This window comes from Pseudopipra pipra, chromosome 1, assembly GCF_036250125.1.
Source record: "Pseudopipra pipra isolate bDixPip1 chromosome 1, bDixPip1.hap1, whole genome shotgun sequence".
NCBI classification, from domain to species: Eukaryota; Metazoa; Chordata; class Aves; order Passeriformes; family Pipridae; genus Pseudopipra; species Pseudopipra pipra.
In genome coordinates this window covers 144,329,801-144,401,889 of record NC_087549.1, presented here as the reverse complement: position 1 = coordinate 144,401,889, position 72,089 = coordinate 144,329,801, and positions in this window count along the sequence as shown.

Sequence of the window (72,089 nt, the reverse complement as noted above, 5' to 3'; positions counted from 1 at the left end):
CATACTTGGAGATGTTTAAATGTTGGATTAACTATTCTAGGAATGAAGACTTTTCTGACTGCATTTTTTTGTGATATACAATGAAAAATATGCAAACATGCTTTCGAGGAATCAGTAGTACTGTGGATCCCAATGTATGAAGAGATGGAGAATTTGGAGAGAAGATTAAAAAAAATTACATTTGTCAATGAAATTTTAATTTGTTGAAATATATTCATTATAGATTGCTGAATTTCAGACACAATTTGAAATAAACACTGTGAACATGTTGTATCACTTCAGGATCCTGCCTATGGGCTCTAAAAACTGGGAAGATCCATAAGAACACTCCAGTTGCTCCAATCATCAACAAAAAGAGTACTGAAGTTCACAACCAAGTGGACAGGGCTCCATGTTCCCAGAAAGATGTGGTCTCACCAAACACCTGGTTGGAAAGAGAAAGAGAGATGTTGACAAGACCCTTTATGGGAGATCTTCAACAAGCCAGTTAGCCTATTTCACCTCTTCTCAAATAAACTTTTCTCTCTTCCTCCCTGAACTTACATGATTTATTACTGTGGGATATTTTTCCAGAAAAACCTGGGCTCAGATGGGAATCCCAGGACTTCTAACAACTAGCTGTCAGAGCAGTGTCCTTGAGCTAAAAATACTGCAGTCTGAGAAGTTTTGAGGACATGAGAGGTAAAATTCTCCGTCGAGGGTTTCTGAGTCTCTTTCAATACATCACAAAGAATTTGTTTTCAAATTATAAGAGTGGGCTGATTTAAAAAATATATTTTCAACATCAGATTTCATTTTCACAGGAAAAAAGACATTAGTTTCAAGTTAGGAAGAAAACAAATTTCAAAACTTCTGAACTCTTTGAAAAAGAACAATTACTGTTCCCTGTTCGGCCTTAATAAAATGTCACCTTTTAAATGACCTAAATTCACAAAAATCTAATGAAAAACCTGAGTTTCTAAAAGTTAATTTTTGCTATTCTTCAGTCTTATTTCATAATTTTTGAATGTATACCAGTGACAGACAATGCACAGTAGTATAATTATTATATTCTGCTGTGTGAGCATGCTGTGAAAAAAAGACTGTGCGGAACAGGAGAAGGAGGAGATAAAATATCCTGACACAAGTTAGTATTTAACATACATTTTGAAATCAGTCTGCTGCTGCTGCCCCTGTTTCTCCAGCTCTTTAGATACAGCATGCCGGAGAGCCCATCAATTTTATTTCCTCAACAGAACATAGAACTCCTTTGTTTTTTATTTTGTTTGGTTTAGTTGGGTTGGGGTTTTTTGAGTTTTGGTTTTGTTTTTTTTGTGTTTTTTTTTTCATTTCACAGCATCTTTTCCAAAAAAGAACAGACATCTGAGGATGATTGCAAACATTCGCTCCATCAGCTCTGGGCTCTGTAAGAATCTAACTCTAAATGATTTAGGAAGAAACATTATTTGTCCACTTATGAAGAGCATATTTTTCAAGTTAGGATACCAGGGTTTTCTGTCTAGCAGACAGATGACAGCCACAGTTTAATCAAGCTGACAAAGTAAATAAGAACGTGTTCAATATTTAACGCACAGTATGTAAATAGCCCATCTATGTTCATGTGTCTTTTCCGTTTCTCAAGAAAATTACTGAGTGAATATGTTGTAAGGATATATTAAAACATGAAAACCTTTTAATAAACCGAAAGGACTATAGAGTTTACTTTTAATTAAAAAACTGATGGAAAATGTTTTGGAAACATAGTTGTTCATTTCTGTCTCTGTAAGATTTGCGAACAACATTATTCACTAAAGGAGTACCTAAGACTGTGGCAGAAATTACTGTAGTTGGAAATGGCCGACAATAATTTCCCATGAGTGCTTTGGAGAAGCAGATATAAAGAAAACCTCTCTAATCTGCCTTGTGTGCTCTGTACAGAAGACCAGTAGGGGGAACTTGGTTGAAGATATAGAAAATAATCATACAGAGCTGGAAATGGTGTGATCTTTTCATATAAAAATAATAGAAAAGAACATGCAGGGAAATAGAAGATTGAGAATTGCAAACTAATGAAACACAAATTCTATTTTGCTCCACATTAATATTTTTTTGTGTAATCCTTTAGGCTGGGAGTCTTATTTAAGTCAAGACCTTACAAGATTTTGGTAGAAGCTGGACATTCAAAAAGCAAAACAAAACAAAGAGAAAAAACAACCGACCAAATGGAATAAGAAAGACTGTTTTTCAGATATAATCTAAGTTGTAAGAAGGACATTAGTTTATTAATCTATTGTACACTACTTATCTTCTGAATGATTGCTTGAATTTAGTTTCATTCACATCTCTGTTGAGTTGAAAAGGGGCACACATACCTTGTAGTGCATTACAGTGCAGTGCAGTTTTTGTCTTAAAATTCTGTGAGTATAAAAGCAGGGTCGCCTTTCCACAAAACTCCTGTGTTGACAACAGTATGCCAGCAAGGAACCAGTTGTTCTGACATAGCTCAAACAAAAGTTATCAAAAAATAGCACTGTTTTTTCTGCCAGTGCAAACAGATTATCTGCCAAGCTTGCTTTAAAGTAGACCAACTGAGAAATCTAAGCTTGCCTTTGGGAAAGAGACCTTTAAAGGCTAGCATTTTTGATTCAGACTTCTCTTTTTCTTAGACAGAAGAAGGCAGTCTCAATGCAATAAAATAGTAAAGCCATAAATTTTTTATTTAAATTATATTCCATTTTAGGATGCAGATCAGTATTTTTGTTGGGTTCGGGTTATTTATTTATTTATTTATTTATTTTGGTTGTGCTCATCCTGCCCTGGCTAATTTACCAAAGCAGTAAGTGGCTTCAGCTGCTACTGAAAGATGTAATAATGAAGAGCATCTAACTTCCCACTAAATCAATATTTCAGCTCTGCTTGAGGCCATTTGCAGTAATCATTGGGTTTGATTGTTCTCATTTTAATATTTTTAACAAGTGGTTTCATTATATTGTTATCTGAGAAGTGATATAAATTTACCAACACCTTTCTTTGGAATATGTGTTTTTCCTTATTAATATTTTAAGACAAAATCTTACTCCGGGTAAGACATTGAAGAATTGTCTTTGAATACAAATGCAGAAGAATTATGAAACGGGAACACAAAATAAAAGCAGTTTAGCCTGTTTACAAATTATACGTTAAACATTGAAGAATTACTTTCCGTTTTCTCCTTCCATGCCACCAAAAAGCAGGAAATATGTCTAGCAGCAGCAGTAGCAACAGAAGTCTTCCAGACAGGTTCAATTTGAAGGTGAGTTTAAATCACCTTTCAAAAATTACACATTATCATAAGTATTATTTAGCCAAGAGAGATGGTATAGCTTTCCCTCTCTTTTGAATGACATATGATTGACAAAAGGGGGACTTGGGGGAGGGATTTTTTTTGCCTTTACAAACTAGGGTCAACATGAAATAAAAGATCACTACAAACACCTATGGTTCAAATTAAATCCACTGAACTGAGTCTCACAAAAATGTGTTCTCTACTCATATCTGGAAGAATGTCTCAGGAAAACAAACTAACTCTGGGATTGTGAAGCAGTGCAGGCTATATGGACATGAAGCTAGTATAATGGGAAGATTATTTCAGACTAGCCCTCTGTAAAGTCCCTTTTTGCCCAACTCATCACTGCCTGATACCTTAAAGGATTCCCCACTCTGCCATATTGACCCTCAGACTGCTGCTGCACTTTCTTGTTTTGCCAGCTGGCATAATTTTTTTAAGCAGTGCACTTTTAAAGCACAATGATGTCCTTGGAATTTAAGTTATATGCCAAAACAATTGTGGTTCCTTTTAATTACAGCATGAGTTTTCCAATTTTGGGCTTACATTGATTTTCAGGAGTTGAAGATCTGCTCATTTGCTTTATAACTTTCCCCATGCCGTAGGTCAGTTCATTCCCTACAGCATCTTTGCTTGTTTAGCTATTACTTTTCTTATTTTACATTTCCTTCAGCAAATATTTTGGGACTGATTGTTTCAACACTATTCTCATGGAAAAATACTTCCCTATGCAATGTTTACTTCCAGTCAAGTCCTTTGTTGTTTTGTCTTTGAGCTCTTGCTCTAACTCGTAGAATCCCATAAGAACAAGAAGTGCAGATGGAAGCAAGGAATGAAAAAAGCATACCATTCTCTCACCTATATAATGAGGCTTCTGCAAACACTAAATAAAACATTCATGATAAAGAGGTGTTTTGCTTTTGGTTTATTAGGGTCTTGATTTTTCTCCATTGAAGTCCAATTCCCGAAGTCCCAGCGATTGTGGTGTAAACAGAATGCTATCCCCTAATCAGAGAATTCATACCTTCTGTTTTTTATTGTTGTGGCAATATAAAAACAGATGTGTCCCTTTCCCTGCAATATCACCATAAACTGAAACCTAACCTGAAATCTTTGTGTTTTAAAGCAAGACAAAACAAAGATGATCAAAGTTCTTTTCTAGTTTTAATGATAGAATCTATTTCAAATTACATTATGTTGAAATGGCTCTGACCAAAAACCTGTTAGCTAAAGCAAATCTGTTGGGGATATTGTAGAATATACCTAATGAGACTCCATCACCTCATATAATTTACATCAGGACAATACTATGGCTTCCATTTTCATAGACAACAATCCTATCTCTTTCTTGTTTCATTTATTATGATAAAGAGCCCTTCTAGTCATGTACAATTTCCATGGTCAACTTGAACAATAGGCAAGAAGCTTTGAGAAAATCCAATGGTTCTTCTTGGCAAAAAGAAGAATGCCTTGTGCCCCCTTAGTCTTTCACTCCTTTCCTAGATGACCCTGGAGCCCATGCTGGAGAAGGGCAGAAAAAAGCTCAGGGTTTCAAACGTGGGGGTTTCCTCTTTAGGGTTTGGGGGGGGGGCTTGCTGTTGTTGATTTTTTTATCGTTTCAAAAACAACTATCTTCCTTTCTCATGCCTTCCTGAAAGAAGCTTGACCTAGGAGACATGCCTTGCAATAATTCGACTAATACAATTACATAGAAGAAGCTCACATTTTGAGAGAGCAAAATTACAAAATGGACCAGAAAAAAGTAAAGGAAAAGGAGAAATATCTTTCAGTTAGCATTGCCTTTTTCACAACTGCCTAGAATTAATTCCCCAAATTCTTGTGATTGATTCAGTTACCTCACTACAGCATCTGGCAACCTTTTTTTTTTTTTAAATCTAATTAATGAGACCATTGAAAAGCAAATTATGCCATAAACCACTCTGTAAACATATATGATACCACAAACAGTGCCCCATCTCTGGCAGCATGGGTAGTGGGACTGCTCCAGACTTTCAACGAAGGAAATCTCAAAATCTAATTTAATGCTTTCAATAATTACCAGAACAAAAATAATCTGTAAGTTATGGGAAAGTGAATGCACATTCATTTTGATACTATTTTAGAGCATTTGCTCTACTACAATGAATACCAAAGTAAACATACTCCTGTGATAGTGCTCGTAGTGTCTTTTTCTCCAAAATTAGTACAAAACCAAGTTACATGCATAGCCAAGATGATTTCAAAAGCTACTGTATAGGCAGTGCAGACAAATGAGTATGCTTACTAAACTTCTGTATTTCCCAGCTAAAATAAAACAAAAATTGTGCATTTCTCCCATTGTGCCATTTTCAGCAAACATCCTTCCAGGTAAGAGGAGGAATTCATGTCAGTTCATCTCGCACAACTTTATAAAATTATAAAATAAATGGCAGAATGGAAGTACTGAACATATCTGAGAGATATCCTTCAGTATCTCTCCATGTGTCCCCTCTCTATTACTGAGTCTGACCAAGATTTCAAAGTTTTCTGTGACCTGTAGAAACACTAACAGCCTCCATTCAATCTTTCGTGTTCTTTTAATGTTTCAGAAGGTGTTTGCAAATATCTGAGATCATCTGCTAAAAGAATGTTATTTGCTTGCTTCTTGGTTTATTTGTGTAAATAGACTTATTACTGCATTATTAATTTATGTAATGGCTAAAAACCAAGCTAATTTCTTATGACTTTTTAAAGATATGGCCTTGTAATGCTTTGACTTTAAGCACAGGTATCTGGAAACAACTGTGATGGGCCTGTAATACAGCATCATGATATTACTGTGATTGTCTAGTAATTGAGTCTTGATTCAGCAAAGCACTTATGCATGGCCTAGAATTCTCATTTATTTCATATGGCCTGAAGGCCTGCTTTTCATATCAGAATGGTGTAAAATAGCTTTAACCAAATGAGAATACAAACAGGTTAAATTAGAATTGATTTTTAAGCAGAAATTGAGGTCTTGAAAACACATTATTTCCTGTAAAAGCATTCACATTTATTTCAGGTAGAAAAGGAATTTTGAAAACGCATCTCATCAGACTCTCATACATGTTAACAGTTGTAAGGAAGATGAAACAAAATTAAGAACAACTACACTGTGATCAGCAAAAGAAAAGCTATTAGAATGGATATAGCTCATTTTTAATGATTTAAATGTTTCTTATAAAGGCAAATCCTATCTTCTTTTTCTGGAAAGAAGGTTAGCATTTGCACTGAGTCATGTATATCACCTATTTTATGGATTAAAATTTCTCTACCACATCAGTTCAATCATAAATATGTAAGAAAGGACAATTCTTTTATAGATGGAGAATGAGACTCTAAATGGTCCCTGTCTTCATCATAATAGATAGTGCAGTTAAAATCTCCCCCCAAAATCAGCACATTGTGAGACAGACAATTCGATAAAATGCTACTTACACAGTAATTCAAAAGGGTTTCTTCCGTTCCCTCAGTAGCAGATCAAATGTTAATGAAGCAAGCACAAGTTTGATCAAAGTTGTCCTGAACTTTTAATAACATTTTATTTCCCCTAAATGAAAATAGGAATACTATAATTTGCATCAGACTAAGAACTTTTTTATACACACTGTCCAGTTTTTGGCAACAGCACAGATACGTGCTATATGATATGGAGACTTTACTGTGAGAATTTTTGAATTATTTTAGAATTATCCTGTGAAGGATTACTTTGGCTTAACTTAGGTAGCAGTTTATAGAGTATTTTACTCCAGGTTGAATGCTGGTCCCAGAAATGTGCCTTCAGATGTAGGAGAAGCCTAAGGAGCATCGGTACGGTCAGTGGGCAGAGCAGGGTGTCCAAATCACAAACTGGATGGTGATTGTCCTGAGCTCCCCAACAGGCAGCTGACACATCGATGGCTCTCAGGGCACATGGGCTGCTGGGAGATCAACCAGGAGCTCACAAATCTTTGTGAGAAACTAAAAGATCTATTGCTTGACCATCCTCACGACAGGGAGGGGATATGCTGCCTGCACCTGCATAGAGGGATTAAATTCTACATGAAGGGATTAAACTCCTGCAAGGAGTAATTGATAAAATTATTTTTCAACAGTGATAACAATACTTGTAAGGACTGGTTTCAATGGATTTAAGCTGGAATTAGAAAAAAAAATTCCAGCAGAATCCTTCCAATGGAAATAAAGTGAGTGAAATAGAGTAACTGCTTTTAAATAGATTTTCTTGCATTTCTGATTTCAAGAATGTGTTCTTCATGATAGCAGGTGAACTGAACAGAATGGTGAAAGATGTCCTGCTCTGTCCACAAGCCAGTTCTGGCTGTGTATCAGTTGCTAACTTAATCTCAGTGAATGGAGCTGCGTTACAGGACTCCACTGCAGGGCGGGTGGTTAGGGAAGGCTTCCATTTAAGATGTTGATCTTATAATTGGGCAAACAAAGAAGCAATTCAGAATGTGATAGTGGATCACATGAAACATGTGCACTTATATCAGCTGAGCTATATTAATTGCTGGTGCATTATGCACTGTATATGTGCTACGTTTACATGTGCATGCATTGTCCAAAGCACATTCAAGATAATGCACCTTGACTAAATTATAAGACTAAGCCAAGAAAAATAATTCAGCCCTGCCATGGCTTGAGAATGTACAAAGACACAGTTGCTTCAGCCCAGGTCACCACAATACAGGAAAGGTATTAAGCCTTTAGAGAGTGACCAAAGGAGGGCAACAAAGGTGGTGAAGGGCCTTGAGGGGAAGCCATGTGAGAAGTGGCTGAGGGCACTTGGTCTGTTCAACATGGAGGAGACTGAGAGGAGACCTCATTGCAGTCCTACAGCTTCCTCATGAGGGGGAGAGGAGGAGCAGGCACTGATCTCTGCTCTGTGCTGACCAGTGACACAGCCTGAGGAAATGGCCTGAAGTTGTGTCAGGGGAGGCTTAAGTTGGATCCCAGAGGGTGGTTGGGCACTGGAACAGACTCCCCAGGGAAGTGGTCACAACACCAAGCCTGACAGAGTTCAAAAAGCATTTGGATGATACTCTTGGGCATATGGTGTGACTTTTGGGGATGGTCCTGTGCAGGGCTAGGAGCTGGACTCAATGATCATTGTGAGTCACTTCCAACTCAGCATATTCAGTGATTCTGTGATTCTGTGAAATCCTTATTCTGTAGTGTTATGAAAATGCACCAGGGCCTAGAACTATTATCTAAATTGTCAGAGGAAAAAGTGTTGAACATTGTAAAGCTCTTCTGTCATTCTCTTTCTCCACATATATATGAGGAAGATATAAATAACTAAGGAACCTTTCAAAGTATCCATAAAATACTAAAAAAATGTGAGCATCACAGAGCTAAACTGCTAAACTGATGATAAAACATCTTGAGGTTGTCATGCCTTTATTCATGGATACTAACAAAAAAAGAAATCCTAATAAAGAGGAAAGAAGCAGCACATGATATTCTCATATTTTTCAGAAAAAAAATTGAAACAGCACACCTCTGATATGCAACACCTTGGTGTTCAGAAACACTTTCTAGAAGTCTTCAAAGAAAGTTCACACGCACTAATAAATAAAACATCCTTATTTTCTACAGCTCAATAAAATAAAAAATGTTACTTTGCCATCAGTCTCTGAAACCTCCTTTTAATATCAACCAGGAAGGGGGCCAATGTATATTCTGCTCCTTGCTATTAAACTGTATGTAATTCACAGGTGTTATACCATCTATACCTGTTAACCTGTGACTTGATGACACAATGCATTCTTAGGCTGCTCTCTCGGAAAAATCATGATGCTTTGAATTCTCTAAAGCTTATTAAGAATAGCAGGAAATCAATGAGCTTTTGCATTATTCCTCAGAGCTGTGGCAGTGCTTAATATCATTGTTCTCTAGGTAAGACTATTCAATGAAGTGTGGCATAGACAGAAGTCATTGAATTTATGCTACACAAATCCTATCAAATTTGACCTTACATTTTATTTCAGCAGGGTTTTCTATTAGAGTAAATGCTAGATATCAAATAATTACTTAGGTTTAAAATTTATGTAATGAAGTTAGCTACTGGGTAAATCTGATCTAAAAAAAACCTAATTAGGCAGCTGAATATTACCTTATAAAATAAATAAATTTAAAAATACCCTCAACCAAAAAAAAACAACAAAAAACCCATCACCACCAACAAAACCACCCCAAAACCACACACAAAACCCCCCAACAACCTGAAATCAGAATTAATCGATGTTGACTCACTACAGAAATTCTCTTTAAGGACAAAAGATATCAGATTTTGTTGTTGATATTTTGTATCTAACAAATCATGAGGCTTTCTATGGTTTGTCCTTTGCAACGAACCCAAAATGCATCTCGGAATAAAGCAGTTCCCTATATCTCACCCTAATACCTCTGTAAGCCCATACTAAAGTTATGCTGAACCTGCATCTGCAGCCATTGGAAAGGAATTCATATCAACATATGAACAAAAGCTGCCAAATAATTTTTCAAGATCTATAAAATTAAAATATTTTTGGAGTAAGATTTGAAAAGGGCAACTAACACCTTTAAGAATCATTTGTGTAACTCTACCTGAGTTCAGTAAAAATTTGCTGCATGGCATTTTTTTCCAGGAAGAGAATTGCAAGTATTGAAACATTATAAAAAATAGGAGCAGCTAAAAGATCATTCTTGGTAAAGATAACTAGTTTCAGTCTTCCTTCTGCGGCTGAACACTTCCCTCCTCTTCATACTCTCATTTCTGGAGTAGAAAGGAACAGGAAGAAGACCTCTGCATCCTTTACAGTGTGTTCAGGAAAATGCATATATTTTGATGATGGCCTAGATTTAAAAACGGATTTTGACAGAATGAATGGCCAAAGACAGTAGGAATTCATTTTGATTAAAAAATGCAGGGAGTATGTCTGAGAAGGAACAATTGCTTCCTTATAGTGAAACTGTTTTAACTCATCTTGACCTTAGCAATTCTAGCTTTGGCAAGCTCTTAGTATTGCGTAACGAATTTGTCCAATTTTAAATTTCATAAACAGTGACACTGATATTTAACCATTTTTAAGAACTATGATGAATGTAGGTTATATAGTTTTAAATGCTCAAACAGAAGGTTTCAGAAAAATTTTACCTATATGGGTTGCTTAATTAGTCTCACTGACTCCTCTTTTGTAAGTAGAAATCTTTCCCAGATAGGGATACATATTTTTCTATAGAAAAAGAACTATCTCCCTGACCACAGTGAGCAAGTTCATCCCTGCAATAAATTGATTGACTAAGGCTGGGCTGTAGCGGGAATGACTTTGGCTCATGCAGTCTGACTTGTTTAACATATGTAAAAAACCCAAGCTAAACAGGGCAAACATAAAAGCAGCCTATACCTCAGTATTAAAATTGTCTGCAGAGACAGATTGTGTAATGTAGGGTTTATTAAATCCCTGCAGCTTTCCAACAAAGCTCATTGTGTGAGGTGCATGTAGAATATTCTGCTGCAATTTAAATGAAAATGTTGACTAGCCCTAAAAGCTCTGTTAGGTGGTCTAAACTGAATAGGCAGCCATTTGCCATGTCCTCAACATCTGCTATTTAAAACAAGGAATACTGTTACCATGGGTTACCAGAGGGGTTGTGTATCAATAGTATAATGATGAAATGATAGGAATTCATGTTTCTTAGGGTTGAAAATTACAAAGCACACAAAACAGCTTTTATTAGGTAGTTAAAGTGCAAAAGTCCAGCAGCACAAACCATTGTTGTTCAGCATAAAAGGACTGTGAAAATAAATATAAATAATTGTCAGCTTAAATAAGCACTTTGTTCCTGAGTTATGCTTTGTACATTTCTTATTACAGTGCAGAAAACCATCCCACACATGTGAGCTGTAAAGTATCCAGGTTGGGAAAGCTGTGGAAGGTAGACAAGGCTGTCAAGCATGCCTTCCTTTCCGAGAGTAATATGCTTCATAGACCTGAACTACGACTCTGCTGAGTATCCTGATCTCCCACTGAAATGTGGAAGTGCCCATCACCTCACAGGAGCTCACTTACATGTGGTCCTTAAAGTTTTTCGTACTGGACAGCTGTCACCCAATCTACAACAGCTTATCCATATTCAGCAAGGCATTTTTCTGGCATACGCTGATGTCCCCTTGACAGTTTAACAAATGCTTCTGTGTTTTGTTGAACATGATTGGACTTGAGCATTTTCCTTAATGCTTCACTGAAAAGGTAGCTCCTATTGAAAGCTGGTTGCTTTGCTGGGCTGGAATGTGAAAAGTGAGAGATGAATGCTTTCACATTTCCAGCACTGAGGCATGAAGTTTAACTCTGAGGTCATCAAAGGGTTTTCCAGCTGTGGTTTAATTTTGACGAAGTTACTTTTTTAAATGGTATGATTCTAAGTCCAATGTCTCAGTATAGGTGTTGTTATTCTTTTTCAGTCCAATGCACTAGATATAAAAAGTAACTTTTAGCTTTTGCTTTGATTTTATTCATCAGTGGATTTTCCTAGAAATGTGTAAGTGATCTGAAAATTAATTTAAAAAGTAGTAACAGAGATAGTGTGTTTCCTGGAAGCTGCATAACAACCCTATTGCTTCATGCAGAGGCAGTTCTGCAGATCTTTTTGCAATAATGTACTCACATAAAAAAAACCAAACAACTGGGGGACAGGAGGGGATGGAGGGATTTTACTTGGAATTTAGATAATGTTAAATTCATGTATTTAATTATATCACATCATAAGTCAGTGCAATCACTGGGACAATAACAGCTTACCTTATAGCCCTCTCTTAATTTTGTAACTTGAAAGGTCTAGGGAATAGCCTTTCTAACAGGCTTGTCACAGAGAAGGCTAATGGCATCTTGGCCTGCAGTAGAAGGAGCATTGCCATCAGGTCAGAGGTGATCCTTTTCCCCTACTCAGCACTGCTGAGGCCATACCTGGGGTGCTGTGTTCAGTTCTGATCTCCTCAGTACAAGATAGAGACATAGATGTTACTGGAGACAGTCCAACAAAGGGACTACCTTTAAAGTGATTAGTGTACTGGAGCATGTGTCCTGCAAGGAAAGACTAAGACAACTGGGACTGTTTAGCCTGGAGAGGAGAAAGCTCAGGGGGAAACTTATTAATGTGTGTAAATATCTGAAGGGAGAATGCAAAGAGGATGGAGCCAGGCTCTGTTCAGTGGTGCCCAGTGACAGAATTAGAGGATATAGTCACAGACTAGAACACAGGAGTTTTTCTCTGAACATCAGGAAACACTTTTTCACTGTGATGGTTACCAAGCACTGGCATAGGGTCACCGGGGAGGTTGTGGAGTCTCCATCCTCAGAAGTATTCAAAAGTTGTCTGAACATGATTCTGAGCAACTGACTATAGATGCCCCTGCTTGAGCAGGGGGGTTAGACTAGATAATCTCCACTGGTCCCTTTCAACTTCAGCCTTTCTGATTTTGAATATAACAGTATAGTGAGTAGTAAATTTTCAAGGATGCTGTGTATCAGAGGAGTGTTCACTGGCCTCGTCATGCCAGAACTGCAGTATGCCAGATCTGACACATTTTAATGGCTGGACTTTTAGAAAAGCATTTGTCCTGTAGCAGTACTCTGGGGGAAAGCCCTAGCCTTTTCCTTTCTTCAACATATTTCTTGTTACTTTAGTAAAAGAGAAAACTAATTTTCAAATTGTCAAACTAGTATATCTTAAAAGTCTCAGAAAGATCCCATGTATGTAAAGATGTATGACAAAGTTGTATGAATGGAAAAGGGCTGCTAGGTTTAGGGGAAAAACTTCTCACATGATGAAAATTCTCATATACTCTAGTTAAGGAGAGGCACTGCACTTAGTTCACTAAGCTAAATTTGAAATACTTTAAAATATCCTGTCTGAAAATTATATAAAAGGGATAAAAAGCAATGAAAAAAAAGGGACATATGTCTTTTAATCAAAAAAGATTTTCACAGCCAAAGGGCACTAAAATACTTAGACTGCATAAGTAATTGCAACCATTGCTTAGTGAAAGGAAACTTCAGAGTTCATCAATGACAGTTTTGATGCTGCTGTAGCAATACACTGAAGCTGATTAAATGTTAAACTTATGCTACAGATGTTTAGTCTTTTTAAAAGTCAGTTCATTATTAATAAGATTCAATAATCAGTATGTATTGCAAATTTTCCTGCAAATTCAAAGTATGTTCAAATATTGCCATTATTATTTTTTTCCTCTACTTAAGCTAGGTAGGTTTTGAATTCAGATTTCAATCTCTGTGAATCCAAAATAGTTTTAAGGACTTAGAAAGCACTGCAACCAAGCAGAAGCTGCTGCACTAAGTCTAAAATTTTGTTACTACAATTTTTTTTAAAAAAATGTCTTTTGTGACATGTTTAGTATGATGATGAACAAGCTAGTAGTTGACGATAATAAAACTTTTTTTTCTTAGTGAATGATGAAAATTCCTCTGTTGATCTTAAATACAGAAATCAAATGCTTTCATTAAGTCTGAGTGAGTCAAACTGGAATTGGGCTTCTCAAACTTACTGATTTAGGAGGTTTGTGTTGATATGCCCCCTTGTGATTTCATTTTAAATATTATGTAATACTTTTGGATAGCAATCTGCAAATTAGAATCAAAAATAAATGCAGTGCATTTCAACTGTTTGCCTAATACAGCATTATTTCTGATCTTTGATTTGATTAGTGAAACTTCTTGATGAGCAAGTGATTAAAAGAAACATACTTACATGTAATGAATACCTGTGAGTATGAGGTTGCAGAAATGCTACCAGCCAGCAGCCTTGAGCATTGCACTGCTCACAGGAAGGGCCTGCACCTGTGGGCCCCATAACATATTGAACTTGGCATTTTCTTCACTATTTTATGCTTCCAACACTGGCTACAGCCTCCTTTCAGGTGGTTGTAGAGAGTGATAAGGTCCCCCCAAATGTCCTTTCCTCTGGATTAAGCAATCCCAGTTCATTCAGCTGCTCCTCATAAGACTTATGCTTCAGACCCTTCCCCAGCTTTGTTGCCCTTCTCTGGACACACTCCTGCACCTAGTGTCTGTTTTGTGCTAAGAAGCCCAAATGTGAACACAGTACTCAAGGTGCGGCCTCCCCAGTGCCCAGTGCAGGGGGACAATCACTGCCCTGGTCACGCTACCACGCTATTTCTAATACAAGCCAGGATGCCATCGGCCTTCTTGGCCACCTGGGCACACAATGATTCATGTTCAGCTAATGTTAACCAGCACCCTCAAGTCCTTTTCTGCCAGACAGCTTTCCAGCCACTCTACCCCCAGCCTGTAGCACTCCATGGGGCTGTTGTGATGCAAGTTCAAGACCCAGCTCTTTGTCTTGTTGAACTTCATACCATTGACTTGGTCCATTGGTCCTTCAATCGATCTGCAGAGCCTTTCTACCCTCCAGCAGATCCACACTCCCACCCAAACTGGTGTCGTTTGTAAACTGACTGAGGGTGTACTTGAACCCCTCATCTAGATCATTGATAAAGGTATTGGATAAGCCTGGCCCCAGTACCGAGCCCTGGGGACCACACTTGTGGCCAGCCCCCAAGTACTTTTAACTCCTTTCACCACCACTCTCTGGGCTTTACCATTCAGACAGTTTTCTATCTAGGAAGGAGTGCATCCAGCTAAGCCATTAGTAGCTGGTTTCTGTGGGAGAATGCCATAAGAAACAGGATCAAAGGCCTTACTAAAGTCTAGGTAGGCTACATCCACAGCCTTTTCATCATCCACTAAGCATGTCACACTGTCATGGAAGGAAATGAGGCTGGTCAAGCAGGACCTGCCTTTCCTAAACCCATGATCTTCCCTGACATCAAGGTTGGACTGACAGGGCTGTAGTTCCCTGGATCCTCCTTCTGGCCCTACTTGAATGTGAGGATCACATTTGCCAACTTCTAGTCAGCTGAGACCTCCCCAGTAAGCCAGGACTGCTGATGAGGGATAGAAATTGGCTCATTGAGCACTTCTGCCAGCTCCTGCAGTATCATAGATGAAGCAGAATTTCTAAATTCATTGCTCTCTAACAAACTTCAAACTCCAGCCTTCCACAGAAAGTAACTTGAAGAGTTTTATTTATCACAGAAACAACTAAGGTGTTCCCAGCTACTTTGCAGCAACTTCCCATAGATAAGCACACAGTCAGTAAAGTTTATTTGACAGGCTACTGTAAAATAAGCTATCATAAAAATTTCATTAAATTTAAGCCTCGTAATAACTTGGTGCCCACTGAAACAACAACATCATAGTACAGAACAGGAACTGTCAAAATGACATGGGAAAATACATTTAAAGAAGTAACAGAAAGATGTCTAGATAATAAAGAAAAAACTAAAATTATTTTTTGAAAGTGTTCACTAGTAGATAGTTTCCACATCACTAGATACCTATTATTGAACTAATAAAAATAGCACTATTTTGAGAAAGTATGTTTTTTTATCTCAGTGTAAAAATTTAATTTTGGAAAGTGACTTTGCACTTAACCACAGCAAAATCATCATCTTATTTCACTTACAATATATTCACTAATATGTGAAGAGTGTGCATATGCACACTGAGTCCTTCAAATAAGTTCAGCTTTCCTTTGCTTCTCTTGGCTTCCCTTGGTGAGAGGGGAAATTTCCCCATTAAGAAAAGAATCCAAAACCACAGAACCCCACAAACTCTTCCTCTTGTATAAGACCTTGTAACCACAAAGTCCTCATCACTCTGCCTAATCTGAAAATTTGTGATTAGTCGTTGTCCAAATGATTTTGGAATGTTGTTTCCCAGCCAAAACTCTGGTCCATAATTGCCAAAATCCAGATTCATACTTGAAAGACCTTCCCAACCCTTTTCCTTAGATTATACAGGAAAACACCTGTATAATTTCAGAAATAGACTCCAGTGATGCATCATCTATCATGCACTTAAGTAGGTGTGATAGGAGTGATGACAGCCAGACTTTTGAGACTGAGATGAATTAATAGGAATCATTTGCTATATTATGAAGATTTTATTTTCTTGCTAAGCTGATCAGTAAGAACACAGGCACTGAGGAAATGAGAGTGCTCTGGAGCTGCTTGGCTGTAATCATGAGCAAAGAGTAGAAGTGACTGAACTGAGGGGGTCAGGAAAACAGAAGTTTTGAACTGGAGACAGACAGAATACATTTGAGATGCTGGTAGTTAGCTAAAAAGGAGAAGGAAAAAAAAAAGATGGAAAGAGGAAAAAGAACAAGAAAAAGAGGACTTTGCATGGGTATAGTCCAAACAATGAAATTAAGATGTTGACAGAGTTTTCAGAAGGGGAATGTGTATTATACTGACACTCAGGGCGGTGTTTCAACCTTCTGAAGAAAATTCTATGAATTTTGTGTTTCTTTGCATTTACTTTTCAATGTCATAGTTCCATCTTGTGAAGTGAGCCTTTAGTTTTGAGTGGCTTGAGTTGTTCAGTTGACTCTGTTGATCTTATAAGAACAAGAGAGAAACAAAGATTGAATTCCTGGGAGGTTTTCTATTAAATACATGAGTTTGTGCGAGGAGTGATTAATTACTATGCAGATGTATTTTGCTGATTAATTCTTTTGGGAAAAAGTTAGATAGCCACTATGTCCCATGCTTTACAATGTCTGTGAAAAAACAGTCTCTGGGATCTGACTTGTTAATGTAGTAATAAGGCTAATTGCTACTTTTTGTGCAGGTGCAAGCCTCTTACATTAACAACTTTCTCATTTCCCTTTTTCTCTAGCAAGATTATATTCCCTCATAATACTCTCAAAGAAGTTGACTCCAATTTACTAAAGGCTTTGGCATCACACCCTGAAAGCTATGAACAAATCAATGTGCAGAATATTAACCTGTCACAATGCAGAAATGTGTTTTCTTGCACTGTCTTTTGAAGAGAGTTTTTATCAGGACTCTCTCTCCATCTGTGAACTATAAGTCAAATTCAACTGAAAAATGGCACATTTGGAGGTGTGAAAATTTCCTGTGAAATGTAGAAAAAAGGACCAACTGATGGCCATTAGAATGTCAGAACTCAGAAAGAACTATTGTCCCTTTATGAGAGAGCAAGGCAACTCTGCTGAGATAAATCTGTGTTCAGAACACTGGCAAATCTGGTGGGTGGCAGAAAGTGTTCATGGGAAAAAGAAGGTATTTTGTGCTCTAGTAGCTTTGATGGAAGCAGCTGTGCTCTGATAAAGCATATCTTCCCACAGAGTAGATAAAATCCTTGATAAGAAATGTTGAGAATGATGTACGACAGATAGCAAGGCTAGAGATGGTTTGGTACAGCTTCCATCAAACAAATCTAGTCTGTTTGCCTCAACCATGCTGCTTTTTTCTCCCTCCAGCATGAGAAATCATTATCCTCCTTGTGATAAACAAGGAAACAAAGGAGTCAGGGGAGGGAGGGTGAGGGGAGGAGTAATACTTCTTCAATACTTCTTATATTTACCACTTTGAAAATCCAGAGAACAAAAAAAGCAAACAACCAGTGATACTAATGTTGGTAATGCTCTCTCTAAAAATCAAAGGAACATTATGTTACAGAGACTCTTTATCCCACTTCTCTCACATATATGTGCTTTGATGGTGACTGGTACTTAACAGATCCAAGAAACTTCTTTGATCTCCAGGTGCACTGAGGTGGTGAATAAGAAGCAGGGTGGGTGCTTGTTGGCCAGTTCTTTTGCTGTACATTGCCTAGATCTCAAGTGGCAGATTTTGTGTTAACTTTTGTTTATTCTACTGAACATGGCTGAAAATCATCGTTTCCCTTTAAGGACAATACAGCAATAACAAACTCATGTTTTCCCGTTCATCTAATAAAACACTGGTAAATGTAACTACCATCTACTTTGTTACAGAAATCATGTAATTCTGGAACAGGAATGATTAATTTGCTTTTGGGGCTATATGCACTTATATTATGAAAAAGATGTCGCTATTGCTAGAAAAATGTTGTGGAGATTGGAGATGACAGGTGTCACGTAGCTTAGTGTTCCATTGAATTTCAGGACATTTTTGACAGAATGTCAGACCTCAAAACATCTTGTTAAAATCTTTCCAGCAATGCTCTTGTGGAAAACCTACATATTCCTTGTGAAGATCAGAACTAGATGAGAGGCCTATGGACTAATTTTGGAGAAAAGCTTTGAACAAAAGTGGTAAATGAATATATGATCTACATTTTCCATGAGGATGTATATGATGAAGTTACCAAATGTACTAGCATATGCACCACTGAGCACCTTTAGGGGATACACTAACAAGGTGGGTAAAATGTGTGAGTACTAGGTTCATGATCTATGGAAATGCTCCTTCAACTTATCATCTCATTTTAATGTGGATTTAGCAATAGAAACATGTCCAAATGACCCTTATTTGCCTTAAGAATATATGAGCTGTATGGTATTTGTAAAGCTATATTAAACACATAAAGCTGTGCTTGGTAAGGTGCTATAAAACAACCCATTTATTTTATTGGTCCCTATTTCAATAATACTTACATATACACCTAGGAATAAAGTAAATCCATAACTACAAAAGCTAGTGTAATTTCTTAGTTTCAGTAACATAATTTATTATTTCAAAATTTGAGCAAAATCTTATATTTATCAGCAAAAAATAAAGTATTAGTATAATAAGTGAAAGAATGCAATGGGGTACTACTATGCCTTGCCAATATCTAAAAATCTCTCTTACTTAAAAGTTGTGAAAATAATCACTTTCAGTTGAAAATGTAACTAAAACACAGAGATGTTAATAAGCATCTTTCCACTACATTGGAATTAATTGTACCTATCTAAAATGTTATGTAAGGGTTTTACTCTTAGCCTTGTCCAATCACTTTAGTGAACACAGAGTGATTATATCATTCTTCTACTTTAGTCTTTGATATCTGCTTTACACCGGTGAAAACAAATTTTTGCAATAAGCTTTAGAGAAGTTATAATAATTTTTTTGATAATTTTCAGGAAATAACTGATTAAGAAGGCAAAAGATCCTTTCCTTTGTAGCTGGAAGTGGTGCCAACAACTTTTCCTATAGCATTATGGCCAGTATAGAGCATCTAACCTGGTTGGTTGAATTCTAATATAATAAGGGAAATATGTTAGAAATGGCACATAAAAATCTGTGGACTGTGTAACTATTCTGTCAAGGAGATAGAATATCTTTTGAATTCTAAGGTGACAGAGTTTGATACAACGAAGATTTATATTCATAAAAGATTCTTAGGTAAAATAGACTACTGGAATGGATCAGTATATTCTGTCAGAGTAAGGTAGAACAAGCAGATGTTGTTTTGACTTTTCCAGTGATTCTTAAAATTAACAAGTTAGTTACTTAACTTTTGCTGTCATTTCAGATAATGGCTGAGAGAGTCACGTACAGTGCACTATTACTGTCACAGACTGGTTGTACCATTTACTTGTTCTACAGCAAGTGAAAATCTGTTTGAAAATACATGGACAAAAGGAAAGAGCAAAACAGCAGGACTACATTTCTGTTAAAGTACTATAGCATAAAGTTAACATAAAGCATTTCACATTTACTGTAGGCATAGAGCAAGCATTACTTAAAGGTAAATATAAGGAAATACATGTCCTTAAATATAAGTGCTTTTCTACATCTTGTGACTGGAAAATGTTATACCTTGTAGCTGAAATAGTTATAGTACATAAATACGTGAGAAGACCACCCTCTACATTTTCAGGTATTTAAAGTTAGAAATAGAAATATAGAAAATACAGAATATGAAGACAGATATAGAAAACATGTTGAAAAATGTGTTTTATCCAACCTTAAAGATCAAGTGATGACTTATAAAAAGTGTTTTGTAATGCACTTAGCAGTGTGTGCACATACACTAGTAGTGTGTGCACCAGATAGCCAGAAGTAGTGAGAAAGGCATGTGAAAAAAACATTGTCTTTATCAGATGCAAATTAAAATCACATCAAAATTCAGTTCATCCTTTTATATACACTTGCTACATTTCAAATATTTTTAGCACAGTTCCAGCATTATCTTGAAAACAATCAAGAAGTCAGATCCCTTTCTCAAGTATGTCTTCATAACTGGTGGAACATTTTTAATATTTCATTGGAAAGCAGTAGAATCATAAGCAGAGAGAAATGCCTGTCATATTCTGGACAATACAAAGGCTTAACCCTACCAAAGTATGTTATTTTACTTAAAGTTATGTCTTGTAAAACTGTGGTATGTAATCTCTTGTCATAGAACAGCAGTTCATATGAATGACAACACTATGGTGTAGATGCTTGCACAACATGTACAATATTGTTTTCTGCATTTTCATGTAAAAATGTGAATATCAATATTAGGTGTATTAGAATTATTACAACCAGGTCCCTTTCAATGTTTTTACAAAGTTGAAAAATTTTCTGATTATTTGGACACAAAGCATTATAGTGAATGGGGTGACATCAGGCTAGTGACCAGGCACTAGTGGGATTTCTCGGGGAATCAGTGCTCTTCCTTAGGTCCAGCACTCTTCCTTAGGCCCAGTGCTCTTCAACAGCTTCATAAATTACTTGGATGCAGGAGTCAAAGGTATACTAAGTAAGTTTGCTGACAACATTGAACTGGGAGAAGTTCTTGATTCCCTCAAAGGCAGAGAAGCCCTGCAGAGAGACCTCGGTAAATGAGAGGGCTGGGCAACTACCAGCTGATTGAAGTTTAACAAGGGCGCATGACATATTCTGCATCTGGGACAGGGGGGCCCTGGATGTACCTACACACTGGAAATGAGACACTGGAGAGCCATGTCATGGAAAGGGACTTGGGGATCCTGGTCAATGGCAAGTAGAATATGAGTCAGCAGTGCCCTGGCAGCCAGGAGGGAAAACCCTGTCCTTGGGGATGTCAGGCAAAGCATCACCAGCCAGTCAAGGGAGGGGATTGTCCCGCTCTGCTCTGCACTGGGGAGGCCTCACCTTGAATACTGTGGCAGTACAATAAAGGAAAGACATTAAGCTTTAGAGAGTGTCCAAAGGAGGGCAACTAAGATGGTGAAGGGCCTTGAGGGGAAGCCGTATGAGGAGCGACTGAGGGTACTTGGTGTGTTGAACTGGAGGAGACTGAGGGGAGACCTCATTGCAGTTACAACTTCCTCATGAGAGGAAGAGGAGGGGCAGGTACTGATCTCTGTTATGTGGTGACCAGTGACAGAACCTGAGGAAATGGCCTGAAGCTGTGTCAGGGGAGGTTAAGATTAGATATTAGGCAAAGGTTCTTCACCCAGCTGGACATTGACACAGGTTCCCCAGGGAACTGGTCATGCCACCAAGCCTGATAGAGTTCAGGAAGCATTTGGACAATAGTCTTAGGTGCTTGGTGTGATTCTTGGAGTTGTCCTGTGCAGGGTGAGGGGTTGGACTCAATGATCCTTGTGGGTCCCTTTCAGAATAGTCCATGATTCTCTCATTTGTTTGCTCATTCATTAATGACATTTTCTGTAAATGTTCTTCCACACATGGCATTTCTGAGATTCAGGTAATGTATTTGCACAGGCAAATCTCATATATAAGTTTCAGCCTGTAAATTGCAATTTGAGCTTTGTGATTTTTTTATTAAAATACTAGGTTTCTTCAGGCAGAGTTATATGCTTTAAACAGGCTTTGATTAATGGTTACTATGCTTAATTTCTTCTCAGTGGATTCAGAGGATCAGCATGCCAGCATACCTGTGAAACAAAAGACAGTTCCTTAAAATAAAGGAGTTGTGTCACCCTAATTATACCAATACTATTCTACTCAGAAGTTATACAAATTATAACAGTGAAAGAATTTCAGTAGATAGTAAAATCAGATTCTTGATTTTAGTATGAATCATGAGGATTTTACAGCTTTGGACCTGAAATAAGACATCTTAATTATCTTAGCAGTTTCATACATAAAGTGATTTACATGTCACCTCCTACCCATCAACCTGGGGTTTCCTTTCACTTAATTAAATTTCCAGAAACACTACACACTGTATGTGCTGTACTCTATTACCTTCATAAACAGGGTTCTTCTCTATATATCATATCCCACTCTGTATATATAAATATTGTAAATTAAGGGATTTGTGTTTTAGAGAATATCGTCGTCTTTATTTTATTTGGGTTCATTTGGGTTTTTGTTGTCTGTTTTATTAGGGTTTTTTGCTGTATTTCTAATTATACAAGCAGCTTCTCTGTTATATTTAAAAAAGAACTTCAGCATTTTTGGAGGCAGGGGATTAAAAAAAACCCCAAATGTTCTGAGAAAATCTCCTCAGGGAGTGAGAAGGCAAGAGATCTTAGGCTGGAAATCCCAGACCTCAGTAGAATAGGAAAACTGAAATAAATTTCCCACCAAATGGTGTAGCAACATTTCTGAATATAAAACCCTATTCTACCTCCAGTGGATATTAAAATATTTTCCACAGAAAGTAAAGACTGTTTTTTCTCATAAAAATATTAACATATACACATATATGTACTCTCAAAGATCAGCACTGAAAAACACTTCTGTAAAGAATTTGAAAGTGCCATAGTAAAGTGGGAAATTCTGCAGCAGCTAGTGAAGGATTATGGAATTGATGGGTCTTCAGTAGCTTCCTGTATTTTCGTTTTTAGGAAATTTCAACAGGCAGTAAGATGTTGAAAACATTTTGAAAGGCAATTTGGCAGACAGCCCCACAGGGCTGACTAATGCAGTTTAGTCCAGACAGGTTATACGGTTATACTGGAATTTTCAAATGTCCAGTTGTGACGAGAACTCAAACGATAATGACAGGTTTTACCCTTGGCTTTTTGGAAGAGAGAAGGTTAGTAACTGTAGGATGTTATTTGAAGACAAAGTCTGTAGACTCACAAATACCAGCAGATACAGAAATACAGAAAATAACAGTTAGTATTTTTACATTAGTGTCATAATATCAAGGGTATTAGCCCGCTGTAGAAATTTCTCTTATACAATAAGTGTAATACCTGGAATTTTGTAAACAATAAGAATCAGCCTGAGATGTTTTGGTTTTACCTGTATGATTTGATTTCAGCTTAGTTTATCCAGATTTTGAAGGAAGATATTGTGCACAATCTGTGATTTTCCTGAAACAAAACCTAACTCCTACATGCAAAATGTTCTAGTTGTGCATTCTGCCTAAAGGTCTAAATACTAATGGTTAAACCCACCAAAATTATGAATGAGCTTCTGATCCCACTGATGTAATTTACCTTCTCCTTGTAAGAAATTACATGCATTATAAATCGTGGCTAGGCTTCGCGAACAAAGATTTGAGAAGGATTCTATCCACTCTTGCTACAAGCACGCTGATGGTTAAAAAGGCCAATGTGAGATAGACAAGTCCGGTTGCAAAAGGCACAGTGGGAAGTTTCCTTAGGCGGTATTGTATTGGCAAGACACGATTCTTTCTGCATTGTCTTTTCTCCTTGAGAGTGATCCTGCATATGTTCTCAAAAGAGGCAGCAGCGTTATAGATGGTGTGTCTTCATGTCTCGCGATTGGAGGCCAGAATAGACCAGTGATGATGATCAATATGGCAAAAGCTGAGATGTTGTTTCAGGGAGTCCTTGTATCTCCTCTTTGGGGCTCCTCTCTTGCAGCAGCCAGTGGCAAGTTCACCATAGAGCACAATCTTAGGGAGGCAGTGGTCCTCCATCCTGGAGATGTGTCCTGCCCAACGCAGCTGTGTTCTCATCAACATGGCCTCAATACTCATAACTGCTGCCTGTTCAAGAACAGACACAATAGTCACGTAATCAGTTCAGTGGATGTTTAAGATTGTATGGAGGCAGCGCTGATGGAAGCATTCTAAGAGTACATATTATAAATAACTACTGATGAAAAGACTAATCACTGACTATATCTATACAACTCAGAAAGCATGACCTGCTGGTATCTCTTCTCTGAAACCACCTGACAGTGCAAAAATATAATACGAGACATGGCAAGTACATGACAAGTCAGTAAGCATTCTCACCTAAAAGAGTTGTCATTAACAGGAAATCCCTTAGAAAATTAGCTTGTTTTTCGTTCAAACCCTACCTGAGACTATTTGTTCATATATTTTATAATGAGATTTAAAAAACTTTTCATAATATAAGACTTTCTTCTTGTACAAAAATTGCTGACATGAGAGTTGTACAAAGAAATTGTATAATATCGTAAGGTGCCAATGATGATCAGGAAATTCCTGCTGACAAAGCCTGGGGAGTTTTTATGCTTGGTAGGTTCTTGATTGTTGCTGCCTCACAAGTTTGAAGCAGGTGCCCAATAAGGGATTCTGATGTTTACTATACTCTTGCATCTGTTTCTTCAGATTTTTAAATATAAAGTAAAATATTAATGGAGCGTAGCTCTATGCCTCTCTCCAACTTAGGGAAGCAAGGAGACATCAAAGGCAGGACTGGCACTTCAGCATCTGGGCCACCAGCTCTGACCTCTGTGTCTGAAGATGGAATCCTGACATCAGCTGAGTTTTCAAAGATACTATCTTCAGCACACTTTCCTTGCTGTGGCTTTAAAGTATGAAATATCTATCTGGATCTTTCTACTACACGTGAAAAACTAAAGAATAGATATTATATTGAACTGAATTTTGGAGCACCAAATTTGTTATAATCCAGCAATTTGCATTGTGGTTACAGACAGATAGGTGTTGTAGACGAACAAAACTGTCTCAAAGTACATGCTGCATCTTTTGATGACCACCAGCAGTTTGAGAAATATAGTACTTACTCATTTACATATATTTTGTGGGTGTATTTGATGTGGGAAGGACCCATAAAGAAGAAGTTCCTGAAGGACCATCTCCCATGCGTGAGACCACACACTGAAACAAGTGAACAGCTTGAGGAGGAAGAAACAGTGAGACAATGTGTGTTGAACAGATTGCAACCCCTTCTCCATCCCCCTGTGCTGCTTTAGGGAGAGGAAGAGCAGATAGAAGAATTGTGAGTGAAGCTGAGCCTGAGAAGAAGAGAGGTAGGGTGGTGTTTTTGAGATGGAGTTCATTTTCTTCATAAAAGCTTATATGGTGCTGTGTTTTGAACTTGTGACCAAAAGAGGTTGATAACAGACTGATATTTTATCTACTGCTGTTCTTACACAGCATCGAGGTATTTTCTTTTTGTCGCACAGCCCCACCAATCAGGAAGTTGAGGGTGCACAAGAGACTAGGAGGGGATACAGTGGGTACAGCCAACCCCAAGTGACCTAAGGGATGTCCCGCAACTATATGGTGTCATAGTCAGTGTATAAAGCTGGGGAGGAAGGAAAGTTCGGTGTGATGAGATTTCTCGTCAGTGATGGAGCCCTGTTTTTCTGGGGATAGCTGACTGACCATAGAAGCAGTGAATTAATTCCTTTTATTGCTTTGCTTATGTGCATGGCTTTATCTGAATCCAGGAATTTTCTGACTTTTAGTCTTCCAATTCTTTTCCTCATTCCTCTCAGGGAAGTGGGGCTAGTGAGTGAGTGGCTGCTGGCTGGGGGTAAACCGCAAAAGGAGGGATGATGGAAGGTGTTTTTAGATTTGTTCTTACTTTTCATTGGCTTAATCAGTTTAATTGACAATAAATTAAACTAATTTCCTAAACTAGAGTCTGTTTTAACTATGATGGTAATTGGTAAGTGATTTCCTAATCTTTATCTCGACCCATAAGGAGCTTTTTGTCATATTTTTCTCCTCTTGTCCTGTTGAGAAGGATAAGTAATTCCAGTGTTTTTTTTCCCTATTATACAAGTTTAACTTAAAGAGAACTGGGTTAACTAGGTTTTCTTTAAATTTTAAAATTCAGGTTATCATTTATACATTATCTCTACTCCACAGCCCAATATTTCTGTTAAATTATTCTTCCTTGAACTTTATAAAATAATGATTCAGTCATGTAGGTTAATATAACCAGAATTACAGAAAATTAAAACTGCAAAGTAAAAAAGTGATAGAAATTGCCTAGGTAGGTTTATCTCAGGAGAATAAAAACTTAAATGAAAGGTCCATGTTGAGGTGACATCAAAGAAAGTGTCTCCTCTTTTGGCAGGTGAAACTGTTATCAACCTCCTTTATTGATAATATCAGGATTGCTTTAGTTCCAGACTTTAGTGTTATCAGATAATTTCACTGCCTTCCCTACATTCCTTGGGCTGTATTCAGGTTGACTTTTTGTACCTTTCATCTCTCCAAGTCACATTTTATCATAAATCCCTTTGCTATCTAAATGTGAGAGAAAGAAATTTTGAAGTACTGTTTGGTGCTGAAATAATGAAAAAAACCCCCACATTTTCTCATAGGCCTGATCATTTGATACATTGACAATTCAGTTTGTTACCCAGCAAATAAGAAAAAAAGTAATGTACAGCTAGACAAAATCTAACATGTTTGTTTTTCAAAGCAAGATCTTACTGAAGAATCAATCTATACAGCTGATTTTCTGAAACCCTACTAAGGTGATTAATCTGTGAAATATACTTTGGCAAAGTTGTAGTGTTTCTTTTCCTTACTTCAGACTTCTCTGAAGCATAAGCTGGACTGTTCTGTAGAAAATTCAAACTTTGCATAAAAGTATTATTCTTGGATCCACAGCTGAACTTGAATTGATCTCAGGTATCTGACCAAATAGAAGATAATACCCCCTTTTTAGTACTTAGAATGAAGTTTTATAGTTATATGAATGTATACACTTTTATGTAATATTTTAAATAATGTGATGGTATAATTTTTTTTAAAGAAATATTACAGTACAGACAAAACAGAAATTACTTGGTTCCTTACAGGATTTTTAAAATATTGTAAATGAAGATTTCTCGAGACAATGTTAGGAGTTTGCAGTAGACAGTGAGTGTTGGGTTTGCTTATAAATATGGCATGATCAGAGAAAAAAAAAGTACTAAAAACTGTATTATTATGAAAGACTTGAATGTCTTACAGATGAAATATGCATTATAATTACTGATACTGATGTAAAAGCTTCTAGATTTCTCTTCCAATCAAATAAAAAATGAATTTAAACTCTGTTCTCATAAGTATTGTAGAGATAAGAGAAAAGCCTCAATAAAAAATAATACTGGAGTAGAAGATAATGGAGATTTGACAAAAATAAAATAAAAGGCTAAACAAAAGAAAAACAAAATTAGCAACTATTGGTTTCAAAAAGGTAGAATACAAGAAGCTCAGGGAAAGTATTAGGGAAGCCAACAGGTACCTTCTCAAATTAAATTTTGAAGAAACTTTAAATGAAACTAATTGGAGTTGTCCTTGCACAGAAGGAGGAAAGACTTATAAGGAATACCTTTCAGGCCAGATTAATTTGATAGTCGTCTCTACATGGTAGTAGAGAATCTCTTGCTCATAGAAGTAAATGGAGAATCTGTAATGTAGATAAGACAAAGAACAGAACAGTAGATATGACAGAGAACAGATTAAAATACTCTGGATATATAAAAGTTTAGAGAAATGACATGAATAATGCCAAATTATGAAGAAAAGACATTAAAAATTAGAACAGTATATAAATAGAGAGATGAAATAGAATTTGAAGATACTCTTAGAAGGTCCCCCAAACAAATCTTTTATTTAAGTTTTAAGTAAATAATAAAAACAGGGACAAGACAAACCACTAGGAATGAGTACATAGAAAAGAATATGACTATGTTTGAATTGGAGATCAAATATATGGAATTTTGTACACTTTAATCAGGGAGCCTGAACACTGTATGGTTTAGATTTTGGTACTGCAACTTCAGTAGAAAAGAATTTACATGAGTGGTGGAAGGATGGATATGAAAAGTCTCTGAATTACTAGGTCTGTTTGACTTCAAATTCAACTAGAAAGAAAAATCAGGACCTGTTAGAGAGTTATTTACTTCATGAACATCTTGTTTATTCTTTTCCAAGTGAATACCTCTTATTTCTTTTGATATACATGAAGTCAGCTTGATTTACTTTAGAGTAACACAGAGAAAGAAGAGAAGGAAGGGAAGGGAAGGGAAGGGAAGGGAAGGGAAGGGAAGGGAAGGGAAGGGAAGGGAAGGGAAGGGAAGGGAAGGGAAGGGAAGGGAAGGGAAGGGAAAAGAGAAAAGAGAAAAGAGAAAAGAAATAAAATGTCTAGGCAAGGTTTCTTTGCATTCCACCAGGGTAGGTAAGACTTTGCTTTTTTCCTCCCTTTTGAACCCCTGCATGGCTGTGTTACAATCCAGGTCAGCTGCTCAGAGCAGCTGAGATGAGCCTATTGCTATTGCTAATTTAAGAGATCAGACTCAAAACGTACACCACTGTGCAGTACACTGTCGGCTTTCCCAGCTTTTATGACAACCCATTTAGAGCAAATGCCTGTGGGACCAAAACAGGAGCTATTGCTTCTCAGTGCACTGCTCAGTACTTCAAGCTGTACGTGCATTGCTCTTTATCCTTTTCTCTACTCTTTTCTTTTTTTCTTTAAACTCTAGTGTGCCTCTCATTAGGATTTCTGTTAAATGCCCTAGGAAAGGTTTATGCATTTCTAAGAAGCAGATAATAGATGCATGCACTTCAGTGTTTGCCATCTTGGCTTCTCTTTAATGTAATTCATTATTCCACAAATATACGGTACATAGTGCTGCCAAGTTAATTTGTATAATAATAATGAGCTATTAATTAACATCCAAGAACACATGTTTCTTCCAACAATTTGTGGTAATAAAGTAATTAATGAAATTCAAAATTTCATTCTAGACAGGAAGTCTGACTACTATTTGGAACATTGTAACCATTTTCTCTGTGAATACAATCAATAAATTCCAATGTAAATATGCTAGAATGGGTGGAAAAACAATATATACATAAAGACAGCCCTGTAGAATTGTTGTGTGGTGCTGTTCTTCTCAGAAAAGTTATATTACTGTGTTGGTTTATATCAAAATACCTATTGAAAAGATGTTCCCAGCAATGAACATTAGCATGAGAATAGGATGCTATTCCCTTCTGATTGAAAAAGAAAGTCCATTCTTTTTCTCATTCTACCAAAACCCTTCTATTTTTGTAGTTCTTGTACTGGTATATCATAATCTTCAAGGTCTTTGAAATCACAGAGACATAAGTCGTGAGGGAAGTTCAATGACTGATAGCAGGACACCTTGCTGCTTCTTAGGACACTCTGGGAAAACTGTGGGTCCTGGTGGTGGAATGAATCTAAATGTACAAGTAACAGTATCTTTATTGCTCAATCTGACCTGAACCTCAACTGTCTCAATAGCACCACTTGCTTTTCTAGTGATGACAGTCTGAATGAAGAGGAGTATGGTTTAAAGTGAGTGTAGTAACAAATTCTCAAAACCTGTTGAGAGTCCATGAAGTTTCTAGAAAATTTAATCTAATTTTACAGAGAATTCCATTAAGTTCAGTGAATATAGGTACTGAACTTTCTAGAAAACTCCTTCTGAGCTTTGTTTTATTTGCACTTTGCAGAATGTTTAGCACGTTATTTTAAAAGCCAAATAAATTCTCATTCAACAAAACACCAGAACAGAACTGCAAGTATTTATTAGATATTTGGCAACTATTCCTCCACAAACAAATCACAATATATGATATGAGTTGTACTTATGAAACAAATCAATCTCCACTGAAATTTGTATTAAAATAAATCAGTTTTTAATCAGTCACAGAGGACATTTTTCAGCATGGAAAATTCAGAGAAAAAACGAGAAACACATCCACATGACACTTGTAACAATTTTTCCTTTTGGCAAAATAGATTCTCAGTACATTTGGGATACACAAACTTCTCTAAATTATCTCTTTGGTTGTGTTTTTAGGCTTATCATGAACCATCAGAATAAAATCATAGAGCTATAGAATTGTTTGTGTTGGAAGGGACCTTAAAAATCATCTAGTTCCAACCCCCTGCCATGGACAGGGACACCTCCCACTAGTCCAGATTGCTCAAGGCCCCATCCAACCTGACCTTGAACACTGCCAGGGATGGGTTACCCATAGCTTCTCTGGGCAACCTATTCCAATGACTCACCACCCTCACAGTAAAGAATAATTTCTCTTTCAATTATTTATAGCAGTTGTTTTTTCTATATATAGATATTTGTATAAAATATGACTTACAAAACATTAAGTGATGTCAAAAAGTATAGATTTTGATTCCTTTACCATCCATTTTGCTTAAGAATTTTTTCAAAATCAAGAGTCATGTTTTCTGAGAAGTCAAAAAGAACATCATATGATTTCTGACGAGATATGATAAGAAACACTCCTAAACAAACAAACAATTAATTATTGCTAATTCTAGATTAAACACACACTAGATGTGCAGCAAACTGGAGGTGCAACAAACACACAACAATCTTTGTGAATCATTCACATCTTCAAAGACCATTTTCTTGCTGAGAGGTGATCAACCACTCTACTCTTAGCCCCCACTGAAAAGAGGGGGTGTATGTCTAGCCCAGAGCTCTTCTGAATGATGATAACAGGAACATAATGTATTATGTGGCATATAAAACATATATATCATTCATATCTTGCCTGATGTTGAAAGTTGCCTTGTAGGTCAAAATGAAGCCCTTCTCTACTATCAAATTATAGGTACAGATGTTTCAGGAGGTCACTGTAGAGATAAACTAAGACTTACACATGGAGAGGAAAGAGCAGACGCAACAGCAGTGACAACCAGCACATAATAGCAGTGACAAGCAGTCTCCTCTTTGAGTTTGTAGTTCTGAGAGGCTCTGGTGGTTCATCTCCTGGATGTGAATACATGGCTATTTTATATCACCATAATATTTAAGAGAGCTGTTCCTGTATAAACTGATGTAAAACATGAAAAAAAAGCCTTGGAGAAGCTGACGAAGCACAATAAATCAGTGTTTGAGAGTATGTCAGAAAGAAGAATTGAGAGCAGCTCTGTGGGTGTTTTCTCTAAAACAAGTCTCTGCACAACTTGAACACACAAATATCTTGGCACAAATATATCTTAAGGACATAACACTGAAAAGTGTAGTGACCACTGAAGTGATTTGTGAAGGCAGACAAAACTTCCTACATCTCCTCTCAGCCATTCAAATTCAACAAAAAATTAAAATAATTGCTACTTCTCATCTTTTAACCACTGGTCTAATCTATTCTATCTGAAGACCCCACGTGAACTGTGTTCGAATGATGTTATGATGTGTGATATTTTAATCCTGTATTTATTTTTAATTTAACTAATGATGGCTGATTGTTATTAAAAAGAGGAATTTTAGTTTGTTGATGGTATTATTTGTTACCTTTTGTATCCAGGTCAGTGGTTTTCAATTTTTTATTTCTTTTTTTTTCCTATTTGTGAGCTTCCTCTTCTTTTCTGTTTGCAATATTATGTATTATGAACTGCTTTTCTCAGTCAACTCCTGTAGGTCTCTTAGAGGTGCACTGGCAGGTTGGATACCTCTGGTGATATTTTACTTGTAATCATGTATTGTGGAGGTATTTCCTTTTCAGAACAAACAAATAAAACCAAGCAAAAAAAAAGCCTCATGGTCTTTGTTATTTTTTTAAAAATTCAACTCCAAGGCTTTTAGAGAAAATTAATGTACTGACACTGATACAAATTTTCTCCGTGTTTCCAGAACATTTATTTTGGAGACAGTTAACTGCTGGGGAAAGTTTTAGATTTCTGAATCTAGATGCCTTGGTAGGTATTGATTTTTGAAGTCTTAGACTTTATTTAGATAAATGCAATTCTGTTCAATATTGTTTCAATGCGACAATTGCAACATGACAGCAGTAATCTGCTGCCCATAATGCTCTCTGTTACCACAGTTATATGCCAATAGTTATCTGCTTCTACAACCAAATTATTTATAAATGTCCCCTGGCAAGGCAGCAATACAAATTAATCTCAGATAAGCTTGCTCTTTGAACATGACTTTCTGTTCTTCCTCTTATATTCATGTGATGGATTCTATCAACTTTTGCATTAGACTCAAAAAATTGGATAGAAGCCTTAGCTAGTTTTTATAGTCTTTACAGATGAGTACCAAGATAGCGCTTTCACAATTTTAATTTGTTTCTTTTGTTTACTTTTTTATAAAGGAAGTATAGAATGAGTAATTTAGATGTAGATATCATGTCTAGATTTAAAGGATCCTCATCTGAGGTGTTTCCTGTTCCAAAACCATTTAGTTCAGGGAAAAAAAGTTTCTGAAGAGCTCAAAATGAAGCTGGGCATTAGCTAAGATACAAATTGGTTTGTAAACAATCATAAACTCTCAGCTTTTGTGCTTGACTGTGGTTGGAAAAGTTAAACTTTCTCTGAGAAAACTGTATATTCAAAGATTCCAGTAATTATAACAGCATCTTTCAGTAGAAGATTTAATAGCCAGTTCTTTGAAAAGAGTTGCTCTTCCATTCTTTAAAACATACATTTTTAAAGATGATAAATACTAAACCTAGGTTTTATTAAAATGTGAATTGTTAAACTAGAACATAACATAGTTATGTCTCAGTGTCTTCCTGCATTGAGCAATGTCCTCACCTATCCTCAAGGTTTCCTGTCACCTCTGGAGGGGGCTTCATACAGGGTCACTTCCCTGTTGCCTCTGATAAAGTGCTGGCATCTCTACAAAGACATAAACATTTGAGCAGCCACCACTGTCTGCTCTCTTTCTTGTCAGTGCAGTTCTAATCAGTGGCATTGAAGATTCAATCATTGAATCACAGAATCTTTAAGATTGAAAAAGACCTCTAAGATCATCAAATCCAACCGTCAACCTCGTAGCACCACCAAGTTCACCATTAAACCACGTCTTCAGGTGCCATATCCAGATGTGTTTGTGAACACTTCCAAGGGAAGGATAGATTTTTCCTCAAACTAAAATAGGTTGGAAAAGTAGATTACTTAGGTAACCACAAACACTGCAAATCTAGGGTACCCTCAGCTTTCCATGACTGCATTGAAAATAACTGAAGCCAAGTGCAGTGATTCTCCTTCACAGTTTGCTTTATCAAGCAGTTCGCTCTCAAAGATCCTTGAGCATTCCTGACTACAAGCACAAGCTCCTCCTTGCTTAGAGGGCCTGCACCTGACCATCATCTTCTCTCTGCAATAGGGGGCCATTCACCCTTCCTCTTTAATAGTCAGCTAAATCCATTTACAGGATATATATAGAACCTGCATATATGCATACTCAGAATTTCTTTTAAAAAAGCTTAAAAAAAGGGCATAAACAAAATAAAGTATTATGAGTGCAGCCTTTGATTTTAGTGAAATTCCCTGTGAATTATTTAGATTGTGTATACTACTTTGTTTCAAAGACTCTCATTTTTTGCAAATCTTACTATTGATTTGAACTGACCTTATCCTTCCAAAAATACTGTAGTCTTCTCTAGCTACAGTGCTGATGATTCTTAATTGTCATTCCAGCTCTGTGAAAAATGAAAGGACTACAACTGTGCTGTTGTTCTAAAACCCTAAACATGGATAGAGAGAGTCGAGTGGTAAATAAATGTGCTGAAAAATCAAAAGTTACTAAGACAACATTGTGCTAATGACCATATATGCACACAATGTAGACAGATGCAAAACTTGAGCCAAATGTTTATTACTCTGGGACAGTTATTTTCCATAAAAAAACTTAGCTGCATGGTGTAAAAGATAATGAAGATGTGACCATATTATATTAGTTTGTGAAATCTTCTGGTTGCTCACTTCTTTCATAAGAACCAAAAGAATTCAGTGTATTTTCATGGAATTACTTTGCTCCTCAAGAAATGGCCTTTATAACATTCTTTTTCACTTTTAGAAAATTCAGAGATATCTAGTAAGTTTCTTCTAAGCATGTGACTAGTTTACTTTTGTCCCTGTTTTTCTGTTTGTTCCTGTCGCTTCATCGTATTTTCTTGCTTTGCCATTCAGAGAAGAGAAGAGGCAGGGTATGGAATGAGTGCATGAAGGTAACTTCTCACATGAACCAGAAATATGCCATAATTCAAAAAGGAAAACAGCTGAGAAAGAATAAATCTTGTTTTAATGTGCCTGAGCTTGTATTAAAAAATACAGATGTACTGTATGCATATGAAATTTTTGATTAAAATGTCTCTCATCAGTCTGTCTCTTTAATTAAATAAAACCTGCTTGGTATTAATCAAAGCATAAAGAATTTATGCCCCAAATCCAGATTAATTAAAAGCCCAGAAGCTTGAAGAACAGACCGAGTATAAATACTAAAATAAATCAATCTAAACATAATATTTATGTATTGGGGCTGTGTATTCCAAAAATATAAATAATTCCAGAAAGTGATTTATTGCAGATTCACCCTGGAAATACATTGCTTATTAGGATATATCTATACATTAAGTTAAGCAAACAGTTTGATTTACAAATTTTCTTTTTAAAACACTTAGTTTTTAATTATAGCTCTATTGGAACACTTTCTGATGAACAAATCATTAGAAATGTGTTCTATAGTCTGCCATTTTAATAAAAACAAAGGCTGGAAAACGTCTTCTGTGGCCCTGTGGATTTGACAAAGTCATATTAAAAAACAGTATTTGTATTTCCAGGAACAATGGAGCAGTACTTTCGGTTCTATTACTAACAAATACTTTCATTTTTGGAAGTAAAATATTTTGATTTTGGCATAGAATTGAAGTCTAGGGAAGAAAATGTGCATGAAAATGTTATGAGAACTCTTTGAAAAAAGGAAGGTGATTCTGGAGTCTGAAAGTAGCCTTTTGGAATGCACAGCAAGACATAAATGAAAAAATGAATGACAAAAAAGCAGAAAGCATTCAAGGGAGTTCCTAATCCTTTCCTCCGGTGGTAATTTGTCCCTGAGTTAACTATAAGTCTCTAAATAGGAAACGTTTGCCTTGACATTGGCATTACAACCCCTTTACTCTTGCAAGTGTATCTGAGTTTCAGGATCTTTCAAGTCTCGGGGTGGACATATGGAAATTCTCATTTTCAAGTGAAAATTCAGCTTTGAGCCTTATACTGAAAAACCATAATCAGAAGATCCTGCTCTTTCAAGATTGGAAAGAAAGGTCACAGTGGATGTCCCAGTCTCATTCCATCCTTAACTACAATAGCCTGAAGATCTCATAACTCATGAGACTGCAGAGATTACGTTCACACATTTACCTAATCCACTAAGTAACAATTGATGCTAAGTGCCAGTTTGCAAGAGAAATGGACTACTATCTCCACTGATACAAAAGATATTGAATCCTCTGCCCAGAGAGCTGACTGATGGCTGCAGTGACTGAGCAATAGTAATTTCTATGCAATTGCAAAATAATGCAAATTATTCTTTCAATTGCCAGCACTTCTTATGGTAACAATGGCTGCCAGATACCACAGCTGTGAAGACAATACTTGTCATTGCTATAGCTGTCAAATACCAGATTTAACACCTGTTTGCTAATTTTGAAAATGCACAGCATGGACCACAAGATAATGGCTTTACTTAGGATGGAATAGAAGTGCAAACCTTTGAAACAAGAAGTTCTTATCTATCATGAAGATATATACTTTCCTGCTGAGACCATCTCTTTTTTTTTAGTCTCTTCTCTCCCTTTGTTCACAGTTGTCATACTGCACTTTTTTAAAATTATATTTTTGCTCCAAACAAACAGGCCTTCTTCTTAATGAATTTTATATGAGGATATTAAAAACCTGACCCAGGCTTTTGCAGGTTGTTTTTGGTTCAGATAACCCACCTGAAAGTCCTAATTTTTGACATCTGCAGAAACAGCTGGTAATGAGTGTTTGGATTCTGCAAGTCTCTAGTCTTTAATCTTTTGCATTAGACTTTTTAATAACGATAGATGGAAAGCAGGTGTGGCAATGGTTGAGAGGGTTGTTGGAAGACAAAATTGCTTAACTATTGTTTTAAGCTTTTTTTTTTTCCTCCTTCCCGCACAATTTGCCTTTCTTGCAGCTTTCAATTGCAGCTAAGCAGGGAACCTACAGCTTTTACATTTTCTTCACTATTTACAAATCTAAATGAATACATGGAGGAACTCCAGGATTAGATTTTTTTTAAATGAAAAATCTGAGCATTCAAAGTAAAGCAGCTGAGCTGAAATGTGTTAACACACACTGTTTAATACCTTCAGAACTGTGATCTAATGGTATCTGGAAGGCAGGACTGCCCGTGTCTTGCTTCTGGCTCTAATCAGAGAATTACAGAATTACAGAATGGTTTGGGTTGAAGGGACCTTAAAGATCAGCTAGTTCCAACCTCCCTGCCATGGACAGGGATACCTGTCGCTAGACTAGGTTAACATTTACTTAGTATGAAAGACACAGGCAAGTTGTTCTGGTTCTGTCTACACTGCACACTGTGGCACAAAGCAGAGGTCCCCAGACATAGCTGAGTACTAGAATTCACAGTGGTATGGAGTGCTAATTTACTCTGCAGAGAACATCATGTATATTCTGCACCAACCCATTTTTAAACACTGTCTGGCAAAAACAGTCGTGTGTCGCCTCCTGATGAGGACAGACTAACGACAACATGATTGTTAATGTCGGTGTGTACAACGGGGTACAGTATAAATATAGATTTGTTTAATTTTATTTGTTTTGACATCTCAAACTATCGTAAGGACTAGCAATGATTTTGCTAATCTGGGTTTGGTTATTAATGCATAAATTAGAACTTGCTTTACAACGAAAAATGTTAAGAAAGCTTCTGAGAAGAGAAAATCATACCAAAGCTTTCTACAATAACAGGCATGGAAACAGAAACAGTTAGTCATTTGGGACAGCTAGCTAAATGTTTTCTTATTTTCTGTAGCAGTGGGTTGGGACCTCATAAGAACAAATAAATATTAACTGCATTAGAAAAAAAATAAAACATTTCCTGCTAATGAATTAAAAGGGAGCAATTAGATTAAATAGTGAATGTACAGGTTAGTTTGAAATCCCAAGGTAAATATCAGGATACCATAACATGCAAAAAGACTATAAATATTAATGAGTGTCTAAGTGTTTTTGAAGTTATTTCTCATTTCATTGTACGTGTATTGTTTACATCAAGTCTATTGAGTCATTTAACCAACATATTTCGGAAAAACTCTTACATATCTTCCTTGTAAGATGCTGCTGAACAATATTCAGCCAAAGATATTTTAGTTCAGTATTTTGCTTGGGAACAAGTTCTGAAGGGGATGACAAAAACATGTTCTCTTCCAGATGTTCTTCTAATATCCAACAATTGTGACTCAGGAAATTCATGGTGCAGCTTTTCTGTTTAATAACCCCCAGTGGGTTGTGTATTGTTGAGTATTTTTCCATTCACTTTTTAATACTCATCCTCCACAAGTAACTTCATAGCTCAGCTAAACCCTTTTTAGTTTAGTCCCAGCTTATCACCTTCTGCTTCTGCTTGATGTATCCTGTATACTGCATTATGAGAGACAAAATTGTTCTTCCTTATTTGCTCTGGTCATGACACTTCTTGTTTTATAAAGCTTCTCCAGATGAATGAATCCTAGTCTGTCTCACCAGATGTCATGTCATGCCTCTGACTGTCCTTGCCTTCCTTCTCTCTGCCTTTTCAGTTTTACCACATTCTGAGAAAGAGATACCATAACTGCATGCGGAATTAATTCAAGGACCATATAAAATCATGCCATTTACATAGTTTAGGAATAAAATCTTGATACTAGGAAGTGTCTTTCCTGAGATTATATGCTTGCCCTGTTTTCTTCATCTTGTGTAAATAGAGAGAAAACTAATTTTTAAAAACTTGATATTAATATTAATGATCATATAAACTTACCTAAGGTTTGTTTGTTTGTTTGTTTGTTTTTTAATACTTGTTAATTCATCATATGACTGTTTAGGAAAGGAACTCTTTTGTCTATCTTTATTTCCATTCCATAAACCGTTAGATTCAACACAAAAATTAGCATTGTAACTTTAGCAGTGAGCACAAGAAACTACAATAGTATTAAGTTTGTCTTCCATTGCTAAAAGAAGTCCTCCAGATGTCTTAGGTCTGACGTGTGGTGAGCCTGTGGGGAAAGGATGGACCTTCACAAGTTCACTCCAGCACTTGATGTGGACCATGGATAATAACAGTATTTCTCTTTGGAACATAGAGACTTCTCTTTGGAACATAGAGACTGTTCATGATCCTACTGATATTTTTGCTGTTCTGAATTTCTCACAAACAAATTTCCTCAAAATTACAATTCTTTCCGTCACATGCTATGTTGTGAGGTTTTTTTCAAGTCAAAATTCATATTGGGTAGGGTCCTGATGAACACAATGCAAAAGAGTTGTTTTCATTTTTGGTGTACTAACTGAATTATTTTAGTTAAAACCATAAAATTTCACTGATTTTAAAAGGATTGCCTAGGTAGCAGTGAGCAGAGTTTGGTTCAACATTTAAAGGAGCTGATACAGGAATGACATATGTGCTGAAACCTGAAATACGAGTGATTGGGTGTAGACAGCACATTGAATACTGTCTCACTCTCAAAATGAAGTTGTGATCTCATCTTTGTCTTTCTCTGAGATGTTCTTAGCAAGGTTATTACTACTGCAGGCATCGCTAGATGTTCTATTTATTCCTTTTGAGTATCTCACTGCCAGAGGCCAAATTGTAAATTGTCCTTGTGTAGCTAAACTCTGAGATAAAGAAAAAAGCTTTTCAAAATCAAATTAATGACCATAATTATTCTTTATATTATATCTTCTTATTTCTGGTTACACAGTGAGAGAATATATACCCCTTACACAAGGTAAAAAAATTAGAAAAGTAACAACAACCATGTTCTTGATAGTGTTCTGAGTTTTTACTTTATCTGAAAAACAATAATTATCATTATTTTTTTATCTCTCTAACCTTTTTTATTTGCTTCACTGTGATTAGTGTAAAACCAAGAGCAGATTGCTATTCCTTGTCCATTAACAAAATTATCAAGAAATTGTTTCATTTTTATGAAACTGCTCTTCCTCTATATTTATTTTTTTATGCCCTTCTTCATTTCAGCCAACATTATCTGTCTGTATATATTTTTATATCTCACTCATCATTAGGAGATCATAGTTCTATAGACTTGACAACGTTATTCAAACGTTACTCCAGTATCTTATTTTGAGTTTGATGTGTTAAGGAATGCAAAGACATAACACCCTGAAGTTATCATAGTCCTTTGAAAATGTCCTCACTTTGATGGGAGCCAACAATTGAATCTCAGGTGAAATTAATTTTTTTGGCAGCTTGCTTCTGCAATAGCTCATCTGTTTTACAGTTCTACTGGGTAGAAAACTGTATCTTGCCTCCAGTCTGGAACATAAGAACCACAACTATGGGACCATTCTGATTATAAGCAATATTTTAATCTGTCCGTGTTCTGATTTTCAGAGGTGTAAAGCACCACAGTTCCAGCTGGGAACTCATCATCACTGAACCAAGTGTGCATGGACAAAACTGACAAGGACAGATGTCATCACTTCCTCCAATCTTCTTATTTACCCACTTGCTTCCTGTTTCTGAGCCCTTCCAGGAAAGGAAACTGCCATAAGCTCCTGTACTACTTTTGGTCAAGCTGAGCCCACAATAATCCAGGTCCAGTCACAGCAGGGTCCAAGCAGGTTTATTAATTTTGCCTCCTTGTTATGGACAAAGTGGAGATAATAGTCCCAGCAAGGTCCCTGAAGCGCTGGGTGCCAGAAGAGGAAATGCATCTTTATAGATGAGAGTTGATTGCAGTAGTATTGTTATAATAGAGACATTTAGCTACTTTTAAAGAAAATATTGTATGGAATGTAACATTTTTCTAGGAATCATTTGAACTGTTTAGGCTCCTAATTGTTCCTGAAGAAAATAAGAGGTGAGATACCGAATATGTAAGTACCTTGTTTAATAATGTATTATTGGTTCAATCCGCATATTATATTTTAAGATGCCAGGCTAATCAGTGCTCCAGAACATGTCTCTGTACCTCAGTACTTGTCTGGTATTCCAGAAATAGCTCCTTCAGAACTGTATGTGGAATTCCAATGAGTTTATACTTCCTGATTAATGTGATATTTTGTCAAGTTGTTGACTCTGTAACATTAACTTTTTAACCTTAATTGGAAAAAGTATTTCTGTGTAGCACAGATAATCAAAGGCAAAATCAATCTTGCTTCTTATGAAGAGAATTATTCACCATGCATTTGGTATTTTGCATTATTTAGAGGATACTTGTTTTTCCACAGCTATTTGATTCAATAAAAGGTCTTTTAGAAGCCTTAGAAGGATATAGAACCTGAAAGTAGGGATTTAAATGATGCACATCTAAATTCTTGTGAGTTGATTCAAAGCATTCACTTTGTATAACTATTTATTTGTATTACCTCTCTCAGAGAAAAGTAATTTCTTTAATTTGATGACATGACATAAGTATCACAGTGCCACTGACTGTTTAAATGTTGGGTGTTGAGACACCTAAATCACATTTAGATTCTCCCCCTAAATAACTTCCTCAGGATCAGATTAAAAACATTTGAAGAACAGAACAAGCCTTTTCTCATGCTATGATGGCAAGTCGATTCATTCTTTGTTAAATGGTAACTAGATCCACAGATGTGGATCTGGAGTAGTGGTTCAAGATAAGTCCTTCTTCAACTCAAATGCATTACTCAGTCTTTTCAAACTGCTGCTGAGGTAATCCTTTTCTTTTTTTACCTCTCCCTCAACAAAAGAGTTCAAAGCTCTTCTAATTGCAAACAACCTTGAAATGTTCTCCCTAGACAAAGAAGGGACAAATTAAAATGCAGCTTTCATGGCATTTTCTGCTGACTTTTCTTGTGTCCAGAATTTAGATATTTTTATTTATTCATGGAATTCTACATTGTTTGTTATATTGAAGATGAATAATAGCCTTGTAGTTTGTTTTTTTTAATATTTTATATTTTAAATTTAGCAGTGAATAACAGCACTTATTTCGAGATCAGGGGAGTCAATTGGAAAAGGATGGGGAACTGTTATTAAAATGTGGTTTAATTGAAATTTCAAAACGTTCTGGTTTTTTTTTTTTTGTTCTATCTCCTTTCTTCTTAAGATCACTTAAGAGCTCCTTTTTATTTTTTTCATACTATCTGGAGTTATTATATATTAAAGATGTTGAATAAGGAGGCCCAAAATTGCCATTATTAGGCCCTGAGTTAGATGCTTATAATTATTCAACTTTAATGCTTTTTTTTTCAGAATATTTCAGCGCGAGATATCTTCAGGTTTTTTCTGAAAAAATTCATATTAGTTTTAGTAAAAATGGTACAGTCATTATAGAGAATGGGTGACAGAAGAGTAAAGAATAAAGAGTTACAAAAAAGCACAGGAAATCTATATTGAGATTTTTCATGAGAATTCTCTATTTGGATGAGTTATGAGCTTCAAAAAATAATGATTTACAAATACTCAACAGAGAAAATATTACATTTTCTATGTATTTCTATGTATAATAAATGTTCTTCACCTTAGGGATGCCACAGTGAGAGTGGGCCCTTTACATGGAGCCACAGAGTATTCTTTTGCCCAGGGTATCTGTATCTAATCATAGGATAAAGGCCAAGGGTGAAAACACTATCTTGGGACAAAAAGCGTCGGCATCATTCCCTTTTCACAAGTAACAAGCCTCGAGGAAATGGCCAGGGAGGTTTTGATTGTGTATTACAAAAGGTATTTTCTCCAACACAGTTTTTATGCACTGGAATGGGCTGCCCAGGAAAGGGATTGAGTCACCACCCCTGGAGGTAAAAAGATGTGTAGTTGTGGCACTCAGGAACACGGTTTAGTTGTGGGCTTGGCAGTGCAGGGTTAACATTTGGAGTTAATAACGTCAGAGGTCTTTTCCAACATAAAAAGTTTCCATGATTCTATGATTCGCAGTAACCAGAGTGGCTAATCACTTACAGGTAGATCAGTTTACCCCAACTTTTCTGCTCGTTGATCTGATTGTAACTTCATATTCACTGTGTTTTAAAATTTCGATCCAATTCAGGCCTGCAATCCCTAATCTGATAATAGATTTATTTGTTCTTTTGATTTTATAGTAGGTCAAATCTTTTTGCCTGGAAATCCAACAACATTCCAGGTGTTCTGAATCCCATGCACTACCTGACTAGAGGTACTATTTTACTTGCCTGCTAAACACTTTTCCTAGGTTTTCCTAAACAAACTAACCCTGTCATTTTCCTGTACCCCATTCTGTGCAATAATGTGGGAGGGCTTTTTGTTTCTAAAGATATTTCTTATAAAAAAATGCTTTGATTGAACTGAGCTGTGCACAAAGATGCAGAATCTTTGGGTGCCCTACTTGCCACAACCAGAGATCCTCCCATCAGAGTCAAAGACTGCATAATAGGGCAAAATAATGTAACAGAAGTGTTTCAAGGTGGAAATATTCTGTTTCATGTTGCAATTGTTTTTTCTTGATGCTCAAAGGCTTAATATCACCTTAACCACCTTGAGGGAGAGTTCGTGTTGTCTTAATTCTGTGACAATTGGTATTTTGGGACAGGAAGGAAAAAATGTAGTTTACTCACAATCAAAGAACTCTGGAGATAGATGTGCTCTGGGGAAGAGGATATAGGAACATGGAAAGCAATTACTGACAGATCAGTGAGTTGTACATGTTTCTTCCCTCTGCAAGTGACTAAATATATAATGTTAAGATTATACTTGGCCAAAAAGAAGTTCACCTATAATGTTCTGATGCCTCTCTTGCTTACTAGAAAAGTAATAGTATTTTTTTTCAGTGATATGTCAAGGGACTGTTACTGAAACAGGTAGTTCTTTCATTTTAATGCAATTTTCTCCAATGCAAAGAGTGTTTTGAAGAATATACAGCTGAGAAGAAAGAACGTTTGTTGTCATCATAATTCATGCAAGTTTTAATTATTTCCCTATCATTGTTGTCTTTTTAGTTGGCTTTTTAAGGAAGACAACAGGGAATATCAGACATGTGGCCAAACATCATGTAATCCTGGTTAGATTTCTCAATCTGTAAAATCAGTTGCATAAGTATTTCAGTACGACCTTAGTGGAGAGACATCCTTTTTGAACCTTACTTGTCCTGTTCATGCACAATGTAAGTCTTGTTTTTCAAAAATCACCTTTAATACATGTGGGTGTTGTTCTGACTCTAATGGGTCCAGGTTGTACTCAGGACATCCAGGTGCTCTAGTAAGATGATTTACTGGTACTTCCTTTTCATTACCTAAATTCCCTTGGAGGACTAAGTGTAGATCCCATATGATCACGCTGTAAATTATTTATATAACTTTAGTTGATCTAGTCTGGAAAAAAAATGTAGGTTGTGAGATTACAGGTCAGAACTCAACTCTTTATGTTTTTTTCTGTTTTCAGTAACAAACAATGGCTTTCAGCACCATAACATGTGTAACAGGAAAGAAACACATCACCTACAATTAAAATCTATTTTGGCCGAAGATGCGTGATCTATAAATGTCTTTTAACAACTACCAGAAAGTGAAATGGCAAACAAGAGATTCTCATGTGACAGAGCATTCCGGAGCCTCGCAGCATGGTAGAGGGGAGGCAGTTTTTGTGGTTAAAACAACAATCAACAGGAGTGCAAATGTACTGGACATCTTGCAGTAAATAAAAAGATCTTTCACTCTCACCATAGAATTAGCAATTCCCCCTTCCCCTCCCCCCCCCCGTGTCTAGCCCCAACTCTTCTCTGCTCCCCCCTCTCTGTTTATACCACTGAATGGAATAAACATTTTATTGTATTCTGAATTTTAATATGACAGCAGGTCAGAAGTGATGCCTCTTGTTAATTAGGGGAACTGGTAGCAATGTCTGAAGTTAAAATTGTGTAATTAATCGTTACTACCTTCCAATTGTTTCCCAAACTGAAAATTTGGGCTGCACTTTTGTGTGCCTGCTTCAGGGTGAAGATGCTTGGAGAGCCTTGTTAGGAGATGTCATGAATGATTTAGAAATTCTTAAGAATGAGTTGCTGAAAACTTGTTTTGTTTACATTTCCTTAAATTGTTTGTTAAAATAAAGACCTAGAAACTACTAAAAACCTCTAATATTTCTATATTAGTGATGCCTTCTCTGAAGCTGTGTCCTATAAAGTGGTCAGTCCACACAATTTCAAGCAGCAGTTGGAGGACTAAGCTCTTAGCTGACTGTGTGTGCTGGGTCTGCTATAAGCCAAGATTGTATTTGCATTGAGGATTTTCCTGCTGTTCCACCTCCTCAGAGAGGAATGATTTCAGCTGCAAGTCTTCCGCATTTAAGTGCTGTTAAACTTAGAGTGCAATGCATGTCTCAGAACCTGAGGTCCTCTCAAATGGTACTAGATGCTACATTCAGGCAACTACATTTTACTTTAAGATCAGATAGCTTTGTTTTATGTAAAATTATTCAAATGAGATATTTAGAAATTATGTATTTAGCAGCACAAATACGTCTTCAAAACTAAAAGCAACCTAAATATATAGATCAGGTTTAGCAAGCTCCATGTTAGGAACTAATTAAAATGCCCTGATGTATTTGGCAGGTTTTATCAGTAAACCTGTGGAGTAAGCAATCTCAGGCATTATAGCAAACAGATGTCATAAATTGCTGGGGTTTTACAGATGTGATTGATTCTCTGTAGTTTAACCAAAGATTTCCTTAATTTTGATTTAAAAGATTAGACAATCAGTTTAAAATTATTTCTAGTACTTTATAAACCTGTTTATTCTGGTATTTTTCTCCAACACAGTAAGCTTGCTCTTCCAGGCAGATTGATAAATACTAAACAGAGTTTATTTTGCCAAAAACAAGCCCACAGACCCTCTCCCCCCAAAAAACCACAAACAACAACAACAAACCCTAAACAAACAAAAAAAACCCAAAAAAACCAAACAAAAACAAAACAAACAAAAAAAACCAAAACAAAACAAAAAAAAAAAGGGAGAAGAAGAAGAGGGAAAAGGAGGAGAGATAGACTAATCAGATATAAAATAAAGTGAAAAATTTAAAATAAGGTGTTTATAATTTTAATTTGCAATCTGTGTAAATTATTTAAGTCTAAAATACAGCTTTATTGAGGACCAAGCCTTATGGCTGAAAATCCTTGATTTTATGGAACTTAATATGAAAATAACGTATAAAAATGCCTCTTATTTGATGTTTACTCTTTAATCCGTATTACAGGTGGAAATCAATAGAACTCACTAAAATTTCAAGATGAATATTACACATAGCAAGTGACCATAATTCCAATCTCCCTTAGAAACATTTTTAAAATTCCCTTCTCTTCCTGTATTTTCTGTTTCTTTCATTTAAAAGAATATTTTCCTAATCTTTTTTTTTTCTCCCTAATTCTGGATTTTGAAAAATTTGTCCACACTTTATAAGTGTTCTTTCCAAAAGCAGGCATAATGTCTCAGCTGCTAAGTTGAACAAAACAGTTATCCCCTATGCCTTCTATTTCTTAGTGAGTTTTATCTGTTTCTTTGAGCTCGTTATGCCATTCATTTATAATTAGTCTGCTGTCAGTTGAAACTCTCAGACCCTTTGCTGTTTTAATGCTGCTTGATCAACTACTCATTATCTGAGCAGTAAGAATGATATCCCGGTCTCTGTCCTCTTGGGTATTTCTGCATGGAACAGCAGCAGAACATCCACTTTTGTGGCTACGACAGCCAGATCACTGACATTGCAAGGACCTCCTCTAGCCAGAATCTCCAAATCAGTCTGATTTTCCTTGCAGCAACACCAGCAGTGAGATAACTCCCTGCCTCCTTTTATCAGGTTTGACCAATACAGGTTTTTACAGGGCTGTGCAGCCTCTCTATATGGACTGTTTCTTGGGTGCGAAAATTAGGACCCTGTCAAGATGCTTAGCTATGACTGTGTTGGTGAGTGAAGGAGTAACAGCACATTTCTAAACAATGCTCTAGGGGTGCTTCCATGACTGTTTTCCTCTTATGCTGTGGGACAGGGCTGCGGTCAGTTGGGGTGAGGTCCTTTCCCTCAGGGACCATATCCCCTAGCAGCTCCCTGACACTCACCTTTACCCGCAGTCACTTATGCCTGCTCCAGGGTTATACTGGAATAGTCACCTGCTCCCAGGCTAACCCTGCATCTAGAACTTTTGGATGCTTATCTAAAGTGGCATTTCCAGTTCATCATCCAGCCTACCAGCAGAGTGTTGAGTAAGCTGTGCTGCATGGGCAGTGACACAGGGTGACACTTTACTCTGCAGGAGAGTTGCTGCCAGCCGTGGCCTCTGTGTTTATTTATTAGTGAAAGCATTCAGAAAGCCTGATAAGAGACTTCAGAATCATTTTTTTGGAGGCATAAAAGTTTAATGCATGAACTTCATGTGTGTGTGCTTGTTTATGCAGAATGTGGTACTGTTTGCTCGATTTGCAATATTTATAGTCTTGCTCCAAGTGCTGGCTTAAAATAGATTAAAATAAGCACAGTGTTGGTCACCAGTTGACAGAAAGACACACAGAGCTTCATCAGAGTTGTGTTAGTTTACAGCAAAGACATGTCTGAGGTATTAAGAAGCTAGAAAGTAGAAGTCTGCAAATAAACACCTCTAAAATGTATTTTGGATTCCCCAGACCTGTAAGATAGGGGTCATGTGTGACGTTACTCAACAGCCATAATTAGTGCTAACTGAAAAAAATTAACCAACCTTGTAAAAGTTAAATACATAAGAAATCTCAAATAACTAGTTATTTTCCAGGGAAATCTCAGTGACTCAAACTCTCCTACAACCAGTAACAAAACAACTTCTTTAAAAGGTCTTTTGATTATTCAAATCAATTCAAACATTTCTAATCTTAGCTTTTCGTTCCTTCTCAAAAGTACTTTTATGATGCGTTAGGCCAAAATCCATTTGTCAATAAATGGCATAGGGAAAACTTGCCTGCATCATTTTACAGCTAAGAACCTGCTAAGAAGCAGTTGATTCCCATCCTTGTTGGAAGAAATATTAAGAATTATGGAGACATTAGACTTGGTGCAGTTCTCTGTTCATATTTGTAAAAGTATGTCTTGATCTTGAATTCCAGAGGTTTTTCACCTCATTAAAGATTGTGATTGTTATGAAATTCCTTTTTCTCAATTTCACATGTCATTTTACAAAATCAAACCCAATACAATTACAGGCTATAATTTTTTAAGTGTCTCAAATCATCAAAAGCATATTAAATACACTAATACTACTAACATAGTAGTTACTGTTAAGAAAATATTTGACAGCATAAGGACAAGAGGACTTTAGAAACAGTCACCAAAAAAAAGGAAGGTGTGAAGTATCTCATCAGAGACGTCTTATAAACAGCAATGCAGACTGTAAAAAAATACCATTATTACCATTAATAGCGTTAATATCATTAAAATATTATAAATAATTTGTGCTTTTAATTGATGCGATCTCAGTGGGACACAATATCTACTACTCCAGAATTTATCCCTTTCTTTGTATTGTAGAAATTTTAGCAGCATGTCATGCAACACCATGTCCCTCCTCAGAATAGAAAACTTAACAAATTTTACATGGCAGAACACAAATAAAGATAATAGTGAAGACAGAGGCTGATGGATATGGGAAACCCTTCCTACCTTCAAGAAAAGCACATTCAGGGTGGTACATTTAGTTACTTGCCCTCTAAAGTCTACATCAACTCAAGATCAGAATCCTTAGATCTTTTTTTTTCCATTTGGTCCTGTATGTTTTGGTTTTTTGGGAAATAATTTGCTGTCTGAAGATGTATTTTTCAATAATGGAAAATTGGATAATTGGAACATTGAATAAAGGGATCCTAAAGAGCTTTATTTCCCTAGTTTAAATTGAACACACACAAAAAAAGCAGAATAACCTCTCTACCATCTCTTCTGAGGCAGAGCAGTGACACCACTACACAGCCTCTCACGGCATTTGAGACGATAAACTGAGAAATTGCAGCTGAATAAGGATTCAGGTGGCTGTTTGAGGGCAGCTAGTGGACCATTTCAGCAGAGCATTTTAATAGAAGGCCACCAGCAAACAGGTTGGCAACTTCTTAAATTTCTGTTATGATGCAATATATAATAAACAGGTTATATTGGCATCCTCAGGAGGGCAGAGAGATGATAACATGGCATTGTCCTGCTGATACCATCCGTGCTGTCATGGCTGTGTTAAATCTAACTTTGTTAATGAGAAACACCAGAAGATTTTGCAAGCTCTTTAGAATTCCCTGAATTATTAATATTTTTGAGTTCTGGGTATATCTTGGCAGGATCAACATACAATTATGGTTTTTTGTTTCATTCAGATTATACACTTCATACAGCTAAATTTGATGCTTCCAATTGGAGAGCAAGTTAAAGTGAGTTTACAAATTTCTGCAACATTACACAGGCAAAATTGCTTAGTTAATTTTCAAATAGCATGAAAACTGGTTTTTAATTGTATTTGCAACTGAATAGAGAAAGGGTACCTGTTGAATATCAGATTCATTTCAGATTGCAGTCTTCAAAAATTGCTAATTAAAACAGTGGGTCATATCTTGTGGTCTGAAAGACATTTGATTTTTCTTTTACTTGGAAACAATACCATCCTGTTAACTGTTACTGAAGTACAAATCTGACAGTTGCCAGGAAAGGGCAAGGCAACCCCATACTGACAGGATTTTAACTTTGTCAGTATTATGTGGAAAGCCTAAGGAAAATGAGCATCACGGGGAACAAAGCTGTTGTGCTGTGATGAAACTGAGACAAAGTGTTTACAGCTCCTCCTGTATGAACTAGGCTTTACATAAACGCACAGTGAGTTTCTAAATTGATTTACACTACTGAAAATGTACTCGTACGGGTAGTAAGTTTGCACAAGTGACATTATAAACACGGTGGGTAATATTCTGGGAGCTGCAGGATGTCCATAAATGTCGACAGTAGTGCCTTAAAGCCACTTATGTCTAATTTTCTCCAGAAGGAGAAAAAAATATTCTCCAGCCTACAAAAAAAAAAAAAAGCCCTGCTTACAGAAAACAAATGAAAAAAAACTCAAAAACACCCCCCCCAAAATGTAAAATACTAGAAAAATAAGAAGATGTGGTGTCATTTCTTAGGATGACAGAACTCTTGACTGTGACCTTGAAGACAGCGTCTTGGCTTGCTGATGGGCAGGGTTGGGGGGCTTTGATTCCCTTCCAGATCGTCCTCCTGCTCTGAATACAGCCATGGACATCAGTCCTGCAGCCAAGGTACATGGCTTTGCTCAGGAAAAGCTTGCCAATGGGGTCAGATAGCTCAGCTGCCCATCAGGAGACCCATTTTCCTCTAAGACATCAACTGCTAAGTGCTTTCTTTACTTCTCAGGAATATTTTACTCTTACGACCTGTGGTGCCAGATAGCTGGCAGTGTTTGAAGCTTTGAGCCTTTAATTCCTCTTCAAGCTATACTTCCTTACAAGGCAAGAAAAGCTTTAGATCTCATCAAACCATAAAAAAAGGAACATGTTTGCAAATTGTGGAAATGATTGTAAGGCAAATAAATAACAACAAGGTTCTGTAAGTTCAGTTTTGCATATGGCAATGCAGATGGCTTATGTCCTAAAGAGAAATTCTAAATCTTTCATTGACTAATGAAATAACACAGCTAGTGCTTCAAAGGTTGATGTAGTTATGTCCACTGTGTGCTCAAGGAGTCTGCTTTGAGAGAAAGAAAAGAAGAATACTGCTGAAGCATTTTCCCTTACCCCAAATATATTTTTCCTTGCTTTTATTTGTAGTATATATCTTAGAAAGTTGAGAATGGAAGTTGCTGAATTTTCTATACTTTTTGTCTTATTTGTATGTGAATTTGCTAGATTGTCATGAAACCTGGGCCACTGACATCTGAATAGAAAAAAAAATTGAAGAGGGTCAGAAAGTAAGGAACATTTATTTTGAAGAAAATCTGGAACTAGACTGTTGCAATAATAGGAAGAAAGGTTGTGCTTAGAGGTTATCAACCTTCACAGTGCTCCTACATTTATTAGGCAAATGAAATATAAATTTGTTTTTTTGCTGTTAAGTCTTTATTTTCTGAATTTAAGGGGTATCTGACAATCAGTATGATCTTGTATTTAATTGTAGTGTTCTTCCTCTTGTTGTAAAGCATTATATTGATTCAGATAACACCTCTGCAGTCAGTCTAATTGTGGGATAAAGTACTAAATGGTCTGAAAATCTGAAATACACTCTATGACTTCTCTAAGAATGTAGTATTCTGCAATCCTTTGCTTTCAGATATCTTCCAGATCATGTGCTACTTCACAACTGAGGTCATTCTGCAATGGTCTTAAAAAACCGCAAAATCCAGGGAACTTCTAGTCCATTTCTGATCCATTTTTTATGTTCTCACCCTTGTTGTACAGGAAAGATTATAACATGATCTTAAAATGAGAAATGTAAATGCATTGAATATTTGGAATGAGGTGAGAAATGTCTTTATAATTTACTCCTGCTCTTCGAAGATATTGGCCCTCCTGGCAGCTAAGCACCTGATTACAAAGTACACAGAAGTCAGGAAAAAAAAAATATAGGAGACTTTGATGATCTTTCTATCAGGTCATTTTATTTCACATCTTGTGTAAGTATTTACACTGTTTATGAAAAATTTTGAAATGAGTAGATTGTGTCTGCCAGTTTTTATTTGAATATCTTATAAGGATTCATAAAGAAGTAATATTAGCAGTTTTATCAATCCTTCTGATAGATTCAAAATTGTTTTCTGTTCATCTCAAAGTTTCATTTTTTTCCACGAGGAAAAACAAGCCAAATTCTGTAACCTTTGCACATGATTTATAGTAAATCTGCTGCATTGAATCTATTGTTCAGACTCAGTTTCATTTGTCTTGCCCTACGCTGCACTTTCTGTAAGGCAATAACACAGTTTTCTTTGGCTGATTTATGCTAGGAATGTAATTATGAAATTCCAAGTCTGAGTCCTGCACTCCCTTCTCAGATATTCAACAGAAAAAAATCAAAGGTCCCTTTGAAATAGAAAGAAAGGGAGCTAAGCCTACAACAAGGTCATTTCTTGATGTTTGAAAAATTTTTTACACCAGTTCATGCTGTCAAGCCCTGTAAATGCATTTTGTGGCCAAATATAGGGGAAAAAAGGCAGGAATATATACCACAACTGTGGGAATTGTTCTCAGCTCTGAGCTACACAGGAAGGCAAAGTCAGGAAGGTCTCTATGTACTTAGTAGACCTGCTTTTGCTGTGGGTGGTCCAAAGACTCATGGATTATTCCAAGAAAAACTCTCACTTAGCTCTGATGTCCTAAAGGCCTTTTTTACCCCAAAGGTTCAGTGGCTGTCAGAGATACCAGATCCCACAGTTTACATTTCATTCCCCTTAGAAATTAAGACTGCTCTGATGCTCAAAGAAATCAAGACACCAAGGTAATTAAACATTTTTGGTTTTTTGCTGTTAAGTCTTTCTTTCCTGAAGTTAAGGGGTATCTGAATATCGGCATGATCTCTTTGTGAATTGTACTGTTCTGTTCTTTTTTGTAAAAGGTCTCACTTTGAGCCACATTAATGACAGCTAACAATATAAGGAGTTGAAAAAAGAAAATGTAAGTAATATTTTAATTAGAAACAAACGCCCTCATTTCATACCTATTGTATGAAACATAATAAAGTAGAAAAAATAGAAACACAATAGATAGTTTGCTCTTGATGAAGTAAAGAAGACAAAAGAAAGAAATAGCCTGACTAATTATGAAAAAACTGGTATTTAAAAGAAACGCTGAGGAAGAAGGAACATATATATGAGGCAGACCACAGTTTTCAAAAACAACTTGCATTACAATCTCCAGTGTGTTGGGACAAAGTTCCAGTCAGTGAAAGAGAGGTCTATTTAAATTACTAATATCCATATAGGAAACAGTTGACATAGATGAAGAGAGGTTAGATAAAAAGCCAAGGATGACTACAATAGAGTTCTGGGAAATTGCTACTTGATGTCATACATGTAAAAAAGTATAAAACTGAATAGATGGAGACCTAGAAATTGAAAAATGGAATAAAGACATTCACAACAATTACATTTGTGTACTGCTTAAAATTACCAGCCTAATTACTTTCAAATGCTTCTCCTCCTTTGAGCCAAGCTTTAGAACTATATACATGGCATGAAATAGTCATGGAATATTGCCCCACTAAAGTGTAGATATACATCTACAATTATAGCTCCTGTTTGTGCCTTACACTGAAGAATTATGAAGTAAAAGAAATATCAGAAACTGTTTAGAGTGATTTAAAAAGAATTAGGCTGTTACAATAAGGCTGAAGAATGTAGATCTATTCATTACTGAATTAACTTCCTTTCTCGAATTTTCTGATGTAAAATGTAGAAAAAAAGAGCTCCAGAGAGAATTTTTTAAGGGATAATATTAATTCACATTCAGAAACTAGTAGTCGGAATAGTAAACACTGTTATAAGAAATTGCCACCTTTCACACCTCAACATGAAATCTGTTTTAAGCGTAACACTCATTTGTAAACTCAAAGAATCAAGGCTGTAGCCTTGGGATTATTCCTTAAAGTAATCACTGTGGTTATGAATGTGTTTGAAAAAAATTATGAAACCCTAACATTATAATGCTACAAAGATTAAACAGGGCAATCCAACTGCTCATTTTCATTCCAAAATGCTATACTGAACATAAAGTATCATTGTTAATGTGAAAGACTTAGTTAATCAAAGTCTTTCCTTACATAGAGTACAAGAGACGCAGTGAAGTGATTTAACCTTCAGAGCATCACTCCTGTAATTGAACCACACACTTTTATTCACTGGCAAACAAGGTAGACTATGGGTGGTTTATTGAAAATGACAGAAAAGAGAGGACAAGGTTTTAAGTTCAAAAAGAAAGAGGATCATATTTTACTATAGGCTTATAAACTACCGGGAAGCTATTGAATATATCTATAGGAATATGAACACTAACGTTGCTTTTTCAAGTGCAGAGAAGTAAAATATAGTTATTGTTATCAAAACAGAAATAATTAGGTGGGGGAGGACATAATTTTATTGATCTATCATCAGGAGATTCAACGTATTAGGGACCTGTAAACAAACCCTCTCACAATGGAAAAAATACTCTGTGATAATAGTACCTGAAGACAAGTAGTTTATTTTCATTTGGATGCAATGAATGCCAGGAGAAAGACTTCATCAGAGGCAAAAAACAGATAAAATGAGTAAATAATAAAGTCAAAGCTGAAGTGGTCTAACTTATTTTCTTAAACCTCTTAGCAAGATTCTTTATCTTTGAAAATTTGTTCCTTTGTAAAGGATAATGTTAATAGGATACTCAGAGAGATCATTGTTAATAAGGAAATGTTAAGTTCAAAGTAAGACAAGGAGTTATAGGCTCGGGAATGTGTATGTAGTTTTTACAATATGAAGTCTTCAAGGTACAAAGAGGGTACTAGATCTGACAAAGAATGTAGACTCTGCTAAATGTAGACTGAAGGGTTGTTTCATTGCCCCATACCTTGCCTGAATGGAACATATGCATACCGATAGTTTCTACCAGTAAGATGCTCTAGGCCTAAAAAGATGTTCATGTGCAAATGCTCAGAAGTTCCTCTACAGATATCTTTTCATTATTAATTCCAAAACCTTCTTAAAGCATACACAGCGGAAAAGGAATAAACTTTTGTTTTCTTTGTTTGTATGTCGTTGTAGATAGACACATAGGTAATGAGAGTTTGCCAAAATAAAGTACACGAGACTAAATTACTTCCCTCTTTTCTTAGATCAATAACCCATGGGGATGACTGATAAAATATAAATTCATTGATTATTTAGATTTGCAATTTTACATAGTGCTTACCTATCTGTATTTGTATAGTTCAAAACATACGCTTCCTAGTGTGACATCACCTGCCATGAATAACAGGGATATTCCTTTTGCAATATTAAGTGAAGACTGAGAAAGATCAGGAAGGATCGAAAGCCAGGAATGATGTTCATCTGTCCTAATAGTTATAAGAATAGAATAGAAGTACTTCTATGCTTTCATAGGGTGGGAAGATTGTGAGGTTGGAGAGGTGAAAAGATAAAAACCCCACAGCTTTTAGTTCTCACATAACGGAGACAAGCCATGATACATTTATGAATAAATCTGTTCTAGTACCATTCCCAGCTCCAAGGAAAAAGATGAAAAAAAAAAGAAAGAAAGCAAGAAAGTCAACAGAACAATGAGTGTCAGAAACCTTGATAAAAGACTTTTCTCTCAGAATTTGTACTCTGAATTTGCTAACACAAGAAGTGTAGGTAGCACAGATAAGCCTTTTGCATTTTGGATACTGAACCACACTGCTTTGCCCTAAATTTTTGAAGCATCCAATAGTTCCTGTAGTTATAAATGTAGCTTTAATATCAAATTTATAGAGCAGAGCATTTTAAGAGTTATTCACTTATATTTTTCTTTAAAAAATGCTGTTTCAGCAAAATGTAAAGCTGATTTCAAAGAAAGTTTCAGCTCTAAGTATTTCTCAGAGCCAAAGCATTTATTTAAAAAAAGAAAAATGAGGTTTAGCCTTTCATGTCAGAATAGCCAATATTTTTTTATAAGGTTATCAATCAGATAGGGATTTTTTTTTTAAATTCAAGCTCTGATTGGCAAAGGGCAAAACCTGATACTGAGCCCAGAGAAAGTCTCCTTACTGTTTTGACATTGGTCTTCTTCAGTTAATTCTGTTTTTTTTTTATGAATACACAGAGTCCCAGATGAACCATATTAGGGACGAAAAGTTTACAATTTGCTTTTACAGGAAAAATTATAAAGTGTAATTCTACAGTGTTCACAAATGCTCCTTTTTGCCCTTTCCCATCTGACCCTGATTTACGTTTCTACGCAGTGAGAAGGGGCAGTGTAGCTCTTACTCCTGGGATGAAACTAGTGTAACACCCACTGATGGGGTTACAGTGGGTTGCACAGGTTTCTACTGCTTATCTCTGGATCACTTTCTCAATGTTCAACTTCCTTTGGATTCAAAAAATAAGGAAGTGTTCCCATACTGGGGAATCTAGAGCTCTTTCCCATGATTCACCTCAAGTGCTATTTTGTCATAACTGAAATTGCCCTCTAAAGGCAACTGATCTCTCTCCATTGACCATTAAGAGAGTTTATACACCTCTCTTAAACTATGTTTTCACTTTATAGATGGAGATGAATCATATCTTCTTTTTTTGTTTGTTTTGGTTTTCAAAACAAAACGTGGGAAGAGTAACACATTCCTACATCCACAGACTCTTATAAAGATAAATACATTACAAGGATGGAAGAAGCTGTATGGTAATTACTGCCATCAAATAATAGAGGGCTTATGATTTTAGACAGATTTATATAACAATTTGACAAATGCTGACCCTGGTACAACACTACAACTTCAGGTCTGGCAAGACCCAGGTAATCATAAAACCACCAATTACAAAAGAAATTAGTAACTTAAATATTTCTCCTTATTTCAGTTTAATGATTAAAAATTATGTACCTACACCCAGCTCATGTGTTTTCTTCTTTAAGGAAAGCATAACTGGATTGTGTTCTTCACCTTTGTAATACTTCAAGTCTCAAAAAATGAAGTCAAGGGAAAAAGAGGAATTTATTTTGTTGATGAGTGAGAAGTTAAAACATTCACCAGTTACAAAACTGCTGGGAGTCTCCAAGACCAGCAGAAATGTTTGACGCAGTACAAATGGAATTTTAAATATTGGAGTGTTTCAGATCACTTGTTTAAGTTTGGTATGTGACAACAGAAATCTAGGAGAAATCTCTTCATTTTCAGGACTGACCTATAATATTATGCAACATTTTCCATTTCTCACTTTTAGATATCCTAAAGAAAATGACTAAACACACTCTTTTCTGGGCCAGAATTCTTTAGTCTGTATCCGTTTAAATGATAAACCCTTTTCATTCTGCTGAATTTTCTGTTTCAGATTCATTGCCTGCACTAAATTGTCCCCAATGTCCTGGTTTATTCAAGACCCATTCACTCACAAGATAGCCCCAAGACACTAAAACTGGTCAGCACATTGCTTGGAAAATAAATCCTTTGCTACTTTCTCAAACACATTTTTTTCCTTAGCCCTGAAACAGTTCTTATCCAAATCAATACTGGTATCAGGATAATTAAAATCTGCCATGTTTAAAGTTTTGGCATTCTTGCAGACCTCTCTTATCTATGAAACCATTTCCTGCCAGACTTTGCTTACTGCCCTTGAAATCCAGGGCTACATTTTTAAATCATCTCAACATCACAGTGTGCTCTTTTATTCAAAACCTGCCTACCTTAGCTGAAATATTTTGATAATTGCTTAAACTTTTTCTCCCTTACTGATGCTGACTATTGTTTTCTCTTTTGTTGTCCATACTTGTCCAGTCATGTTAAATTTTTAATCATTTTCCCAATTCAACTATGATTGTATTACTCTATTTTTAAAGTTTCAGAGAAATACATTTCCAGCTTAGAAGTGAGGACGTGCCATCTTGTTATATTTACATAGACAACAGTTTAACTCTCTTATTGAAATCCTCATTTGCACAGAACAACAGACAAAACAGAATCCTACATGGACAAGGCACTGAATGTTTGGGTTCTGCTCAAAAAGTATATTGATATTTACTAACTTTAAACATGCTAACAGTTTTATTGACTTGGCATTAATAATATGCCATAAGGTAGATGCCTAATTAAGTATCTTGCTGACTAGGCATCTCAGTTCTTGTGCAAAAGGGATTTAGCTTTAACTAGTACAATGCCTACTGTCAACAACTGACACATCAAGAACTCCATGTTTAAGAAGTAAAACAGTTCACATGTTGGGATCTAGACAGTTTTCCTATAAAATCGTCTTTTTTCGCTTTGCTAATCTAAAAACTGGCCCAGGTAATTTTCCATATTAGCAGGAAAAAAAGAAAAATCAATACATGATTATAAAATTGTATTTCTTATCTTCTAGTGCTCATGCTATCAGTAAAAATCTAGTTATCACAAACCATCCAACCTTCACAAGGTTAGTGTGAATTTGCAGTACAGTTGTTGTATCTGTGCTATTTTTTTATTATAGAACTGCTGTGTGTACCTTTTAATTTGGTTGTCAGGGGAGACAGGAAGCAATAATTAAGGCTAAAAGATGGGGTATGGAAGCTTTATTAAAGGATATATTGAAGATGGGAATTTGATCTGAGAATTAGATTATGATTAGAGTTGTTAATGCAGCTGTGCCACTCTTGAGTGACAGAGCAGCAGATGAACTGAACAGGCAATTATAACTACAGGAGTCTCCCTAATCTTTACAATCCCAACCTCACAGTCACATCCATTTAAATTAATTTTCATGAAGGCTGCAAATTTACAGCTTCACCAGATTGGAAATTTGTTTGTTTATTATCCACAGGAAATATTTTTAGGGAAGTAAATAGCACTGAGAGCCATCTTGTCTTTCTACTTGTCTTTTTAACTTGCAGAATTAATAATATGAGATTAATCTGAAGGCTGCTGCCTTTATGAAAACTGATTGATTCTCAGCAGCCCAATGTTATTATGATTATCTGTGGGAAGGTCAGAGGGAAGGCATGTAAAAGTCATAGCTGATTCATGAGTTCCCTATATTAAGCAGAAGATAAAAAAGGAGGCTTGTGTTGATCAGCGTTATAAGTGAGGAATCAGTCTTCCTTGCATTACTGAAACAGAAATTCTAGGAAAAGGATTTTAAACAACTTTGGACATAGTTATTTAAAGATGTCTGTTGAGGAGAGATAGCAATAGTTCATTACTATGCATGCTGAAAACCTTTTTAAGGAGTTCTTTGCTGCACAAAGATTAATTTACCACTACGTTTTCCCTCCTTACTAGTAATATAAATAATGGTTGTGGCTTAAATTGGCATTATATTTTGATAGACTAGTTTTTAGCATACAAAAGAATATGCTACAGAACTGCTCAGAAACTTGGAAATGGAAACCATGAAACTTCATTCTTCAGTTCTAGAGTTTTATTTTGAAATGTCTGTAATGAATGGAATAGGGTATGAATATTTAGAAACTAGGCATTGTTTTTGCAAAATGTTGAGCAGAGAGCTGTGGCAAGGAAAAAGAAAATGGTCACTTCTAAAAATCAGTGACAGAAAAAAAATTCTCTACTGGTTGCCATTCAAGAAACCTGGAAGATAATTATAGAATATGATCATCTGCAGTTGCCAGATCAACAAAACACCTGGCTTATAGAATGCAAGAACTCCCATCCAAGAACAGGCAATACGTATGCCTAATCTTCCCAAATACTGTAGTTTTTGCAGTAGCCTCATCTTAGCTCCCCAACAGACTAGGACTCAATCACATGTCATCTTCATTGCTGACAATTTCTTTCAGAGGGAAATGTGGGTTAGTACTCTGACAGGAAGCTAATGTACATCCTTACTATGTCTCTGATCTGGTCATCCAGGTGACTAGGTCAGCTAAAGCACTAGAATTTAGCTGTAACCAAGGTCGGTTAATAAAATTCAAAGCCTAGAGACTACCCAGTGAACCTACTTCTCACAGCATATATTTACAAGCTCAAAGTATATTCACAATCAGCTGAGGTGGGAATCTCAAGTTTGGTCTCATGTGGTTCTAGTTATTTTACCAGAAAATGATGTACTAGAGAGTACATCTTAGATTTCATATTTTCTGTATAACAGAGGAACATCTATTTTCCTGTGAACTTGAAAATGTTATTTACATTCTTCTGAAGAAAATTTCTGAAACCAGCTGTAGGAAAATGTTGATACCACATCTTAATATCTTTGTTCAATGTCAATATTTTAAGTTATTTGTATACTCTCAATTGATCTGAGGTAGGAGACTGGGGTAAGTGAAATAGAATACTTCATAAAATCAGCTGACATGAGAATGGCTCCTGCAAAGAAGCCATGGTGAAATACATATTAAAAAAATACAAGAAAATGGTTCTGGAATTAGACGAGCAAAATATATTAACAGTTGGAAGTATTGGAATTCCTTTTGTTATGGTATATTTTTTTTTCTCCAGAAGATTAATATATTTGAGACTTGTACTTTTTCAAGATTTGGATTTATTTAAGAAATGCTGAATAATTCCTGTCATATTTGTCATATTTACTCAGCAATATAGCCTGCGTTCCTTGATCCTAGGTTTTCTGGGTCAAGGCTTCAAGGACAACATGCAGCATATTTTTTCAGATGCTCTGCTTTAGTAGGTGGCTCCAAAGTCCATCTTCTTTTAATTCAGAATCCATGTGGGATAACAGAAATATGTCAAAATGCACAGGAAAAAAAATGGGTTTTAGAGGTTTTTTTTTTTTAAATTTAAATCTTTGCCATCTCCTAAATACACAAATTGATTTTCTCTTGCAGAAACAAAAAGATATTCACTGATCTGAAATCAATGAATATCAGAAACTTACTGTAACCCGAGTTGAGAGAACATGTTTGTCCATTTTTCTTTTGAGGAAAAGTCATTCAAAACCAATTTTTGGAGATTTATTTTCAACAATTGATTATTCATTCACATTACTGTTGTTGACTTATAATTTGAAAACATTAATCATATGCTTAGTCAAGTCACATATGCAAAAGAAAATTGGTATGCACAAATGTCTGGCAAAAATCTGACAAAACTATCCTCCTTTTATTTTATTTTCTCATCACTCTTCCTGTCTTTGATTAACACTGTGCAATTATGACTCCTCAGTGTTTCCTCATATCCGAATATTAGTTGATTAATCTTGATGATAATGGATTGAGAACTGGTTTTAAAAACTAAGTATATGAAGTATTTTATTCAAGAGGTTATTACTAATCTTTTTAAACATCCTTGACTTATTTGGTAATTATACTATTTATAGAAGGTGAGTTCTTATCATCTCTTGCTACTAAGAACTGTGGAGTGAAATATTGCTACTAAGAACTGTGAAGTGAAATATTTTTCTTCCTCCAGAATGTTTTGAATATTTTAAGTTTAAGGGTGATAGGTTTTTGTGCTGAAACACATCTTCCTTGTGTAGGGATAAGAGGCAATACTATTTAGTTGGACAGAGTTCATGCTGCATCAGAGCTCTGTGCCAAACAGGAGAGAGATGCACCACCACTTCCCTGATGCAGAGGAATTTTCCAGAAGGAATTGTCATTACTGCTGTTGCATGTATTTTTTTGGTATCTCTCTGAATCTATCACTACCAAAGGGTAAAGGATTTCTGCTATTCATTATATGTAGATTATAAGACTGGATCTGTGTGAGCAGGAAGAGTATGAAACTGAGTTATCCTTTCACCATTTTTACCTGAATTATGGCTCCTTTGTAAGAAGGGAGAAAAGTACCTTTGAGTGCCTGAGAAATCTGATCCATACAACATAAATCACCTTTATGAGTTGAGATCATTCAGTCCCTTTTCCTTGTCTTTTTAAAAATTAGAGTTTCTCAGATAGGAGAGTTTGGAAGGCCTGATTCAAAGCTCATGATTATCAGCAGGAAATCCACACTATTACATTGGTAGTGCAATCCTTGACACATTAAAATGCATATCTCTCAACAGCTTCATCAATTGTCATTATTTTAAAGTTTGTATATTCCTAATGCACAGAAATAATACTGGAATAAACACATCATTATCTTATTTATGGATTAAAACCATAGGCATCTGAGGAGTTTTATTTTGTGGCATTGTGACCTGGTCTTTTCCCTTCCTATGACAAAAATCCATTGCCTATCTGCTTGAAATATACTGAAGATTTCTCAACATCAGCCATATGATGCAAAGGTAAGGTCAAAACACTCTTGGATGTACAAATTCATGTTGATTTAATTATAATAATAGTTTGGCCTAATACTGACATCATCAACAGAAAAATGTGGGTCATTATCCAGCTTTGGAGCTTGTAATCAGTAAAGTACATAGAGACACTCCCATTCCCCCAAACCCCAGAAGCTCTTTGATTTAGATTATAAGACTGACAAGTTCTCTGAATAAAGAAAGGCAAAACCATCCATGTTGTTGTCTAAAAATTGTTCTTTTTGATGGTACATGTAGGTTACTGCTCAGTTCAGGCACCTTTACAAGTCAGTGTGCCTTTCCACTCAATTCATGGAAAGTACATGTTTCTTCAGTGTATCCAAAGTATTTAAATACATTTTTAAAGGTACTAGGCATTTAGGTGCTTTTGAAAGTTCAACTAGGTAAATATCTTTTTTGTCATCCCTCAAAGCTTTTTGAAAGCAGGGAATAGATTTATTGATTAATACAGATGAAATAGCCAGGGTAAAATCCGACATCACATCAGGTGTTCTTTAATTTATTTTAGTTCCTTGGTCCTTCAGAAAGCTGCTTCTGTCTGCATATATCCAATCAACCAATGATCAGCTCTAGATCTTCAAAGCTCACAGTTTAGTCTATGCATCTAATTTGAGAGAAAGAAACTGCGTCATAAACTTGTATCAGTTTAAATGTGTAAAAGCTCCGGGAAAACTTCTAAAATAAAGTTCATTAAGTTCATAAAATGCAGTCAAACAAGAAACTTCTTTCTGATGGCATGATTAATTTATTGGTTATGATAGATCTTCAGGGAAAATATCTTTTGATATTTTGACAACCTCAACAGCAGTGAGAGAACCTGATGTGAACCAGGGACTTGCAGCTAATACTGAAACAATGCTACAGACAGAAATGAAGTAGCAATAATAACTTTGATAATCTTCTGACACATTTAGGAGGAAGAAAAAGTAACGTAAAAGAGACTGTAAGCCAGTGATATTTATGAGGTTCGGTATTTGAAAGCAACCAAAACCAGGTGGCACATCAGATGTATAGCTCCATGTTTCTGTATTTACAATAAAACATACATCGTGGGAACACGGTTATGCCACATATTTTTTTGTTGAACTAAGAAAGTAGGTTTTTCTGTTTGTTTGGGGGTTTTTGTTTGTTTGTTTGGTTGGTTTTTTTTTTTAGTTTCCAGTGGTACTTGAATTGTCTTATCTCACAGCAAAAGATGCAGTACATCATTTAGTTATTCTCACTTCTTTATAAGTGTAGAGGGATAATTTAGAGTTACAATAATACCCTCCCACGTAGCATCTCCAGAGTATTATATGCATTTCTAGAAAGCAAATAGTTTTTATCTTTTCTTTCGTCAATGAGGAGATTTGGTCTGAGAGATGTAAAGCAGGGCACATATATTTTAAAAATCACAGAATAATAATAATAGAGTATAATAATTGTTAATAATTAAGTGAATCATCTCTTCAGTAGCAAGGAGTAAATCATGCAACTCAGTAATTTCAGGGTTAAAGTATTCATTTCACACATATTATGAAATATCTGCAATAAATTCAAGTAATTATGTCATTAAGCAGTTTCTCATCTATTGAATTAATTAAACTTTGTGTTCATTTCATAACCTCTTTAGACACCCTCAGTTACTGCAGATTTAATCCTTTTCGAACCTTTCTATATTTAGTTTTCTGGAGATTGACTAAGACCAATCACTCAGTGCTATAAGAGTGAGATTGTTCTCTTACTTCATTATGCTATTCTTTTCCCCCACATGCCACCTTTTTTTTTGTACTCTGGGTTCTGAAATTAGAGCACCTGTGTCAAAATCTCCTAAAGGTCTATAAATGGGAAATGTTATTCCATATGTATAGGAAGTTTGGTCACACTGCAATATATTGCAATTAATTTGTTTCTTTTTTTCATTTTCATTTAAGGGCTTTGTCATCTTCTTGCTTAACATGTTCTGAGATTAATCTAAGTAGTACAGTTAATTGGAAGTAAAAAAAAAAAAAAAAAGAGTTGTGCCATCTCTCCTGAAAACTACAAAGGGCATATTCTCCCAATATTTTACTGTCTGTCAGTACAGCTTGCTAAGACTGTTCAGTATCTGAAGGAAAAATGTATGTGTATTTATACTGGATGGAATCAACTAATTTCAATGCATGACTTTCAGCATCAGATTTCCACTTGTCATCATCAGTAAGAGTAGTAAATATATCATTGTATTTAGTATTAAAAAAAAAAAGAAATAGAGGGATTATTATACGTTATCTGAAGGCAAACAAAGAAATCAGCAACTAATATCTCATTCTGCTGCCTTGACTTGTTATGGCATTACTCATTCCCATTATTTGTTGCTCTACCTGAGAAGAATTGCTGCTATTTACCTTGGCATAAAGGGGATTAGGACAGGAAAACTGCAAAATCTATGTCTTTTTCCAAACGAGGCAGGAATTTTCTCTGTACCTTTTGCAACAGGGGTGTAATTGCTTCTTATGTCCAATTCATGCACTTGTTATGTTGGAAGCAAGGCAAGGCCTTCAGCACAACTTCTTACCTTGCCTAATAATTTCTTTTGGGAGGAAAGATAATAGCTATAAAAAACAAAAAGTTACAGTACTGGAAATGAATAAGAGATAAACTGAATTTGATACTGTTTCTTAATGCAAATAATAGATATACTACATTTTTCCTAACAAAGAAATTAAAACTTAGTTGGACAAAATCCTTTCTGTGTCCTCAAATTTCTCTTCATTCAGTAGTGTGCTAAAACAATCCACATACTTTAACTGTTGCTGAATAAGATCAGAAAACTAATAGCCTTGGAAGCTCTGATTTGCAACAATTCTGCATTTTTTAATTACTTAGAAGCAAGGAAGAGATCTTAAAATTTATCAAAATGAGAAGGAGTTTTTATTTGCCTTGCTGTAATTCAGAAATGGCTGAATGAGTGCTGGAAGACAATTCAAAAGCTTTTGAAAAGTCATGGATAATTTAAAAAAAATCCATTAAAGACTTCAAAGAATTTTAACTGTTGCTGGCAATGGGTTTAATATTCTTCTAATTTCAAAGAAAATAAAACTCACCCAAAAGTAGATAACTTTTTAAGATAACCAACCAGTTTACAAAAATCTAAGTGCTTTGCATCAAGTTGTAAGTAAATTGACTTGAAATGCCTATCAAGTCCATTTTCATTTCAGTTTTTAAAGACCAAATATTTTAATAATTTAATAATTTAATAATTTTGCCTATTTTTTTATCAGGACAGACTTAATAGATATGAGATAAAAATTTCATTTAAATATAAAATTGAGAAATAAACCCTACAGTAATTTCTTTGGCAAAATGTCTGATCTTCATAGATCATCTTGGATTTCCTTTTCTAAATACCCTCCTCCCCCAGCCTCCTTCCTCAGCATGAAGGAAACTTCCTTATGTTGGGGAAAACTCTTTCCTGCAAAATTTTAAATCCAGTGTTTATCATGTTCTTTCTAGTTTGCTTGGAAACTTTATTTTCGTGATGATAAGTTCCTGCAGGGTTTAGATAAATTCATAGCACACTCTCTATTAGAGTACTGATCCCAATTCTGGTCATTTTTACTACTGAATATGTTGTAATTCTTGAAAAGAGCAAAGCAGCCAATAAACACTGACCAGCAAGAAGGAAATTGTGATATTTCTGAAGTCTGTGTGTGGACAGACTCAAACCCAGTGCCTCTCTTATCTGGCTAAGATTTGTTGTGTTTATTGTGGCTTCTTTCCAGCATTATATCAAAAGTGGAACTTGTGATAGCCCTGAAAAAACAGGGTCACAACATACTGATTAAACTGTGATGTTCTCACGTTGAGAAAGGTTTGTACCTGTTTCTGAAAGCAGCCATCAAGTTGTATATTAAAGAAGAGTGAGACATAGTATGGGACTGGACTGTGCCCAGAAATGTGTTGCTTTGCACAATAACATGAAACCACTGCACAATCACACAAAATCACTACACAATAACACGAAGTCACTAAACTTCATTTTGCATTTATGTAGCATGTTTACAAGAGAAAAATCTGTAATGAGTTTTTTTGTGGATAACTGTGTGTAAGTAACTTGGCTAAAGCAGGGTTTTGACAGATTACTGGTTTTTGCTAAGGATTTCTGACAGATCAGAGTCTTCAAATCACCAAATTGCAGCCTCACTCTAATCAGCAAGATCCTCAAGGAGACGTGTATCCAGGCAACCCTGCGGAGAAGCATCAGCAAAGGAAATTGCTTGGTGCTGTAGTCAGCTAGAGGAGACCTTTGGAAAGGTGGAATTAACGTAGATTAAAAATCCAACTGTGGCTTTCCAGGTCTGTCTGGCTGCAGTAGGGTTGTGTGCAGGAGTAGAGGGACTGCTTTCTGCAGGAGGTGAATGGACCTCTGCTGGGAGAAGCAAAGTCCTCCCTGTCTGCTCATGCCCGTCTTTCAGAACACATAAGGTGCAGTTCCCCTTGGTGTTACTCAGCTCTTTCAAACCTAGACTTCTTTGCTCTCTTTTTATCCAGGGTCAACACTAGAGCTGAGACTGTGACATATCACCAAGGTCTGTATTTTCAAGCAAAAATTAGGTAATTCCCTCACAGCTTAATGGGAATTACAAAATTCACAGTTATGTATGCCTTTAGTAATGTCTTTTCATGATACCACAGTGGAAAGTATTTCTCACATATATCCATCAAGCATTTAGAAATGTCTAATTCCACAGTTACCATAACTTTTTCTATTGTTTATTCCATGGAAAAGAAAAGCTGCCCTGTGCTTGTGGCTACTGTTACATTTCCAACAGTGACGACAGAGGAACTATCTCATATTTACTTGAACGTTATTTACAGAAAGACTTAGTCCACAACACCTGAGTAATTGTCCAGAATCTGTACTGATGGATTAAGCCCTAAAAGTTGCATATAACTTCACTATATCACAGGAAACTATCCCTCAGTTAAATGGCATTCTTTAAAGCTTTGTTGGGAAGTAGGATATTGTCAAAATATTTGCTGCTTTTCTAAGTCCTTTGTCAGTAGCTCTGTAAGATAAAATTCTTTCTTCTTTCATCTGACATTCTGTTCTAGTGAATTGTCTTGTGGAATTGTCAGTAATTCAAGATACAAGTACTGATATAATAAATGGAATTAAGCTTATTTTAAAAATCACTAATGATTTAGTGCATTTGTTCTGTGGTTCACAAGAAAAATATTGATTTGACATAATACAAGCTGTAGGTCTATAAAATCTTGTAAGGGGTAACAGTAGAAAAATGCAATGCAGCAAGCTAATTTCCTTCTCTCGGTGACATTTGCAGCTTTTTGAGAAACAAAATGCTGAGATCGTCTTTCCAGCTGACAAGAAATTGTTTCAGTGGCAGACACTTCCAGATGATCAGTTTATCTCTGACTCAGGTGGGGACCATCCACGTCAGTTTGTACCTAAGCTTGGAATAATTGTAGTGTCTGTGTTAATCACCCTAGGAGGTCTCAACCAGCTCTTTTGTTGGCTCTTGAAATACGCAAAGAGGAACAGAAGCAGCTGAAAAGCAGTCAAGTATAGCAAGAATGTGCTTGGAAAGCAGGATTGAATCTGTAGTGTGAGAGGATTGCTTAGACAAACTTAGGACTGCAAAATAGTAAGGAATCACAGCAGAGAGCCTCCTGTGATGAAAAGAGTGAAGTTGATGGATGTAGTTAGCAATGCCTTTAGTGAGGAGAGTCAAGGAAGCTCATGGGTGGATGAACATCGTGGAAGAGGTAGGAAGTGTGGTGGAGAAAAGGCTGTGAAGGAGGGGGCAAAGCACCCTCTCTGTCAGTCATGCTCTGAGGGACACACATGGAAGGATTGGCATTTGAAAGCTGCACGTTGTCCTCCTGGCCTTTTCTGGATTTTCCGTGCTTCAGCTTTCAGTTTATCAAATTCAGATGAGCCATTGGGTTCATGTGGTTCAATCACACATCCAAGTCAGCCAGATATATTGAGCTAGTGCCTTCTACTTCCAGCTGAAATAGGCAGCACACCCGCAAGGCTGCTTCATCTACAAACAGTCTGTAAACAATATGATTATAGCAATAGCAACAACAGAGCTTCCATCTCTATGCCAAGTGGGAAGAGGTGCTGTTGAGATTTTGGAGAATAATTCTACCCTCTATGGGAAGAAGTGAGCTCTTTGTTATTAGCTATCATCATCAAAGTTGTCTTAAGATGAAAGAGTTCTCATTTCACTGATGTATTATTTTAAAGCCTAAAGGAATCCTAATGACAATCTATGGTCTAAGATATAAGAATATGGAAACTCCATTCCTTAGGGATGTGCTGGTGGCAAATTTTACTGTCATGTAAAAAACATCTGGGCTTTTGCTTTTCTAACCAATGGAAAGACAACTTGTAGACTGATACAGCTGTGTCTTTGATTCTTTCAGAGGGAGCACATCTACTGCATAACTCTTGTTTCCTACAACTAGAATATTTCTTTGTGATGTACCTCTTATTACAATAAAATGCACAAGAACTCCAATAGCTGGATGTGAGATGCATTAGCAGCTACTATTTTGAGTCTCAGCAAAAGAAGAGATTAGCAAAATGTTTAATACAGGGAGTGTTTCCTTAAGATGATAAAAAGATGGTAGCAGATGAAAGAAACAAATTATGAGACTTCAGTCTACAATCTAATAATATAAATATCTTGATATACCTAGCAGTAAAGTTCTCATCTGCATCTTCATAAAAGAAAATTCAGCAACACCAACATTAATGAGAAGATAAAGTCTTTCTTAAAAGAATTGGGGTGATATTTTTCTATGCAATAAAGAAATAAAGTGTCATCAGATTTCTTTACATATTTGCAAAAATTACAAAGTGCATATGATCAGGCAGTCTTGCAAATTTTTTTTGCAAATTTGTTAGCATTAGAAAGATTTCTAGAAATCACTGGTCTTCCTTATCTTTCAGAATGTACAAAATAACAAATGCCTTGTGTGCCTTTTAAAAAGTACTCCTTTATTTTCTATAATAAGAAATAATTGTGTATAATGGCTGAAGAATGTGTATGTCTAATGCTGCTGTTGGTCTCTTTCTGATTTCATCTCATGCTTCGCTATACCTGGAGTTCACTCTGCAAGGTATCCATTTCCTCTTTTCCAACGGTCCTATCAAATAATTTTTGGAACAATTGAGGCCTTAGCTCCTAATTTCTATGTACTATTTAGCAGGTTCTGTCCCCATGTGCTCCCCTTCCCCCATATATTCACCTGGGGGAAAATAATCCTGTTTTCACTTTTTGCACTGAAGACCATCTTATTCTCAAAACAGTGATGTCACTCAGCCCAGGCCTGGTTAGTGACAGATCTATGGCAAATCAGTTCAGTCAGCGATGAGGGTCTTCAGGAATGAGCGGTGACTTCTTATGTGAGAGGTGTCAGAGCTAAATCATTAAATCTGTGCATCAGTATTAAAGAACAAAAAAGCTGATTCTGTCCTTCTTACCTTATAGCACTTCAACAGCCTTTAACGGCAGAAATATGCAATGTTATTTATTAGCTCCAGTAACCCAGGGGCTCTCATTTTAGTCAGCAAGCTGTGAATCGCCCACTGGGCATCTGACATGTACTGCAGGACTTCAGGAATTTAAGACAAATTAGACTCAGTTATTAGAGTCTCATCTTAGAATCTGTGTTTGTTTATAGGCTACTTAGCAGCTATGAGTAGAGATTTACCAACTGAAAGTTTTTTTCCATGTACATAAAACACAAATTTGCTAAAATAGACTGGTTAATGAAGTTAAGTCCTGGAATTATTCTAACTACTGTAAGGCAAAGCCTGTTTAATTGTGGTAATGAGATATTTGATGAGAGTCAGGGCACTTCTCGAGGCACGAATGCTTTAATACCATGAGTATGTCAGCTGGAATGCCATGCTGTTGAAGCATAAAAAAAGTATCTCAAGACATTTTCTTTTTTCTTTTGCTTTGCATTGCACAGAATTTCGTCTTTGTGACAATGCTTAGGACTGCAAAAGGCCTAAGCTATGCTAGAAATTTCGTTGATGAGCTGGAACATACTAACAAACACATGTTTTTTTCCATTTCATCATTTCATACTTAGGAACTTCAAAGAAGCAAAGGTTTTGAAAGTTTTACATATTTTTGAATAGTATTTTATTATTGCAATGATAATGCTTTAAATTAACAAATAAAAATTAACCTGAATATTATGTTTGACTTTATTAAACTTCTGTTATTTGTGTGGTTTTTGTAGATCAATGGATTCAGAGAGGCATCTTCCCAGGTTCTGTGAATTTCCTAAGAAGCTGATGACTCCATGGTGCCTCTCAGGCAAGGCAGTATTTGAAACTTGCAGAATAGGTGCTGTTAGACACAGTAATAACAATTTTGTGACAACTGGAATTCCTAATAATTCACAATATAAAGCTTTGTGGTAAGTTCATTCTCTACCACTTCCAAATGGTAAATTGCCTAACTACAGTGTTTCTTGTATAGAAGTATGTAAAACAAGATAAACATGGCAAATTTTAGTTATGCTAAGAACACAAAAACTTGTTAAGGAGCAAGTTTTCCAGATATAATTACTATTATGTGTATTAAGATTGTACCTATGAACCATTATAAAAGGTGACTTTCTCCTGCTAATAAGAGGTGACAAGGAACACTTGCTACATCACATACCTTCAGAGGTAAGTGTCAAACAAAACATAATAGAAGAGATACAGGTAGAAATTACATGAACCTTGAAATAGGATCACAACAGTGTAAGAAATACTGGAGGTTTCTGTATGACATACCTGCTATGCCTTTTTCCAAACAGTATTCTCTATGCCAGTAATAACAGAAGTTCTGGTCTTTCAAGTTATGTGGCTGCATGAAGGTATAAGGAGCCTTATTGTAGTCACAGTCACATTTTAGACTGATAACTGTGACTGGGTAACAGTGCTAGAAGCCATGCAGAAACAGCAGATAACAGCCGAAACAGACATAAATGTCAAGCTTTGCATTTTCATTTTGGCACATAAAGAACAGTAATCCTTCACTCAGTGTCCCAGAGACAAGATTTATTACATATATTGCAGGCCACCCAAAATGCTTTGGGGTTGCAGTATTCTGAGAAATAGCAAATAAGAGATCTCAAGTGTATGAGTAAAGTAGATGAGAGATTGGATTTAGGTTAGGCATTGGGAAATAATTTCTAGCTCTGAGGACAGGTGAGTGCTGGAATTCATTGTGTGCGTAACTGTGCAAGGTCTCTCACTGGGGATATCTGTAAACAGGTTAGAGAAATGTCTGCCAGAAATTGTTTATGGGTAGCTGAGGATCCTGTTAGAGGGAAGGTGGATGGCTTATATGATACTGCCAGGATTATTCTGTAAATGATTTTGGGATGTGACATGCAAAAACTGACAAAGGGAAATAAATTTTTTCTTTGTGTTCTATTTGTGGACATGTTGAACAAATGTTTTCCTAACTCTGTATTCAAAATATTGTTGGTCATTGTGAACCATTTATAGAAAATATCTATAGTGATAGTATTAGGGTGTAAGCTTCGTGGTGGCATATGTCACTCACTTTACCAAGTAAATATATTCCTCTTCAATGGATCCCATGGATCTGTTATTAAATATGCTGTCCACTGCTCATTTTATGGACAATTTGGAAGATTTTCACTTATTAAAAAAGCTGAAAGATCAAAATGTATCAAAATGACATAATTTTCTCAATTGTAAAACATTTCTTTCTCACCCTGATCTTTCCAAAGCCTAAACCCCATGATTTTCACTTCATGTTCCAATAACCTAAAGCACTGTTGAATGGTCAAATGTCACCAGCCTATCAAATTATTTTGATTCTGGCCTATAAATTTGTCAGTTCTCTTCAAAGATTCATCATCCATATCAAATTCCTTGAAAAAAATGGCCTGATATTTGAGTTTGCCATGAAAATGTAAAGTAGAAATTACACAGGGCCATTTTGCACATCTCTATTGAGACAATAGGGTTATATTACCTGAAAGCATCACAAAAAAATATTAGGTCTGATTTTACTCTGTTCTTGGAGAGAATTATATAAATCATACAAACAATTCCTCAGAAAAGCTCAACTGATTTTATGTCCATTCATGTGAAATGAAAATCATATGGTTCATCTCTGTCACAAATTAAAAAACAAAGTAAAAAAAGTGATTATAAATACAACTACCATTGATAATGTACAACTGGTATGCAATAACCCTTGAAAATATGTCCTTTTATTATCATAGAATAGTAAAATCATAGAATGTCTTGAGTTTCAAAGGGCCTATAAGGATCATCATGTCCAACTCCCTGCTCCTCTCAGGACTACCTAAAAATAAACCATATGACTATGACCATCGTGCAGATGTTCCTCGAACTCTGGCAGGCTTGGTATTGTTACCACTTCCTTGGGGAGCCTGTTTCAGCTACTAACCACTCTCTCAGTGAAGAACCTTTTCTGAATAACACTCTCCCAATGTATTCAGTGTCTCTACTCTCAGAGATTCCCTGACATTCAGATGTTGCACAGTGGGAGAGGAGATCCAAGAAGGTGTTACCACAGCTAGAGTGCTCCTCTGTATTTAATTAAAAAAAAAAAAAAAAAAGACCTTTGCATGGTACGTTCTTCTGGCCTGAACGTTCTCTCCATAGCTGTGTATTTAAAGCCTGCAGATTGACCCTTGCCACCTGTCACCACAAATACGTGGCAGACTTGCAGTTAAATATAACTGTGTGTTACCCATAACCACTTGATGCTCGGCTGCAGCAAAGGAAGCTGATACTCATGACAGTGGCCAGCTTCTCTCAAATGCTTATGAAAACAAGGCTGCTCCAGCTGATATCTGGAAGCTCACTAATGTACAGCTAATTACAAGCTTTTCAGAAATGCCAG